The sequence below is a fragment of the Megalobrama amblycephala genome, linkage group LG1 (assembly GCF_018812025.1).
Source record: "Megalobrama amblycephala isolate DHTTF-2021 linkage group LG1, ASM1881202v1, whole genome shotgun sequence".
Classification (NCBI taxonomy): Eukaryota; Metazoa; Chordata; class Actinopteri; order Cypriniformes; family Xenocyprididae; genus Megalobrama; species Megalobrama amblycephala.
The window spans coordinates 16,584,808-16,656,896 of record NC_063044.1 but is presented as its reverse complement, the minus strand read 5'-3'; the positions used below and the strand labels follow the sequence as shown (position 1 = coordinate 16,656,896).

The window sequence follows — 72,089 nt, the reverse complement described above, 5'->3', positions numbered from 1 at the left end:
CACGAAGAGCACATAGCTCGGGCTATGAGTGAAACATAAAAAACACTTTGTACTATTCGACGTCTACTTAAATATTTAAAACATTGTATGATATGATAAATTAATGAGTGCAAACTGTATGAAATGAAGCACGATAGCAAGTCAAGACAAATGTAGGACTATATGTTTTTAAAAGAAGTTTCGTCTGCTCACCAAGATTGCATTTATTTAATTAAAAACACAGTAAAAACAGTAACATTGTGAAATATTGTTACAATTTAAAATAACTGTTTTCTGTTTGAATATATTTTATAAAGTAATTTATTCCTGTGATCAAAGCTGAATTTTCAGCATCATTACTCCAGTCTTCAGTGATCCTTCAGAAATCATTCTGATATGATGATTTGATGATCAAGAAACATTTATTGTGCACAGATGTACAAAATATTTGTGTACAATATTTTTTTTGTTCAGGATTCTTTGAATAGAAAGTTCAAACGAACAGCGTTTATTTGAAATATAATCTTTTGTAACATTTTAAATGTCTTCACTGTCACTTTTGATCGATTTAATACATCCTTGCTGAAAAAAAATATTAATTTCTTTTCAAATAAAATATATTCAAACTCAGAAATCATTACAATTTGATTTGATGGTCAAGAAACATTTCTGATTATTATCAATGTTGAAAACAGTTGAAAAATAGAAAGTTCAATGAACAGCATTTATTTGAATTCATATTACATGTACTTATCAAATATATTACATTTATTAAAGCATTTATAGGTCAGGGGCGCAATCGCATTGGAGGTTTCTCCCTTGGGGGAAATTGTGTTCTTGGGTGGAGGGTAGGGGGGTGTTGTGGGTTGGAAATGAGCTCAAACCCCACCGGCCCTCTGTGCATGCCACTATCCCACACACAAGAGCCGTGTACCTGTGCAGTGCAATAAAACAAGTCATCTTAATCAAAAAATAAATATGACATAAGTCTGAAACAAGTGGAGCATTATACTCATCTAATGATAATTATATCTAATGATGAGTGATGATACAGGTCATAACATACACCAAAAATCTTCTACTGATTAAAAAAAAAAACTTTATAGATAATAATAACATTGACAAACAAATACTTAGACACACGCATGCGCTACCCCTGGGACCTGGAAGTTACTTCTCTTTTCATTTTAATCAGTTCAATCAATTATTTTAAATTTTAGTCATTTCAATTAAAATTTTTATTCATTTCAATTTAAATTTGGTTCGTTTTGGTGAAGTCTTAGGCAGTCACCATGCAGGCATTAGCTCACAAGGGGCCACACAAAACAAATATAAGCAAAATTGCTTACCTTATTTGTATAGCGCCTTTGTTTTGTGAAGCCTCATGCCAGCACACCCACCGCAGTTCCACCTCGACCTCTTCCTGGCTCCTGGCTGGCTCGCCAATTATGTCGTGGCAGATTCGATGTCTCTTTGTCCCTTCAGATCTGGTCTCAAAGAAAAACTTGCAGAGTCGAAGTTTCAGGTCTCAGAAAAACTCACAGAGTCTAAGTTTCAGGTCTCAGAAGTATTTAACTTTATTGTCAAGCAACAAAGTGAGATGCCAGCTCCGCATCTGAGGCTCCCTTAGCCGGGGCTCAGTTTTATACCTTTTTCTTATCTCTTAAAAACACACCAAATTAATATCATTGGCTTTACCTTATCTCTTGAAATACACCAAAGTAATATAATTGGCTGGTAATATTCACCCTAACAGTTATTTTCCATGATATCATCTACGGGGGCTCTTCTCCCACACCTCCTTCCCATGTACTCCCCGACCTTTCGGAATTGCAGGTGTTTCTTATGTAAGAGAATTTTCTTAGTAAGAGTGACCAGCTTCCAGCTACTGTACATCTTTTGACTTCATTTCTCATGGGCCTTCTGCCAATTTGATGGTCAACCCTTTTCCCATTGGCCAAATGAAACATTGTATCAAAACAGTCAACACTCCCCAGAGGCAAGAAGCCTTCACGTGACACCCTTAATAATGGTCTTGTTCATTTCACAGCCACCTGTTGTCTGGTGGAAAATTACCAACAAAATATGCTCAAGTAAACTTGTTTGACCCTTACAGTTACAAAGGCCAAGAGGGCCTCACAACACTTCTTTTATAGTAAGCAAACAAATTCTACAATTGTTTTCTATTGGATGGATAAAATACTCCATCATATCCCCCCTCTGGGAATCTCTTAATTCCCACTTCCATTTCCCTTTTCCCAGAGTGCAACCTCACAAGTCAGCCCTCTCATCTTCTGTCTCAGGACCAATAGTGGTCCTCCTTTTCACTACCAAATGGCTGCCTCATGTGACTGCACTCCAGAAGAGGTCAGAGTCAAACATCACCACCCACAATTTTTACTAGGGAAGTGTAAAAGGCTCTGCCTCTCTAACTAAACACTCTAGGGGGTCAACAAAATAAAAAACAATCAACAATTTGTGTTAAGGCATGTGCATGGAATGTCTTGTCACGTATATAGAATATATCAGTGATTAAACTCATTATGGATAATATAACATTATTTAAAGATATTAATTTTGGTCCACTGGTGCTCATGGTGTCAGAGGATCTCTCAGGTGCTTCCGGTGGCCTGGAGCGCTATCTGGGCTGCTCCACCGTTGCCAGAGGTGCCCTGGTCCTGCCTAGGGCACTGTCTGGAGTTGGGCTGACAGTGGGTTTTTAAACCACCAGTAGAGTCTGCCCAGGCTGCCAAGCACTGATGTGCTCGTCGATCCTTTCTTCTTTTAAGTTCCATTGGACTTTTCAGTAGGTTAGTAGGTACACATTACAACTCCAAAGTAATGATGAGTAAATGAATGAATATAGTAATAAAAGAAACTTAAGAAAACATTCTTGTCATTTCCCTTTAAATCTGGTTGCATTACCTCGTAACACGGATAATGACCTGCTTCAGACCCTCAGTCGTCCCCTCTCATTCAGGTAGTATAATATAAGTATAATAACTTGAAAATAATAAAAGATAAAAATGAAAATAAAAATAGGAAGGGGGTTTTAGCCAAAATAATAAACAAAACACCCACTTACTAACTGCCTACTCTACCCAAGTTCTAAATTACTTACTTGGTTTTTCCCCCAAAGAAAAGACATGATGTGGCTAACTCCCTTTGATCTACTGAACACAGGCCATGTGGCATTCCCCATTTGACAGTGTCTAAATGTTTCCAATAATACAGCTGATCAGTATTAGTTACCATGTAGTTGTGTTAAACACCACAGTCATAAACCACAAATGTTCCAATTATCTAATAAATCAAATGATCTGCTAAGTCTGGGACATATCGCAGTGTTAAAGGTTAAAGAACCGATTTCAATTTCTCAAAGCTAATTTGTCATTCATCTGTTAATTTAATCTTTTGTCTTAAGCCTTTGTTCCTGTTAGTCATAAGCTGCTCTTTGAATTCACTTTAGATCTCACCATTATTTTGAATTGATGACCAACAATACAGTATTAACATCATGCAATCCCTGGTAATGACAACCTTTGTGATATCATAAATTTGTAATTTTGAAAATACTACTTTAGATCTAGCTCACAAACTTCACTATGAGCAAAGATGGAGTGACCAGTACCATAGCTTATCATCCACATTTTTTCAAGTACATTATGTCCCTTTCCCCACGTAGAAAGCTCAGTATCATACAGGCTCATCAGCTCTGTCCTAAAAGGCAAGTCTAAAATGTTTCTCTACATTGAACAACTTCATCAATGATCTAATTATGCATTTGCCCTTAGTTAGTTAATTTCACTAAGCTAAGTCCAGTCCCAGTTTTAGTTAATTGTTGAGTCAAGCAAACACTCAACCTCCCCTCCTTTTTTTTTTTCTTTCTCATTTTTAATGCTTACGGCTGGACTGATGTCTATTGAAAGAAAGCAGATAAAGAGTGTTAGCTTAACAGAATGTAGAGAACTGCTGTTAGACCAGAGAAAAATCTAAATATAATTAATATGGCCCATCAATAAAATTTGAAGCGGTCTCTTTTGTGATAATTGGAAATGAATCACCTGTGCCTTCTTAGGAAAGGATGAAGTCCTTCTGCTCGGGTCAGCAATCAGTTGAACTGGTCGGGCTGCTGTTTGAGTGTTTCCCTCCTCATCCGATGCTTTTGCTCTGTCAGTCTGTGATGGCATTCAAGGCTCTGGTGTCATGGTCTGACAGTGGTTAGACTCTGGATGCTGTTGTCTCTCTGCCTCTCCTTAGTCTGACTTTTGATCAAGCTGCGGAGGAGACCATTTGCATGATAAGAGCATATTATCTCAGTCATTACCGCATTGACTCTGTCTTTGTCCATATCAGCCCCTCAGAAGTTTTCAGCTTTCTCTTTCCGATACTTAACTCTTTTCCAGTTGCTTTCAGTTAGTATGTTAAGGCAGCTGTCCCAGAAGTCATCTGGGGTCATCTGGAGATTGGACACTCAGAGAACCGCATTAATCAAATTTATGCTTTATAAATTCTACAAAGTCTCATCTGGTTGATAACAACAGCTTCCCCATGCTATTTTAATAAAGCAAGTTCTTTGCAGAAAACAGCAAACACTTTTCTTCTTTGCAGAATGCAGAAAATAGCAGCATTTCCATCTGTCTGAGTAGCCTTATTTTCAGTCACATATATATCATAGTATTTTAATAACTCTTATTATTGATACCTATTCTCTCAAACCTTTAGGGTTAAACCAATGAGTCTCATTGTTGTAAAATCTGTATAACATGTCTGTTAAAAATAGCTTGGTCACTCAATCTTGCTTATTCAACACAATGTACAACAAGGTTATTTTAATTAACACAATCCAAAAATCTTAGAATATCTGCAATGGATCAAATTTCAAACTGTCTCCCAGGAATAACAAGATACAAATTTCAGGTGTCTACTTATGACATGCCAGTGTCAGTAATACAGTTGTAAAACCCACATCTAGCATCTCTATTTTTTTTATTTTTATTTATAAGTATTTCTATAATCCTTTTTGTCAGTTATTTGGATTTCCTCAGGGAACTGCACAAACCACTTATACTAAGGAGAAAACTCCAATGTTTTTGGTGGCCACCAGTTTGTGCAATCCTCCAGATCAATCCCTGTTAGCAGGCCTGCTTATTAATTTAATTCCCTATGGACCAGTCAACTAACATTTATGCAGTATTATTTTCTTTCAGGGTTACTTATCCATTTTTGTTGGAGGTTTTTTGGTAATTGTTCAATTGTCCTACTTTTAATTCTAACTAGTTTAGCTCTTTTCTTCAACCCTACATATTTACTTGTTTTCCATTTCTCTGTTTTTGAATACAATTTTTGAGAGGTTTGTCTATGGCTTCCCATTTACTTTTTTTTTTAATGCTCGTTTCATCATTGTACCTAAATATTTTAAGTGGCATCCTCTTCATACAAAGTGTCATGTGGAATTGAATTTGGAATTCGAAACTTAAGTTTTTTTCAACCTGCATTCCTGCCCCTTGTGGGCCTATTGCTATGTTATGGAATTAACAGGACCTTCTGCCCCTTTTGTGTCATTTAGCCTCTTCTTTTTGAGTTCTGGGTCCTTTCCTAAATTTTCACAGCTCAATGTCCTCATCCAAAATCAAAAATGTAAACCCTCACAGAACACCTCCAACTGTCCACAGTCAATCCATCAAGCCGAAGAGAAAAATCAGTGTTGGCTAAACAAAATCTAAAACACAAAAGACTGACATTGTTCGCCTTTTGGACAGCAAGAAAGATACAATTTTCACCACTGTTCAAAACATCCAACCAGACCAGACCTGTCTGTTGCTTTCTCTGAAATCCATTTTTGCAAGCTCTTTTCTCAGGGCCTACTTCCCTTTCTTTATTCATTTATCAGCCCTTCCTATGTCTCACTCTAACTCCGTTATATTGGACAGACTTGAATTAGATGTCTCTCTTTTCTTTAGGTTTTCTTTGTACGGCCTTGGTATCTCTTTTCTTGACTCCCCCATGGCTTGATGCCTCCATTTTCATTTCATCCTCATGTGTTCTATGTGCATCTGCTGACTTCTTCCTGTAACTTGATGTGCTTATATCTCTTTCTTCTTTACCCTACAATACAGCTTGTGATATCTGAATGATTTTAATAGGCTACTTCAAAAAGTTGTAAAAAGTCAAAGTTTTAGGCCAAATCATATAGCAGGCAATAGACTGGGCACACGACTGTTACTTATATGTTATTAGCTTGACATTAAAATAGAGTTATTAAATCTCAGAAAACACAATAAACAGGTGATACGCAATAAACCTCAGAAAACAACCCATTGCGGTACTCGCGTCATCTGGCACCCCCCGAAAAGTATGCACAGAAAATACGCCTCTTGGACAGCGTGCAATGCCAACTCCTGTTCTCCCTCATGGCCCTCCACAGTCTAAGTCTAAATATCTGTCTTGCTGAATATTCATATGAGCATAGTAGGTTATGTCATATTAGTTTTTAATGATATTCTAATATCGATCTAGCTTACTGCAGTGTGCAACAAGTGAATGCTCTGCAGCAACTCAAATACATTTAATATGATAAACAGCTCTGTTACCTCATACGCTTCTTCATCTTGTGACAAAAATACTACATACTGTGCCTTTAAGGGTCAAAGACATTTAGTCCACATCAATAGAAATTTACAAAAGTGATTTTATATACCTAGAAACCACATTAAATGCAAGTGAAATGTCTACTTTTAAGGTTTCAGAAAAATAAAATGTCAAAATGTGGGTGAAATAATGTTCCATTGTCATTAAGTGTAACACTTATATTTATATAAAAATTTAAACAACATACTCTAAAAGAATAACCGAGCATACTAAATTTTATTGCATTTTAAATGAGTAAAACATTCTTGCTGACAAATGGGCAAAACCTAGGATAGTGGCAATGTTTAAAATGTAAATTACAAGTAATTAGCATTTGGGGTAAAATTAATTAGTCTTTTATATGACACATAGATTTTTTTGTTTAAAATATCCCTGACAAGATTGCTATACTGAATGACAATTTTAGCGTGTGTTCTGTAAATCATCGTATAAACTAATTTAATAATTTTTGCTCAGAAGAAAAACAAATTAACTCTCTATGGTTTGCATTATGTTCTAACTATGAATTAAACAAGACTCATTCTGATGTATTGGAAAACAACAACGACAATTCAAAGCTGTATTATACTTATTGTTTTGATGCTTGAAAACCCTTTTTCATCATTGACCCTTAAATCAATATCGAATTGCATATTGCATTTTTTTTTTCTTCAATATCGTACAGCCCTACCTCTTTCTTCTACTCTTCCTGTTATGCCAGACATCTTTTTCTCCGAAGGGCCATAAGGTAGTTCATGGGGAGGCGATCTTTCCATTTCCTTTTCCTTTTTGTCATTATATCTCCCTTTGACCTGTTTCCCTAATTTTAATTAGATTTTTAATTTTTAGAATCAGTTTCTCTGCACATAACCACATGTTTCCTCTGCTTGCCTTATGCATTTTGCTTTTTGTCCTTTTTCCTTATTTTCTGGAGGCTATCCTATAGTATCTCTGTGTAACTGATGTCTATACCTTGGCATCTCTAGGTGTTGATGCTATTATATTCTAAATTATGACTATATGTTTCACACTTTTTAGTAGGCTATGCCTCTCTAATCCCAGGTAACGTCTATTCTTAACTGGTTATCACCACAATGATCAGACAATATTTAGATATTTGATTAGTCTTGCTTAGGTATTTTAAACAGGCAGTCCCTCTATTTCAGGTCTACTGGTGGGAATAATGTTGTTCAATAATCAAAATTTTGTTCAAAGTCTATGTTGTAATTTGTTCCCATCTTTCTGATTTATAAATTATCCACAACCAGAAAGGGCGAACTTTCTCTCTCTGTCTCCTCCCTCTACACACACACTTCTCTCCTCTCGCAGCCCCGCCTTTACTGCACTCTCTAGTTTCCTCCTCTCTCTGTCAGAGGTAGCTCCGCCCTTATCTTTACCCTCTACCTTCCTCCTCTCTCTATCAGAGGTAGCTCCACCTTTAGCTTCACTCTAGTTTCCTCCTCTCTCTAACAGAGGCAGCCCATCCCCTATCTTCACTCTAGTTTTTACAATGCAGGCTCAATCACACACTTTTTAAAACAATCACAACAACAATAAACAATAAACGACAATAAACGACAGAGCTAATTTCTGGGAATGTTTGTAGTTTTTTCAACAGTTCTTTTATAATATTTTACATTCCCTTTTATTATGTTGGATTTCAGTGTCCATTCAAAACTTGGTTTTCCATTTCACAAAATCAACAGGAACATTCACATATATTTTTAAACAACATTCTCATACGCTTTTACCAACTTTACACCAAGCAATAAAAATGTATTATACATCATTTTTTGCTAAAATGGAAAAACAGCTTTCTCTGTTACCTTTTCCGTTATTGTTTTGACTTATCAAGGGCTGTGTTTGGTCAGTGTCCAACCAAACGACAGAGCCAATTTCTGGGAATGTTTTCATCAATTTTTATATAATTCTTATACATTTAATTTATAATTTTGAATTTTAGTGTCCATTAACAATCTTGTTTTTCCATTTCACAAAACCTGCAGGAATATTCACATATTCTTCCGAACAACACTTCTCATGTGCTTTTAGCAATTTTTGACCAATCAATACAAATTTCATATGCAACAATTTTTGCCAAAATGGAAAAAACAAAGTCTTCTCTAATACCTTTTTTCTTAATTGTTTTGACTTATTAAGGGCTGTGTTTGGTCAGTGTCCAACCAAACGACAGAGCCAATTTCTGGGAATGTTCTTAGTTTTTTCAACAGTTCTTTTAACAATATTTTACATCCCCTTTATTATGTTGGATTTCAGTGTCCATTTAAAAACTTGCCTTTTCCATTTCACAAAACCAACAGGAATATTTACATATGTTTTTAAACAACACACTCATACACTTTTATCAATTTTACATCAAGCAACAAAAAGCAGTGTTAGGGACCTTTGTTACCAGATATGTTGAATAAAGACCCGGAGTCAAAGTTTAAAAACAATAATAAATTGAAGAAAAATTTAATGAAGAATAGTTTGCAGTTTCATCAGCAGAAGCCAGCTTCAAGTCTCACAAGGAGTTCGTAGGCCGCTCTGCGTACATTCACATTTCCACAACAATTATACTCTAACAGAGTCTACTAACTACGTCATTACTTCAGGTTGGATGATTCTGATTGGCTAAGAAAAATATACAAGATTAGAAATTTTCCACACGTGGACAGATAGTATGAAGCATATCTCCCTTCGTCACGGTGATGACGAGGGGACCCTGGATTTAGGTACTGGATGTCCTTTTGGGTCATGACATGGCGTCTGCTGGTCTCAAGCAGAATGCCAGTTGTCCAGTACAAGGGACCTGCACAAAGCACTTAGCGCACATACACAGATACACATGATTCACAGCTTCTTCAAGGCTGAAGTTGATCTGAGCTCTGCTCTGAGCAGGAAACTTTCCCCAAAACATACTGATAACATGTTCTTTTCTCTCAGTGAAAGGTACAGAGGAAAATAGATGCTTTAACATACATTGAAGAAGTCATTCAAATATTTTAACAGAAATATAAATGTTGATTAATAACTTAAAAGATATATATTGAAGCGGCAGTGGATTCCAGAATCCACCCCTTCAGCAGTTAGAAACAACCCAAGCAATTCTATTTTACTTTCTACCTAATTCTGCATTATACACAATATTATACATCTCAGTCACTTTTTTTTATCAAATCGCCCTCTCTTCTCAAGGCCTTCTTTATTTACAACTTGTAACTCTCCTCTTTTTTTTTTTTATGGATTAGCTACTAACGAGGGTCTACCACTTTGATCGAATAAATATTTTTAATGAACCTCAGCAAACATTTCTAGTGTTTCTTAGGTGTTTTATTCCCACAGTGCTGGCTCATTTCATTTAATGTGACTCCTAATTCAAATTAAGTCCTGATTTCTCACACAAAAAACAAAAAAAACAAAACAAACAAACAATCATCTCAAAGTTCTAATCTTCGATGAAGGTCTGTCCATTGAAAAAGAAAAAAAACAAAACAAAATTATACAACCTGATGAAAACATTGAGTGCGTTGAAATATGTTGCGATGAAAAAACATTGAGTGCGTTGAAATATATGTTTGTTCTCTCACATTGTCCATTTCTTGTTGAGCTTAAAACCAAATGGTTTCTCAACCAGTCTATGGTTTGGTTAACCACCAAAAAAAACACATGAGTTCTCAATCACCCCAAAACTCTCTCTTCTTCTCCCAAATTTTTCCTTATATCCCCCTTATGAGCCTCTCTAGCGCCCTCTAATGTCTCGTAGTATAACTACATCATTCCTTCTTACAAGGATGTGTACACAACTGTTACAGATATTTCACTCTGTTACAAACTAACAGTTCTTGTCTATCTGGCAGCCAGCTTGGAGCCCCCGCTTAGCTCCGGGTCCTCCCGTCCGCTCTGGCTATCACACAGACAAGCGTGATCACACACTTCAGCGCTTTTCACCCATACAGATTTCACATTTCACATACAGACATATAACATTTATGTACCCCAGTCAGGCAGACAAAAAACGCACTTCTTGCGTATAAATAAATATTTTATGCCCCACACAGGCAATTTTATGTAAGCCCCACACAGGCTGAGCCCCACACAGGCTAACAAAAAACGCACTTCTTGCGTATAAAGACAAACAACACTTAGACACACGCATGCACAACCCCTGGGACCTGGAAGTTACTTCTCTTTTCATTTTAATCAGTTCAATCAATTATTTTAAATTTTAGTCATTTTAATTTAAATTTTTATTCATTTCATTTTAAATTTTAGTAATTTCAATTTAAATTTTTATTCATTTCATTTTAAATTTGGTCCGTTTTTTGGTGAAGTCTTAGGCAGTCAAAAGGCAAAATTGCTTACCTTGTTTGTATAGCGCCTTTGTTTTGTGAAGCCTCATGCCAGCACACCCACCGCAGTTCCACCTCGACCTCTTCCTGGCTCCTGGCTGGCTCGCCATTTATGTCGTGGCAGATTTGATGTTTCTTTGTCCCTTCAGATCTGGTCTCAAAGAAAAACTTGCAGAGTCGAAGTTTCAGGTCTCAGAAGTATTTAACTTTATTGTCAAGCAACAAAGTGAGATACCAGCTCCACATCTGAGGCTCCCTTAGCCGGGGCTCAGTTTTATACATTTTTCTTATCTCTTAAAAACACACCAAATTAATATCATTGGTTTTTTTCTTATCTCTTAAAATACACCAAAGTAATATCATTGGCTGGTAATATTCACCCTAACAGTTATTTTCCATGATATCATCTACGCGGGCTCTTCTCCCACACCTCCTTCCCATGTACTCCCCGACCTTCTTATGTAAGAGAATTTTCTTAGTAAGGGTGACCAGCTTCCAGCTACTGTACATCTTTTGACTTCATTTCTCATGGGCCTTCTGCCAATTTGATGGTCAACCCTTTTCCCATTGGCCAAATGAAACATTGTATCAAAACAGTCAACACTCCCCAGAGGCAAGAAGCCTTCACGTGACACCCTTAAATGATGGTCTTGTTCATTTTGCAGCCACCTGTTGTCTGGTGGAAAATTACCAACAAAATATGCTCAACTAAACTTGTTTGACCCTTACAGTTACAAAGGCCAAGAGGGCCTCACAACACTTCTAGCTTTTATAGTAAGCAACCAAATTCTACAATTGTTTTCTATTGGATGGATAAAATACTCCATCAATAGCTGTAGTGACATTTGATTAGGCATTACTCCAAAAAAGGCCACCAGGTGACAGCCATGCTCCATTATGACTGTTTATTGCTTTATGAAACAAATCAAACAATTACAGTTGCTATGTTGTCAAGGGTAATGTTGGATTTAATTATAAAATCCCATTCTGAACATCAAACTGTGATTCAGTACACTGTCCAGCTAGAAAAGTTTCCATTGAATATAAAATAGATAATGAGTTTCAGATTTATAACATGATTAATTCATGACAATTTAACTGTCATTGTAACAACATAAAATAAATCACAAAGGAGGATCAGTTTATTACAGTATCAGTTCCTAAACCAGAATTAATTTCTCTTTCCTTTCTATTTTCTTTTTTATCCTGCCCCTCTGATCCTCTGAAGTTACTCTGACAGTGTTGAAGCTCCAGTCCTCCACAGTGTCAAACTGATCTCAGCTGTCCTCATAGTTCAGCTCAACCCTAATTAAACACCCCTGATCAAACTAATTAAGGTCTTTGGTAGTGATCGAAGAGTTCAGGCAGGTGTTTATTTAATGTTTAATTATTGAATTTATTGTTTACTGTAATACATATTTATGTACTGTCTAATGCCATTCTATGTTATATAAATTTAAGTTATAGAATTGTAATTGTGTGAAATTACTGCAGATCACTAATTGTAATAATTTAACTGCATTGTGTAGGCTACAATTGAATTTGTAAGTGATAATTTTTAAATGACGCAATCAATAGTTAAAATATGTTCACTATTTGGAAGCAAAACCATATATAACACAATATAATTTAACTTAAAGAACAATTTTAAAAAATATTAAAACCAACAAAAACAATCTTTATTAATTCACTTTCATACAAATATACTTTGTTATCTGTTATTCCACATGAGGTAAGATATTCCAGCAACTGAGAATTAAAAACACTTAAAATGATTTACTCATGCATTATCAGACATTATGCTGCTGTTGCACTTAAATACGTTTTTTTTTTTTTTTTCAGAAGTAAAATATGGTGGATAATTATCAATTTCCATGCATTACACTGCTTTTTTATATATGTAAATAAAACACTGAACACACTAGGTGGTCTTGAGCTAACAGATGATAAACCTGCGTGTTACTAGCGTCTACTACATAAAGCTTTGTTATATGCGTCTTTCTAGGCTTTTTGTTATTGTAATGCTATTTTGCGCTGCGAATTTAGCTTGCTACAAGAAGCTAATGCAGCTACAAAAAGCTAACACAACTAGCATACAACAAATATCGCGATAACTTTTTGATCAGGCATTACCGCCAGGGTCCCGAAGGAGACCCGATGTCTGGGGAGACTCGCGGTGTGTTCCAAACGGGATATATCGCCCTCCGAAGGGCACTTCGGAGTGGAAACAATCATATGTATTATGTATGTCACATTACCGAGCTGTTGTATGGGGATTTTTAAATCGCAGTATCTCAAAAGAGATACATTGGCTCTGACGCATAATAATGCGTACATCCAAAAGAGTAAGACCTACTCAAGTGCATTGATTCAATGGCTCGAGTATGTCAAAAAGACTCGAAACGTGGACATTCATCATGCCCTGAACCATGGTGAGGTGTTGATTGGTAACTACTATTTAGATGGTTACTATGAGGAATCTGGATCAAAGTACGGTCTAGAATTTAACGGTTGCGTCCATCATGGTCACGAATGCCGCTTTGAACCCCACGATACACATCCCTTGTCACACGTCCCCTATGGCAATCTCAGAATTCAATTCGATGACAAAATTGAAATCCTGCAGAACGCATACGGTTTGAAAATGGAAGTTGTTTGGGAGTGCGAATGGGAAAAAATGAAAAAAACTGACCCCTCTGTGATAGAATTTATGAGTACTTATTCAGCGCCAGAGAGGTTGAAACCCTAGAGAAGCACTCTTTGGCGGTCGTACCAACGCTTATAAACTACCACAAAACCGCGGGTGATGAAAAAATAAGCTACGTGGATTTTACGAGCTTATATCCTTTTTGTCAGTCTAGGAAGAGCTATCCGATCGGTCACCCCGAAATTATTTTCCATGACTTTGAACCGATCGAAAATTATTACGGTCTTATTAAAGCTACCGTGTTTCCTCCTCGCAAATTACTACACCCGGTTCTCCCTTTCAGATGCTCTGGAAAACTCATGTTTCCCCTATGTGGAACATGTGCTCAGTCTGAAAACCAAACAACAAGCTGTAACCACACTGATGAAGAGAGGTCACTCACAGGTTGTTGGGTCAGTATTGAGCTTTTAAAAGCCATTGAGAAGGGTTACGTGGTAGATAGGACCTATGAAGTTTGGCATTTTCTGCAACAATCGGATACATTGTTCTGCGATTATGTAAAGACTTTTTTACAATTGAAACAGCAGGCCTCCGGTTACCCGTCAAACGTTGTCACGGATGGTGACAAAGCGACTTACATTCATGAATATTTTGAAAAAGAGGGGATTCATCTTGACCCCGAAAAGATCAAACAAGTCAATAAACAAGTTAATCTTGAACAGTCTTTGGGGTCGGTTCTCGATGAGGTCGAATTTACCCCAGACTTATCTGGTGAGAGACCCTGAAGAATTTACCGGAGTTGTTTTTGGTAAAACCGAGGGTCTAAAATTTTTCACATTCGTCTCAGACGATGTTGCGCTTGTCCAGTATAATATCGCAGAAGGTGATGAGCGCGAGACCCGTGACATTAATGTGTTTGTTGGTGCATTTACAACAGCACACACCCGTCTGGAATTGTACGAACTCATGGATAAACTCGGCGATCGCTTGTTATACTCAGACACAGACAGCGTTATATTTGTATCAAGGGATGGGGACTGGGTACCGCCTCTGGGTGATCATTTGGGGGAGCTGACGAATGAGATAGATGACGATGATTATATCACAGAGTTTTGCTCTAGCGGGCCAAAAACTTATGGTTATCGTACTGCCAAAGGGAAAGTGGTCATGAAGGCTAAGTGTATAACGCTGATTAGATTCTTTGATCGACTTAGTTGATGGGTATGTGACATCACGTGACACTACACAATACATCCTGGCCCACACTGAAAACATTGTGAGGAATAAAAGGACTCTCACATTGCACAACAAATCAGTCGTTAAAAGGTTTAAGGTGGTGTATAATAAACGAAGACTTTTGTCTGATTTCACCACAGTACCTTATGGCTACTGATTCGATGATGCACAGAGGGTCGCGGGATGTCTCTGATTTCGATTTCAGACTTCAACATCCATTCACTGCAGTGATAAGCAGTCCTTCTAATTCGGGGAAGAGTTATTTTGTAAAAAGTCTGTTAGAAAATGGGTTAAATATGATTTCTAAAAAAATTGAAGACATAGTTTTTTTGTATGATTGTTTGCAACCTCTGTATGATGAATTACTTAAATTATATGACATTAAATTTGTGGAAGGAATACCCGAGAGTCTGAATAGTGATGATTTACTACCTGTGAACAGAGCTAATCTTCTAATTATTGATGATATGATGCAAGAAGCTAGTGGTAACAAAGAAATCGAACAGGTCTTTACACAGTATGCGCATCATCGTAATCTCAGTGCTATATATATTGTCCAAAACTTATTTGTTCAAGGTAAATCCAGCAGAACCATTAGTTTAAACAACAATTACTTGATTCTGTTTAAAAACCCCCGGGATGCCAATCAAGTCTCGGTGCTAGGGCGCCAAATGTATCCTGGAAATGCTAAATACTTTTTGGAGTGTTATCAAGACGCTACCAGCCGACCTTTTGGATATTTAGTGATAGACTATAAAGCAAAAACTCCTGAACAATTCCACCTCAGAACCGGTTTGCTTTCCGACCGCCAAGTGGTTTATCTCCCGAAAAAAGAAGAACATGATCAGTTCGCCAAGTCTGCCAGACTTTGTAAGCATCTACCGTTGTTAAAACTGATACATAAAGCTACGCCTAAACAACGACGGCTTATTTTACAATCAGCGTCTGACGAACTCATTTTAACATTGTGTGAAGTAGCCCTTAACATCCTCTATGGTACGATCCCTATCAACAGACAGCAGTACCAGAAACTTAAAAGAAGAAAAAAAGAAATTTCATTTGTCACCAATAAAAAAATTGGGATATCTGCCAAGAAGCGAGTCTTCAATCAGACTGGAGGATTTCGTTTACCACTCCTAAGCGTCGCAGTACCCTTTATTTCCAGCTTAATAGCTTCTAGACGGGGTTGAGGATGGAGTATGCGGAGAAAATGTATTTAGTACCCCAACACCAGCTGGAAAAGCTGAAAAATGAAAATGTTCGCGAGAATATTCAACAGGTCGTAGAGAACGATCATCCATATTCATTATGGATTTCTTATGGATTCATCCATAAGAAATATCTTACTCAGGTCTGATTTGAGTCAGTACGAAAAAGCCAAACTCTACTCAAACATCCTGAACAGGTTTTTGACAATCGTTAAACAAGGTGATCGGGAGAGTAACGTTTTAACGCTATCGCTACCGTATTCTGAACACGATCATAAAGACGAACAACCAACAAGAATGCCTGAAGACAACGGCGGTGTGGATGACGTTGTGAGTGAAGTTCTGAAGAATTTACCGTCAAGAAGTGTGAAAAACAGTAGATACATATTAGACAAAATGTCTTATGCTAAAGGACTGAGTGCATGGAACAAGTCGGGGGAGTTTGTGTTCAGGGGGAAAGCTATACCTGGTTCACACATGCTCGACTTGTTAAAGAATGTCACAGCACCACAAAAGGTTCGGGATGACAGAAGACCGCAAGGATGGTCAGAGTTTCTACACTCATTTGCCGAGTTAAACATTGCTTTTTCTACTGTGCCGAATCGTAATGTTAGACGGGCAATTAATTCTTTAAAAAGACCTGATGCTGCTACACCGGAATATGAAAGTCCTTCTAAAAAAGTAAAAAGACCTGATACTGCTACACCGGAATATGAAAGACCTTCTAAAAAAGTAAAAAGTTCTGATATTGTTACAGCAGAGCGTAAATCATTTTCTAAAAAACCAAAACGAAAAAAAAAAAATAGTATGTCGGTCGGCTGCTTCAGAAGGTTTTGTGTTTAAATCACCGACTACCGGTCAAAGTCAATGGTTAGAATTTTAACATGATTGTGAATATTTTGTCTCATGATGTGTATATGTTTTGATCAAATTTGAAATAAAAACACAATAATAAAGATATCAGTTTCAAGAGTCTTTATTTATAATAATAAAAAATACAATGTAAATTGATTACTCAATTATGGTTTGTATAAGTATTACACGTTTGCACACACTGAATACATGAAAATTTTTCAATACAAACATTCGGTTTTAATCTTTTCACAAAGCACGATACCATTTTATCATTTTTAATGTAATCATCGCTATACAGTTTCATCACGTCGTTATAGTCATGACCCCTGGCCAAATGATACAGAAAAAACACACAGTGCTGCCCGCAAATGTCCGATTCAAAATTTTGGACACGTCTGTCAGAATATATAGTCTCATCAGCATTGGTTAGCAGAAAGTTTTTGATGGTGGCTGGAAAGCGGTCGCTGTCAGGGGGATTGCCAAAACTGTCTAAAAAATACCCGGTACCATCACTTTGTAAATAAACAGCCAACCAATGTTCCCCTGATAACTCGGCTGGATGGGTATTCATTATCAGCATGGATGGTAAGTTTCTTAATGGTCTTTCAGGCAGTTGATCACTCGGGAGAACCCCGAGAAAATGAACATTGCACGAAATTTTGTCCATGATGGCCGTGAGCTGTACGGTGTTCATTTCAATAGTAATTGACCAGAACCTGTCTGCGGTTAGAAATTTCAATCAGACTGTCAAAAACAGCATAAACAATTAAGTTAATAGTATGCGGTAACGGTTGTCTGAAGCGGGCCTCGAGTCTGATGTTACCGGACTTGATGAGTGATATGTGCTGACCACAGTCTTCGTCAGGTGTGAGATTAAAGGCATAAAGGGTGTAACCGTTCAGAAAATCATTTCTGTCGATAGAGAGCGGTTGATTTTTAAGATGTCTTCCAGACGCCATCGCCAACTGATAAAATTCTCGTACCGCCAACCCTGATTCAAAATTTGGTTGTAGTGGTTTGGTGGGGAATTGCTGACCGTCAACATAGACTGCAAGGAACTCCAAATTGTAATGTTTGAATGCAAATGGGTTTTTCTCGTAGGTGCCTGTGAAGGCGTCATTATCGACCATACCCAGGATGATAGATTTTGGTAGTGTTCCTAAAAACAAATTTTCTTGATTTGACACACGAGACCCAGCCGGTATGGAGAAATTTTTCAAGCAAACCCGATCTATCGGATACTTGGCTGTGCTCGAGAGTAATGCCTGGGCATGTCCCAGTCTCACAGGCGGTGATACAGTGACTTTCTTGACGAATAGGCTCGCTGACTGAATATTTAATTTGTACGCCACATCACCGTCTCTCATCAGGCAGAATTCGTCTTTGGCTCTGATCATACGTATTTTAATGTCCACACCATTCAACATTAACTTTTCCTGAAAGAAGATATCGCTGTGTATAGGTGCCAACAGTTCCACCACTCGACTGTTCGCTGTGTAAGAAGCCCTCTTTGTCAACCCCTGGTTATCACCGCCAGGGTCGGTCTCATCCATATGACCGGCTGTGTCTTTGTAAAACAGCCCTGTGGAGAAAAGCGATTCCAGCGCATCTTTACTGTAGTTGATGAGACTCTCGATGATACATCGATAAGCATATGTCCTTGAACTCTGAGATATCAATCGATCACCGAGACTCACATCGACTTGTGAAAATACAGTAGCCCCAGGGTAATTTATCAGTCCGACCTTTGCATCATTTGCTAAATCTGCACCATTAGGTCTTGTGATTTTAAGACGTAGGTACAACGTGTTATTTAGATCGATGTAATCTTCTCCAGTTCCAGCTATAAAAAACTCCAAAGGTGAAGAATCAGATATAGCCGATAAAGGGGGTACTTCTAAATACCCGTTTTTCTCAATAACTGTTTGCGTCAACTCGGACTTGATACATTCTGCTGACATGCGGTGAAGTAAGGCCAGGTTAGAATATGGTTCTCTTAATTGATACGTTTCGCTTTACAGTCTTCTTACGCTTTCTGTGCACGACTGAGTGCTTCTTAGGTCTACGCTTTGTTTTCTTTATTGAATGACCACGCCTCCTTATACCCGGCGGTTTAGACATTCTATTATGGGTCATGACCATTAGACCCGAGCCGTCTTGAGGTTTGGTGTTATCGTTATATGATCTTAACAACGCGTTTGAGACGACATCGGTTACTATATTTTTAGCGGCCGATTTTAGGTGGGGTTTAGCAATACTGAACCCCCTTTTCAACAAAGGTATGGCCATCCTAAACAATCCTCTGAAAAGTCCACCGAGCCCTGCCCCATACATAACACCCCCTCCTGCATATCTGGGTAGCCCCGCTCCGGCCTGATTTTGGTAATAGTTAACATATTCCGTAGCATCCATCCCGCTTGGGTTATAATATGACATTTTGTTAAAAAATAGATTGTTTCACCGGTTTAAAGTGAAGTTTTACAATGACTTTCCCGTAAGAAAATGGTATTTCACGTTTTGGTCGTCCTTCAGTTCTATGGTAATGTCTGTGATGAACTCCTTGTTGATCGATGCGTAATGGGGTTTGTCGTATCTAACACTGACAATATCATTGTTTTCACCCGTTATATGTACACATCTCAAAAGGGGGATACATACGAATCACCGACCAATTGATATTGGATAATGTCGGTGTATACGTACATCGTATAGAAACCCGCTCTGATATTGGTTGAATGAGGAGCATATGTAATTTTACTCGTTGTAAAATCAGCATCTTTATGGTAGGCCGAACGTCCAAAAGGATCATCCGGTTTCAGACCTAAAATAGTGGCCAGTTTCCCAAAGAAGGATAAAGCGATGTTAGGTTTCGCAAGCAGATACACTTTGTTTTTTAAAGCGTCGTGAGTCAATACACCCGATGGTCCGAGAGCATTATTTATTGTACGGGTCACCTCACGAAGGTTATTGTAGTACCCGCCATCTATTTGATACATTTGATTTATTGATACAGTAAACTCTGATAACTCTTTAAACACCTTTTCACCGGATTTGTTTGTGTGTGGTAAGGGGGCAGCGTGTAGGATAAAAAGTCCATCATCGTCGTTAAAGGTGTACCAACTTCTAGGATATTCAATTTCAACGAGAGCGACTTCCCATTTACCTTTCAAATTGATAGGGCTTGCTAACCTTGTTTTGTAACTAGATATACGGTTTTCAGGATAAACTGACAAAGAAGCGTTGCACGGTAGCGTAACGTAGAAACCATTGTCATCCATGGTAACCCCTTTACTAAAATGATCTTATCGTGTGTGGTTGATGTGTTTTAAGGCGTTTACAAGTCGACCAGAGATTTTTTGTCTATATAGCTATTAAATTTTGAAGGCCATCCTAACCATTTCACTAATACAAGCGTGGATCTCCCCTGTTTTTTCTCCCCTAAAATCTTTTCTACCTTGAACGCTTTGTTTTCACTCACAATTATTTTTTGTAACTCTTTTTCATAAAAAACTCTGTCGATGACCTCCCCATCATAATCAGACAGTCTGTATATGGGCGGTTGACGCGGGATACATGAGGCAATAGTGAAAAATTCTTCTGTGGAGTTCTGTTCATATCCTTTGGCAAATGGACCTCGCACTTTAGAAATTCGAACGTCTCCGACTTTATATTTAAATACAACTTTTTCATTCTTCTTTATATCTCCGTACAGATTTTGAAACACCAGAGCCTCATTTTCTTTGTTGACGTCCACCGGTCTCATCCTAATACTTCGATGATAACTGGTGTTGTATCCCTGCATAATATCTTGTAAAACATCTATATATCGCTGAGAATTTGTAGCTGTTAAAAACCTCCACACTCAACTTTTTAACGTTCTATTAAAACGTTCTATTAAAACGTTCCACAACGCTGGCTTTCAAATCCGTAGCAGTTGTGAAATGATTAATGTCATGCTTTTTCATTACATCTTGAAAATGTTTGTTGAAAAATTCCTTCCCCTGATCCGTCTGCAATTTCTGCGGTACGCGACCCTCTTTGAGTATAGACTTAAACGCTTTAGTAACCTCGAGTCCCCTTTTATTTTTTAGCACACGAGCCCAGGCGTACTTGCTAAAAACATCGATACATGTTAACATATATTTATTATCATCATTTTCCTTGGAATATGCCGACATGTCAACGAGATCTGCTTGGAACTGGGTATCCACTCCGTACACTACAACTCTATTACGTATGTATTTTATAGGAGCGGTTCTGTGTAATGTGTAAGCATCCTCCCCGGCCAACCAATCTGAAACCTGCTTATCACTTAGACGCACTCCGCATTCCTTTAAGACGGCATCTTTTAATCGTTTTTTACCTCCTAAAGAACCGGGGTTGGACGGCGTGTAATAAACTTTTTTCATAAGCTCCGACATGTTGTTGTTTCAGCCTATCCAAAGAATAAGACATACAACTGGAGTGAATCAATCATTTATTAAAATTCAATGTAATGACGTTACAGATGATAAAAGAAAATATTTAAAACAAGAAACATGATGACCGTATGATCTAAATATGTATAAATTGAAATGGGGGTTACATAATGATCGTATGATCTGAATAATAAGTGATACAAGAATAAATTGAAATGCGATTACATAAGGACTGCATGCTCTAAATAAGAATAGAATAGAATGGAAATACATACTAAGTAAAGTGTTATAATGACATTACATGTAGTCTAGCCAGAAAAGAAAATCTCGGCATGCCTTCAAATCACGGTCTAGGACATAGTTGACCATTGTTTCAATAATATCACACATGGTGAAAGCATCAACACCACGTTTTCTAGTCACTTCAACACAAACATCTGTTACATAGGTAAAGATACAGAGGATGTCACTGTGGCGAAATTCTTCGCTACATTGAGTCATCACATCCAGAACATTTCGTATCATTTCATTCATCAGGTTGGGTTCCTTTAACACATATGTTTGTCAAATCTTCCCATGAATCTGCCAGTCCTCTTATATGACACATGTATTTCTTGAGATTTGATTCACGGGGGGTACCCTCATCATCATCAACATCATCTTCATCTTCATCTTCATCCGAATCGGGTGCATCTTGGATCATCTTTTCCAGTAATGCAATCATTTGTCTTTTGTAATGACTTTTAAACAGAAATTCGATGATGCTCCTTCGGCTACATACAGCACCCATGGTGGCGGTGGTGGTGGTGGAGTCTGGCTCACTCTCCATTCACAAGTGAGAAACCTTTCCAGAGATCGACGGTGTTGTGCACCACTTTCTCACAGGATTTGTCCAGAAGTTTCTCTCTGATTTCTTGTAGCTTTGCAGCTATGAATGGTTCGTCTTTTAATTCGTGCAGAATAGCTCCGGCTGCTCCTTGAATTCTCTGAGGATGAGACTTTAAGCCAGACCGGTGTAGGGCGTAGGCTATGATGGTTCGGAGATCAGGTTTAAACAGTTTGCGGGTCAGCTCATCAAAGTGAGAGTCGAAAAAGTAGGTGGGTGGTTCAAACAGGCATGAATGTTGCAGTTGGCTGGGATGATTTATCGCACAGCCTTCACAGTCCTCCTTTAGCTTTTCATCGATGAGATGTTGCAGGAGTACAGCAATCAGAGCTTTGATGATTTTGAATGCGAGGTCGGTGAAGCATCCGTCTGGGGCATCGATTCCCTTGTTGGTTGAGGTAGAGGGAGTGTCAAATAGGTAACTCAGGTTGTGATGTCCGAGTTCTTTGCAGAATTTATCTAACCATTTTTTACTGGCAGCAGATGTTCCGGGTTCGTCTGGCTGAATATTATCAGCACCGTTGTCATCAGGTGGGTCAGGACCGTGGTCGAAAGAAGGACTGTAGCTGCAGCCTGGAGCATCGTCTTGAGACATGACTTATAAAGCTGTTGTGCGGGGTGGGACTGGCTTGCAGCACTTCTTATGGCTGTAGTGAATGGGCGGGGACGGCAAAAAGTATGTGCCGCTGCGCGCGCATCTCTCATGGTGGAACAGCTGCACTTTAACTTTATTGTAGCCATCACGCATGTCACACCATTTGAACATTTTGTTTATGATTGAAAAAAGACAACTCAGCAGATCCCGATCGCACCACTTGAACAAAAATTGCATTTCGTACATGTCGAGATGATCATTTTGTACGATTACTCCTGAGACATCGCTGAGCTTCATCTTGTCTTTACAGCAGAATATGTAAATGCACTCATCCGGATTCTTATTAGAGTGATCACCCACCACTCGGTACCGGAGATTCGGTGTTACTCCGTCCCACTCTGCGATGTACAAAGGCCTTTCTCAATAGTCATCCAGATTTTTGTACACACGTGTGTAGAATAAAGTCCAGTCCTTTTCAGGAAATACCAGACAGGGGTCTCTTTCCGGTGTAAATTCACCGGCGCTGTCAGCGGTGTAGAGTGTGACAACTCGAGACGGTTTATGGAATATGTAACCGAATAGACGCTTACTGTTCAACCTAAATTCGTCTCTCACATACTCCTTATTCTCGTGGAGAAAATTTGTCAAATAGACATGCCATCGTTCTTTTTTTTTCGGAGCCAGAGTCAGACTTTTCATCATCTCTTCATCCCATTCCATCTCTGGGGTTTTAGGTGAGTATGAACTAGCCATGTTTCACAACTCTTTTCTGTTTCCACAGAACATCACGCTCACTATTTATACAAACATGAAATGGAATGCGGATGCTGACACATCTGCTACACCCATTACCCACCCAAGACTTCAAATACAGCTGTCAAGTTTATAAACGACCCATCTACAATTTATACACCCAGAAGACAACCAAACTCCACAGGACAACATCGTTATTCAAATATTGCCTGAGGATGCCAGTGTCAAAGGTCAAGGGTGATTGAACGGTCAACGTGAAGGGAGGGGTAACATCATGGGTGGTCCCCCATGGGACATAGGTCAAAAGGTCATCATCAATCATTTTGACACAGTAGCCTCCCTATACTCTCTCTCCTGTGAATTAGCAATAAAGTTCAGAGTCTTAGCTTGATGTTCAGTCTCATTTTCCCCCCTTGGAACAGATGTACACCATTTAATATCTAGCTGATCATCATAAACATACACTCCCTCCCAGTCTGTTTCATGACAGGCAATATAATCACAGTCAAGGAAAACAAGCATGATCCACACAAAAGGCGGAAGCAGGCAAAGCAAAATGGTTTTGATCTTTTGATATTTAGAACATCGAGGTTCACGTTTCATTAGCTGTAAAATAATACACATTAAAGCAAAAACAAAAACAAAAGGTGCAATAAAGATGAGGTTTGTTATTACTTCATTCAGTTGTTTTTTGCATGGGCATGAAAAATCTTTATCAATCAAAGCTTCCAAAGGAATTAACAAAATGCTTAATGGAAGAGAGATGGAAAGAGAATTTTTGTCCAGCAAACTTCTAAAATAGTCACATATTTCATTTATTGAAGGCATCTTCTGAGGTCTACACGGCGCTCAACAGCTAAATTTGATGATGTTTCGATTGCTCCTGTTTTACAGTCTCAGGAAATGCTTGGAATCTGGATGATCAGATGCTCAGGAAATGCTCAAGGCTGGACAGGTCCCCTAAAATAAATGAATAATATTTTTTTCACATTGCAATTTTTAATATATACAGTTTTAAAAAATTGCTTAGACACTAAAAGTGGAACTTGAGGCCAACTCAGTGAAACCATTTACTCATACAGTACCTAATCTTCAGAGCAAGTCTGCAAAACTGCAAGGGGTGTAATGGTACATGTATTCATCCCAAACCATCATGGTACGGACATAATGATTCAGTGCATACAGTAAGACGACGAATAGAGTCAGTCACAGGTGATACACATGTTAATGCAATGCTATTTGCTATCCGCCACAACAGGAAAAAGCAGAAGAATAAAAGACGATCTATGTACCATCCCAAATCAAGAGGTCAGATGGCATGCAAGAGCTTGCTAGTAGCCTGTACACTGAGTTTCGATTAATTTTTATGAAGCGCTCCACAAACTTCACACAAAGGAAAAGTGGCATCTTTTTGTTTCCTATATTTTTACAAAAGAGAGAGCGCTCAAAATACTACATCATTTATGGTCATACAGATAGGAGTAACTGTAGGGTCTGTTTTTATTTAAGTTGTTTCCTTTGTTATAATGAGACAAAATGAGAAAAACTGTACAAAATTCAGAGAATAAGATAATATTTACTTCATGGAAAAGCACTGTTCCACATTAGTTTTAAAAAATTTAAATAATTGTTTTTAATTTCCTTTTTAATTTCTTTAATTTTTAACGAAACACAACACAGTCCCTATAGTACTCTAGTATATTTCATTCATCTTCAAACATGAACGAAAGGAAATGGGAATGACATGAGTGTGAATAAATTGCCTTTTTTTTTAACAAACAACAATCAATACTGTGAGTGAAAAACAGTCCCACAACAAAGAAGAAATGCAAATCAGTAAAATGATCTATGTAAGAAACACGTTGTGATTTTTATATACACAGATTTTTTCAATCGTCTTTTTTTCCTCTTACCTTTAAAACAAAAATGAAGTAAGTTTGGTCTCTTTTCCTCTTTGTTTCAGAAGTCACTTAGAGTCTAAGTAAGGACAGTAGCATCATGTAACAATGAAAGTATTCTGCAGCAAGAAACGGCTTTATAAAATGACAGCCCTTGTGACTTCAGTAGTAAATAGAGATAGATTTTGTTTGCGGTATCTATGAAACCTATTAAACAAGTAACATGTTAATATTTGCTGATGCACAATTGATAATAAATCACAAGACAAGGAATAAGGATATGGACAAAGTACATAATGAAAAAGTGTAAAATAGGGGTCAACTATTTTCTTTGAAAGCAATTGGTTTAGTTAAACTATATCCGTATCAGTTTTGTTTTCAGACCGTGCCAAAATAGTTAAATGGTTGATTAACAAGAAAGTGTCGAAAAGGTTGCTCATGATCTTTATTACAACAATCCACACCCACATGACAAGCTAATGGTACAGCCCATAGTGTAAAATCACTTCGAAAATACATTGAAATACACCGAAACACTGAAAATGTAAAAAATATAAAAAGGAAAAAAATTAAAAACTACAAACATGAGAGAATAATTTTCTCTCTCTTTTAAAGGTGCCCTAGAAAGAAAAATTGAATTTATCTCGGCATAGTTGAATAACAAGAGTTCAGTACATGGAAATGACATACAGTGAATCTCAAACACCATTGTTTCCTCCTTCTTATGTAAATCTCATTTGTTTAAAAGACCACCGAAGAACAGGCGAATCTCAACATAACACCTACTGTTACGTAACAGTCGGGATCATTAATATGTACGCCCCCAATATTTGCATATGCCAGCTCATGTTCAAGGCATTAGACAAGCCAGTATTAACGTCTGGATCTGTGCACAGCTGAATCAACAGACTTTATGCAGGTAAGCAAGCAAGAACAACAGCAAAAAATGGTAGATGGAGCAATAATAACTGCGGATCATCTTGTGAAAAAGGGTTCTAGGGCACCTTTAAAGACTCTGTGGTCCCACTTAAGAAGTGAAGGTATGTACCTGCCACCTTCAATACATTTACTTTTGATGTAGTTAGTAAGTATTCTGGCATTTCTCTTTGCTTTCATTATGTGTTGTTTCATTAGACTTTCCTTAGTAAAGTTAATTTGGCCAAAGGTTTCAGGCAAATGTCTCGTGCAAAGATTTTGGTGTTGGGACATCCACTGCAGACCCTTTGTGCCTGTCATCAACACCTTTAAAGACACCACCCAAAAGACCTCGTATAGACCTTGATGAACAGCTGGAGGATAATACAGGTGCTGGTCATATAATTAGAATATCGTGAAAAAGTTCATTTTTTTATTGTAAATTATTTTTAAAAATGAAACTTTCATATATTCTAGATTCCCTACATGTAAAGTAAAACATTTCAAAAGTTTTTTTATTTTTTAAATTTTGATGATTAGAGCGTACAGCTCATGAAAGTCCAAAATCCTGTATCTCAAAATATTAGAATATTTTCTAAGATCAATCAAAAAATGGATTTTCAAAACAGAAAAGTTCAAGTTCTTTAAAGTATATTCATTTGTACACTCAATACTTGGTCGGCAGCACATATTACAGCAAATGACTTGCTCCTAGCACAAATTACAGCATCAGTGAAGTGTGGCATGGAAGTGATCAGCCTGTGGCACTGCTGAGGCACTATTGAGCCTTCAGATCATCTGTATATTGTTGGATCGACTGTTTCTCATCTTTCTCTTGAAAATATCCCATAGATTCAGGGGTCAGGCATGTTGGCTGGCCAATAAAGCACAGTAATATCATGGTCAGCAAACCACTTGGAAGTGGTTTTTGCACTGTAGGCAGGTGCTAAAGTCCTGCTGGAAAAGGAAATCAGCATCTCCATAAAGCTTGTCAGCAGATGGAAGCATAAAGTGCTCCAAAATCTCCTGGAAGATGGCTGCATTGACTTTGCACTTGATAAAACACAATGGACCAACACCAGCAGACGTCACGGCCCCCCAAATCATTACTGACTTCAGAAACTTCCCACTAGACTTCAAGCAGCTTGGATTCTGTGCCTCTCCAGTCTTCCTTCAGACTCTGGGACCATGATTTCAACATGAAATGCAAAATTTACTTTTATCTGTAAAGAGGACTTTCGACCACTGTTCACTGTCCAGTTCTTTTTCTCCTTAGCCCAGGTAAGATGCTTCTGACGTTGTTTCTGTTTCAGAAGTGGCTTGGTAGTCCTTTTCCTGAAGATGTCCGAGTGTGGTGACTCTTGATGCGCTGACTCCGGCTTCATTCGACTCATTGTGAAGCTCTCCCAAGTGTTTGAATCGGCTTTACTTGACAGTATTCTCAAGCTTGCGGTCATCCCTGTTGCTTGTGCACCTTTGCTTACCCAATTTCTTCCTTCTAGTCGACTTTACATTTAATATGCTTTGATACATCACTCTGTAAACAGCCACCACATTCAGTAATGACCATCTGTGACTTACTCTCTCTGTGGAGGGTGTCAATGATTGTCTCCTGGACCATTGCCAAGTCAGCAGTCTTCCCATTAGTGTGGTTACAAAGAACAAGAGATACCCAGAATTTATACTGTAGGGATGGTCATTTAATGAAACTCAAATGTAAATATTCTAATATTTTGAGATACTGGATTTTGGACTTTCATGAGCTGTACGCTCTAATCAACAAATTAAAAAAAAAACTTTTGAAATGTTTTACTTTACATGTAGGGAATCTAGTATAAATGAAATTTTCATTTTTTAAAATAATTTACAATGAAAAAATGAACTTTTTCACGATATTCTAATTATATGACCAGCACCTGTAGATATGCATGTGTAGTAAGTTGTTTGCCATTGTTCTGTTCCCGGCATTTCAGAGAAAGTCGACTGTTCAAAGTTCTTCCTTTTGCCAATATCTGCTTTTGTGTGTTACTTTTGTGTTAATAATAAAGATCCTTTTCTGAAATGCAATTTGTAATCTGTTGATTTAATGTACTTGAACTGAATTTTAATGTAATACACTTGTAGTGTAATACCAACATTCATGCTTAAGTATAACAAAATGGGGATAAAATTACAAATGAAATGTACTTTCAATTTGTTTCTACCTTACACTATAATAACATTGCACTGAAAGTATGTGTCTATGATGTTTAGGTTGTAATTGAACTTCACTTCAAAAACATTATTATTGTCATAGTGGGACACTTTAAAAGCACTAAATATAGTTAGGAAGTGCATTTGTAGATCACTTGAAATGTTACAGAGGCATACTAAATTAACTGTTTATAGTAATTATAAGTATGATCGCAGTATGCACAAAATGTACTTAAACACAACTATAATTTGCACTGCAATGCCTTTTTAAGTGTATTTCCATTAGAATGGAAATACAATGCAATTGTACTCTAAGTGTGCTTAATTGCTCATGAATCTTGATTTTCATTAGTGTATTTTAGTGCACTTGAAGTTTAAAAAAAGTTGTTCCATTTTAGTATACAATTTACACTAGAAGTGTAGTTAAATATATGTTAAGTTGAAGTTAATACATAATTGAATACACTTAACTATACTTGGATTTGACGAAAATAGTACAAAATGTAGAAAATATACTTAGTACACTTTATTAAAGTATATTTTTAATAGAATTCTTTTTCACCTGGGTGCTGAGCACAGGTGGGAGAATGTCTCAAGTAGATCCGGCAGTGTTCTATTGGTTGGATGAACAGTGTAAGGTTACTGGAGTACTCGCATGTCATGTTGATGATTTTCTTTGGGCAGGCTCAGAAAACTTTTTCAACAGATGTGATACCCATACTAAAGTCTGCATTCGATGTTGGACGTGAAGAACATGACAATTTCTGCTATGTCGGAATGGACTTTGTCACTATTAATGGTGTAGTTCATGTACATCAACATACATTGAAAACCTACAGCCTATTCGCCTGCAAGCAGCACGTGCAGTGCAGAGAGATGACTCTCTTAACCCTCTGGAGTCTGAGGCTGATTTGGGGCTTGGAGAAGTTTTGACATGCTCTGACATTTGTGCTTTTTTCAGTTGTTCATAAAAATATTAATGGAAAAAGTGTCATTACACTGTATTCAGCACAAACTATGCTACAATAATATGTGAGGAACATGTATGTACATGTTTGTGTTTTGAAGGAATAACATTTATGCATGGTTATTGAAAAAACAAAAAACTTAAGTCACTGAAATAAGGCCAAAAAAAGTATAGTAAATCTGTGTTCACAAGACTTTAGGGTATTGGAGGTTGTAAACTAGAGTTTTTGCTTCAAAATTATGTAAAAATTATGCTGCTTACTCCTTCATATAAAACAATATATTGATTTAGTTTTTGTAAGACACTTTTTGCCAAGAAACACAGTATGCGAGGAGGCGTGAATCACCACTGAAAATGGGCCATTCTCACCTGAGAAGACAAAAGAATTGGATAGTAATGAGCTGAAATGACTTGCATATTAATGAGGCATTTCAGTCAGGTAGGCTGTGAAAAAAACCTTCTGTGATGTCTCAAGCTCATCATGATATATGAAACATACAGAAAAATATTATTACAATATAAAGTAATGGTCTTATATTATACTTTAAAATATAACGTATTTCTGTGATGCAAAGAGTCTGAATATAGGCTTTTAGTTTAAAAGCATGCACATTTGGAGAAATATTGGATTCTCATATGCTTATGTCAATTTTCTATACAGAGGAGTTATATTAATTTGATATTCATTGTCATTACTATGAGCGCTGGTGTTTTCAATTCATCCTTGAAGTCGGAGGGCGCTCTCTGTGCATTTTTAGTCCACAAATTCATCTAAAGGAAGAAGAGGCTATTCCATGAATGGAGTTTCCAATTCATACTGCAGCCGGAGGGCGCTAAAGAAACAAAAACTCATCTAAAATTCATCTGTAGAAGAAAAGAAAACAGGAACTAACTGCATGTCTTCTAGAGATCGCTAACCATTGCTTTAACATCCAAATAAACACTTTTCAAGACAATAAATACACGATTGAGATGATGAATGCATGTGTTGCCTCAGAATTTGCATCTGAATAGCGCTGGCTCTGTGGGCGTGGCCGCATTAGCAGATAATGAGCTGAATCACGGATTTCTGACATGGCTCTCTTTTCATACAGATTACATAAACACAGAAGTTTTGTTTTCGATTTGACTTACATGATTTAAAACCTGACATCTTAACGTTTTTTTAGACATAAGTGTAATTTTTTTGTCATTAGTATTCACTAAGTTACAGTTCATTTTCTGAGAACTATCAGATTGAACTTCGTTCAGAGGGAGACGAGAGATCACGCATCATGTTAGTTTTCTTTATTTTACAAAAAGCACAACATTTTGTTTTTACTCTGAGTGTACACAAATGAAAGAAGATATTCCACAGATTAAAATGGTGTATAACTCTTAATTGTATGTGCAACATTGACGGAGTATTTTGAGTCACTTTCACACTGATAAGAAAAAAACCACGGTGGTATCGCCGGCGATACCGTCAGACCTCAGAGTGTTAATGAGACTGAAAAAGAGCAGCTTAGGTCAAAAATAAATATTCGACGTGTGGTGAGGAGTACTCTGGCAGGGGAAACTTTGGCCCTGTCAGATGGAATAGATAATGCAGTGTTTCTGGCTACCCTATTTTCTGAGCTCACCACTGGAAATGCTGAGATGAATGCTCCTCCCTTGATCTGTGTTACGGACAATCATTCTCTGTTTGATGCGCTTAAGTCAACGAAACAGGTCTCTGAGAAACGACTTCGACTGGACATCAGCAGTATAAAGGAGCTCATACAGAACAAAAGGATAAAGAAAATACTCTGGTCCGATACAAAAACTCAACTCGCTGACTGTCTTACAAAAAAAGGGAGCATCTGCTCTGGTGTTATTGAAAGCACTCAGTGAAGGACTATGGTGCTATGGAAAGCACTCAGCCTAGGACTGTAGATATTAAGCTTGAAAAGGGTAAATTTGAAAAGATTGAACACTTCCAATTGTGTGTGTAACAACTGTTCTGTTTACGGTAATTTTGGACTTTGTTATACAAGTTTTTTTATTTTATAACTAAAAAAAAAAAGACGTTTTTATTTCTTTAAGTAAAGGGAGATTGTTAACATGTTATTCCCCCCCTACTCTGTTCATTACAGCATAAGGTGCTTCTATTATGTTAAATACGGTACGGTGTGCCGTAGGTTGTTTTGCGCATGTGCAGCGCGGGTTGTTCGGTGTAGAGGTGACGATGATGCCTAACAGTTGTGGAAATAATAAACGTTGTGTTAGAAGTTGGCAAAGCTGAGGAATCGTTGCAGTTCTTTGATGGTTGAGGGAAGTGGCCAGTTGTGGATGGTTTCCACCTTCCTATGTTCCATCTTGATCCTGTGCTGGTCGATGATGTATCTGAGGAAATGGACCAAGGTGGTGTGGAACTTGCACTTCTCCAGCTTGAGGTATACGTGGTGTTGATGTAGCTTCTCCAGGACCTGGGAGACGTGGTGGTGATGTTCAGCCAAGTTCTGGGAGTATATAAGGATATCATCGATGTAGACGATCACGAACCATTGGAGATACTCCCGGAACACCCCATTCATGTAGTTTTGAAAGATGGAGGGCGAGCTGGACAGGCCATACGGCATGACCCGATATTCATAGTGTCCAGATGGTGTGATGAAGGCAGTCTTCCACTCATCCCCCCCGTCTAATGCGAGGTTGTATGCACTCCGCAGGTCCAGCTTGGAGAAGATGCGAGCTCCACATAGCTGTTCCAGGGCAGTGGGACCAGAGGAAAGGGATAACTGAACTTCACTGTCTGGGAGTTGAGTTGGTGATAATCTATGCATGGCCTCAAGCCTCCATCCTTCTTGGCCACAAAGGAGAAACTTGAAGCGGCAGGGGATGTAGATGGTCGAATAAACTGTTGTTTTTTTACTCCAGAGGGATAACAGTAATGCATTCTCCTCAAAGATAATGTATACATTAACATGATTAGAAAAAAAAGTGCCCCTGGAAATCAATTTAAGGGGTCAAATATTGGCCTTCAATGGGAAACTTATTTTTCCTGTAGGTGATAGTCCATAAAAACTGTCCAAGCAAAGTTAAACATTTGACATTTACTATGGAAACAATATAATTAATGCATCACACTGGTTTCTGTTTGGTATTGTACCTTGACTTGACCCTTATGCCTGGTTCAGACTACACGATTTTTTTTTTTGTCTGTTATGATAGTCACTGTGTCAGATTATGCGATTTTGACTCCAAAAATCTTGTCGTGTCCTGGACTTGAAACATGTCAGACTACACGTTGCTACGCGACCAATCGTCGCGACGCGCAAGAGAAACAAGAGTGTAAACAATGACGGAAGCAGCGTGTTTTGTACTGGCTGTCTTGTTTAGAAAAGCGCAAAAAAAGAAAGACATGGACACGTTCCTGGCTTGCTCGAAGAGGACAGTATGGGCTGTCAATCATCCAAAGAGAACTTGAGGTAAAATATCATTCTTTTCATATAAAATATTTTGTTATTACCCAGTAGTAAAAGCTTGCCATAAGTTACAGCTAATTTCAGTACTCACCGGGTTGCTGAAGGGCTTCCGCTATCGTTCGCCAGCATTTTTCTTTCTTTAATCTGTCGTGGTAGTCCCTCGATGAGACATCGTACAGGCAGGAGTACTGTTGCCACAGCTCCACAAACTTTTCCTCCTTTCGTAATTCCACCTAGCCGCACCATCACCTCTCTTGCGTTTCGCCATGTTTGAAAGTTGTGTAAAAAAAGCGTCTGTGCTCCGATTGGTCAGCGTCACCCATGTGACGGAACCGTCGTGAAGGACCGCAAAACAATTCAACATGCTAGTCTTTCTGCCGTGACATCGTGAACTATCGCAGACACGGTTTCGGTTGTCGCATACTATGACACACTATACGAGATGAAACGATCAATTCTCGCGTCCCGACGTCCATTATCGTTTACGAATCCCTACGACACCTTACGTCAAACGGATCGTGTCAGATTCGGCTAAATTCATGTAGTCTGAACCAGGCATTAGCAGCACTTGACTTGACCTGCTTGGATTGTGTGCACTGCGACTCAAGACTTGCTTCATACTTGCTGTTAGGGACTTCAGACTTAGGCCCCATCCACACGGAGACACGTTTCTTTGTATACGCACACATTTTGTATCAGATAGCCGTTTCGTCCACATGGATCCGGCGTTTTCGGAAGGTGAAAACGTTATGTCTTTGCGTTTTCGTGTGTACAGCCTATCTGTTTATTTTGTGAAATGATGATGTCATCACCCCACGTGTCGCGCTAACAGCACAAAACAGCACCAACAACAGCAATGGCAGACTCTAGATGCTTGTGTTCGTGCTGCAGAAGCTACTGAGCCAAAATAAAGTGTTATTTCTAAGCTTTACTATAGTTTGTATACAGCGCACAAGGTTTATGCGCATGCTCCAAGTCTTATTCGCCGTTTTAAGTGTATCCCTGTGGCAGAATTACAGTGCCACATACTGGTCTGGCATGTATACTACATCGTTTTGAGTCGTTTCAGTGGTTTCGTGTGGACGTAGATATTTCTTGAGACGAGGAAAGAAAAAGATCAGTTCCTCGTGTTTCATGTGGACGTAGCCTCAGAATTGAACACGTGTGACTTGCTCCCACCTCTGTTAAATACACATGGAATGATAATCATCAAAACACGGAAAAGGTGTGTTTAATTAGAAATTATGACAAACAATGAATGAGAATTTAGGCAAATAGTGACAGGGAAACAAAACCAAACAGAGCATGACCGTGACAGTCTCGTACTTTGTTCCTCACTTTGAGTCTCTGCTGTTGATTTGCAGTATGACAACAGCTTACTGTAGCCATCATAAATAAATACCAACTAAGACAACTAGGGATGCACCGATACCTTTTTTAATAATTAATTTGTTAATTATTTATTAATTTTCAAGTTGTTTACTTGAATGTTTATTAATGGTTATATAGTAAATGTTTATATAATTACAGTGTTTTAAACAAGTGAATCCTATTAGAAGTTACATGTGTTGGCCGTGCTGGAGCATTTCCTGTAGCCTACATCAACCTGCTGAGTGAAGAGCAAAAAGCAGATGACTTCACAAGACTAATGATGAGCACAGACAAAAGAGAGAGAATTAAATACAGTGCTTTTATTTCTAACATGTGCTCATTCTTGGCTGTATTTAAAGTATTCATGCAAAGTTACATCATTATTGGGACAGGACATGACAGATTATCTTACGTGGCTCTGTGAACTTAGTGAGCTGCATAAACTAGCTACATTTCAGGCATTTATGTTTAACACATCTAATTTGTGCATTAATGGCTGTTATGTTAAATTAAGTTTACTAATTACAGCTAATTAAAGATGCGCTGAAATGACGATCCTGTGCGCAATTCTCAAAACACCCACAAGATGGTGGCCTTTATCGGTAAATCCGCTATTACAAAACCCATATCCGATTATGGTAAAATGCTTAAATATCGGGGAAAATATTGGTAAATCGATATGTCGCTTGAAACACTGTTATCATCCCTTACTTATATGTGGCTACAGGTAACAAGACTTTTTACAAGAACCGCCACAGACTGCATTACCCTCTTTCTGTGATGCAGACAGTAAAGTTTACCCAAGCTCACAATATTCATGTTTAATCTGTAATGCATTAAATGCATTTCTAAATATCAGACAGATAATTATAACTAGTGAAGAAAGACTTTAATAGTTTGGTAAAGTCACATTGACACAGTCTGCTCACAACAACACACAGCGAAATAATGGATTCATGATCACTCACAAATTATGATTATATATTTAGAATTGTATTTAGAGTAATAACATGAATTTATGACAGACCCAATAGCTACCATATACTAAAAAAATCTCCCTACCGCTGATACAAATGTCAGTTTTATTCTTTAAAACATACTATATTTTATAGCAGAAAAACACAGATGTTTAAGATAAAGAATGAATTATTTGATTTATGACAGCACAAGATTCTTCAGTCTTCAGATTCCCAACATGCCTTCAGTCACCTGACCTCCCAACAGGATGTTCCCGTCGCGCACACACTGAGACAGGCCCTCCGCTGAAACACACACAAACACCTCCAAACTCAATCGACAGTGTACAAGAACATGTACAGCACTGAATGTTTGTAAAGTACTGCTGTTTTCTGTCAACATCAAGCATTGAAAGGTAAATGAATGAATGTTGTCTCACGTTTCTGAGAGCGGATCCATGACGCTGCCTTCATGGCCACAAACTGCCACTCAACCTGGTCATCCTGATCTACATGCATATAACCAGATCAGAGCCAGAACGGTGGCCCACATTGACCCGTCCACCTGGAACACACAACTACGTTACACACACTGAACCAATCATGACGTACCTGAGGATATGACATCATATATGCCCCACCTGTGCTGGTCTGTGTTTGGTCACCTCACTCTCTGTCTTCCCAAACACGGCAGCAAGTGAGGCGTTCAGTTCCCAGCATCCCGAGGCCTTCTGAAGAGAGACCAGCTGGAGTAAAGGGTCCGTCTGGGGCTCAGGTTCTGCTGCAATACATACAGAGTTTAGGCAGAAATAAAGAAATTCAGGCAGCTTCTAAGGAACCCCCAAGCTTGATCTGCTGAATTTCAAACAATGCTGTAACTTCTCTCTTTCCCTTGGTAAACTGTATGCATGTATGTGTGTCAGTGTTAGAGTAGTTTAAGTGTTTAGTCTAGTTAATAAAGTCTTTTTCATGACACACGTAAAGTTGTCTGTGTTTCACGCTCATATACCGGAGTCCCTATTCATGCAGATCCTGACTACAGGCTCTGAGTAGTACTGTACAATAAGATTGTTTTTTTCCCATAACCTGGAAATTAACATTTCTTAGAATTAATAAACAATTAACACTGTGTGTTCACTTGACAACAGGTTCATTGATTGTAATATTGATTTTATTATATTAATTTTATTAACTGATCCAAATATTTATAATTAACTAGATAAAAAAGTTTGTCGAGACAAAAGTTGGCTTGAAAAAGCAGTCCAGAAAGTTTGAAGCAGTTTTAAAAGTTTTCAGTTTGAAAATTTCAGTTTTAGTTTAGTAATTTTGATAGAGAACTAGGGTGCTCTGTGTGGTTGCTAAGGTTTTGCTATGCGGTTGCTAGGGTACTCGGGGTGGTTGCTAGGGTATTGCTATGCGGTTGCTAAGATGTTGCTATGTGGTTGCTAGGGTATTGCTATGCGGTTGCTAGGGTGTTGCTATGCGGTTGCTAAGGTACTCAGGGAGGTTGCTAGGGTGTTGCTATGCGGTTGCTAAGGTACTCGGGTGGTCGCTAGGGTGTTGCTATGCGGTTGCTAAGGTACTCAGGGTGGTTGCTAGGGTGTTGCTATGCGGTTGCTAAGGTACTCGGGGTGGTCGCTAGGGTGTTGCTATGCGGTTGCTAAGGTACTCAGGGTGGTTGCTAGGGTGTTGCTATGCGGTTGCTAAGGTACTCGGGGTGGTCGCTAGGGTGTTGCTATGCGGTTGCTAGGGTATTCGGGGTGGTTGCTAGGGTACTCGGGGTGGTTGATGGGGTGTTGCTAGATTTAGTTTGATAGATAGATAGATAGATGGATAGATGAGTTTATGAGTTTGAATGGATTAGAAACAGTACATAGAATGGCACTTGAGTCTAATTGAGTTTTTGAGTCTAATGGGCTTCCGTAGTTTAAATTTGAATTTTGACAGTTGGAGTTTGAACAGTCTTGGATCATTTGAACATTCCGTCAATGAAAGTCAATGGGATTTTTCCGAGCTTTAACAGTCTTTTTTAGGAAAACCGTAAGTCCGATCAGTTAGAAAAGATATAGCACACTAAGTCAGAACAGTCTGAAGGTCTGACCCGAGTTTGGAGTATGTAGAGTTAAAGCTCTAGGAGGAGTTAGAGTTGGAAATTTTAGTCTCAGAAGAAAATAGCATAACAGTAAGTTGGCTTTTTCAAGCCAACTTAATTATAACTAGTTAAATAAATAAATAAAAAATCTAACTCTATACACATCTTTATCCAGAGAGTTTTCTCAATAAAATGCTTCATTTGATGAAAACCAAATAACTGATGGGAAGGTAACCCAAACTTTACTTGCAAGTGTTGAGCTTATAAGTGTTTTGTTATTTCCTGATTCGTAAAGTCTTTGTCTTGCATAAAACAAAGCAGATTCTGCTCTCTTGAGTTAACAGCTGGTCAAGTGCCAATCTAGTGGCTATCAGCTCTCAATGCAGCATTTTACTAGGAGTTATTTTAAATTTCCTCTAATTTAGACTGCAAATACAACTGTCTCTCTAAAGCTGCATGTTGGCATTTCAGACAATGCAAAATTTCATGACTTTTCAAAAGTGATTCATTAGTGGCACTAAACCCAACATTACAGGAATAATATATGAATTATCCCTATGTGCACAGGGATTAGTATTATCTGGGAACCTCTAGTCATTTGTAATAACATGTCTGTGATTTGTAAAGTATAGATAAAACGGTATCGGTATTTATCGATGGTATGTCTTAATCGATAATGATAGAAAAAATGTTCTATATAACTCTAGATATAATTTCACTTAAATGCATTAAAATGTAAACAGACATGAAGTTCTGTTGCATGAACAACTCTCAAGCTCGCTCCGTCCCAAACAGACCCGCTTCGAGTTGACACGCAAACAAGTTGCTGTGGAGTTTCAGTTGCGCAATCGCTGAGATGGTCCTCACTGCAGAACACAAGATCCAAGGGGTGGGGTCCTGGACTCCTCCCACTTTACATAGCTCCTAAACCTACCCAAGTCTGTGCCCTGGTCTAAACTTACCATCTCCACCCCCTGGTTCTTAGATCCAACTCCTCACACTTTAACATATACCTTAACCTACCTGACTCCGCCCCCTGGATCTCGAGTGTTCTGCAGTGAGGGGCTTACTGTAAAAAAGTACATGTCAGCTTGTCAGTGTGGCAGTTTCAATGGTTTCCTTTGCCGTCTTACAGTTGATCTACTTCAAAGTTCATCTTGAGAGAGCAGTTGTCATGTCGGTATAAACAGCTGCAATTTTCAACCACACACAGTATCTTTATTTCTGTTGCAAATATTCAAATGATCACAGACGTACTGAGATAAAAGTTTATAGTTCAGATATAAATTTATCGATTACGTTGTTTCACCACCAGGTGGCGACAAGTGACTGTTAAAAAATGTATTTGAATCTTCATTCAGCAGTTTCTTTCAAATACATTTTTTTAAAGATTATTTCAAATATATTTAATATTTAATACAATTTTTCCTTTTTTTTTTGTCAGAACTGCTAGTAAATTGCATGTTATTTCATTTAGTTGTCATTCCGAATTGTGATCTCAGTTTAAAACAAACAAAAAAGTTTCTCTATTTATCCAGAAGTGTGCAGCTTTAAGTTTCTTTAACACTTATTTAATTTTCATATAAAATATAATAAAGATTTGTTTACATTTTATTTGACTTTGTTTTAAAATTATTTGTTGTGTGCCTTAATTAGAAATGCATTGGTTAAATTCAAACATTTTTTTTTTCAACTGAAATTTTTTCCAATAATTATCGAGACCGATCAATATGAAACATTATATTGTGATCATTTTTTTAGTTGTTTTCTGAATCTGAACTGGATGTGTTGATTTACCCAGATGTGACACAGAATCACATTCAACCATCATTCTGCAGTCTGGAGACATGCCAAAACCAACCCAAGAGTGACATTCAGAAAATGACGATTAGATTCATATAAAAAATAAAAAGAAGCTTAGTGAAGTATATCTTGTTTCACACAATATAGAGAATTAAATGCCATTTGAGGAGCTGTCTTTGCAAAACAATCATTCAAATAGTGACATTCAGATATGGAGAAAAAGAAAATTAGATGTAAAAACATATTAAAAAAAAGTGAAGTACCTATTGGCGGTGTCCAAATACTACGCCCACCAGAATGAAATATCTTGGGAGCCGCACTTTCTAAGAATACAGAGAGAAACTGATATGAGTGTATATGCTAAAACAATCATTCAAACAGTTAAATTCAGATATTGGAGAAAAGTAAAGTTGAGTGAAGTGTTTGTGGGTTGCCTGTTGTATTACCCTCACGCAATACACAATGATCCATGGGAGCGTCCATTGCTGAGAATAGAGAGAAAAGCACATGTATAAGAATAACAGACACTAAAAACACATGAAACAAAATCAAAACCCACTCGCTCCAAAAGCTGTAAAGTTGGTTGTGTGACCCTTCTTAATTTTTTTGTTATTGTTTTTGAGTGATTACCTTTATGCATTGGTATTGAACAAACACCTGGCTGTCTTTGTGTCACATCACATCTTATTATATGAGCATTTACAGAAAATTCAAAGGGCCTCATCAGTGCTTAATTGGTAAGTGAATAATTGCCAGATCAAAAATGGCAATTAAAAGGCGCTGTGACCAACGGTGACCATGCAATTGAAGTTTTCCTGGAACATGCAGAGCATCATTCACAAGTTTATGTGTGGCCCGGACTACTTTCCACGCAAAACTTGGTATTTATCAATATGGACGTAAGTGGTGGCAAAGATTAAATCTCACGTCAAGTCTCAGCTCGTGTACTCAAGTTTTTGAGTAAGTGTGAACAGCATTTAATGTCTGGTGGAGAATTGTTATGAGAGAATTTTGTTTATTTGATTATTTTTCTGACCGAAGAAAACCGAAGCTCATTAATCGGAGACTAACCATTAAGAATACAATCTCAAATTAAAATAAATTACAATAGATTCGTTTCTGTGACACATTTTTTTCAGGGCTTTATTTAGATTTATGCGCAAATAACAGCATAAACTCATACGCACCACAGCGCTTTGTGAACCGAGAATAAACAGAAACCAAGTAGCCTATAAGGGATAAAATTTACACAAAATATATTGCACTTAATTAACAGTTAACAAAATGAAAAAAAAAAGTGCATCAAGTTATTGTCAGAGAACAAGGAGATAACGATGAATCTGGGTTTCTATTTCATCAAATCTAATTTAATGGTGATTTTTTATTTTCTGAAACACGGCCCATTAAGATTACATACAGCCCTTTACATTTGGCTCCCTGCTGCTACCCTTTTGCTCACATTAAGCCTCATCATCTATATATTTTTTCTGTGGACAAGAGTAAAACACGGCCCATCACTTGTCACTTGTACGAGTAAAAACAGTAGCTTGTCCGGAAAAAAAGTTTGGGTTTTTTTGTGGTAGAAATATAAATTTGTTCTGAATCAATATCCTTTCAGAATATTGCAGCTTTGACATATGTAAATCATATATTTTTGATTGATTACAACTGCAGTTAAATAATGTTATGGGATAGTTTTAAATACTTTTTGAAAATACAAATATGAAATGTTGGAGGGGAAATTAACATTTTAAAAACTAAACCACCAGTAGGTGGCGTCAAGTAACCGTCTTATTGAGTGGGTCATTGATGCATTCATTCAAATGGCTGATTCATTCAAGAATGAGGCAATTGTTTATGAATGGGTCCATTGAATCTTTGACCCAACCGATTTGTTCAAAACGCTGAATCATTCAGTAATGAAAACAAGGCTGAGTGTTGCGCACTGGTTCTGCTGTGATCTTTGTTTGAAACTATTTTTGCTGATAAAATAGTTCAAAAACATTAAATGTTCCTTCTAAAATGTAAGTGGCTTAATATTAACTACTTGTTAATTTAGCTGTTGAAATCAGTGTCACGTTTTTAATCGTGAGCCTATTTAGGAAAACAGCATTTTTGGTTTTGTGGTTTTGCTTACCAGTATAGTTATAAAAACTCCACATTTTGAATTTTCACCACAGTATGTTTAACTAAGTTTCTTTTTGTATGTGCTTCGCTCATGTTTCCATTTCTCCTTGAGATGGTGCACGAGCCTCAACAGCGCAACCTTGATATCGTCAGTCCATACAGCCTATTATTATCCACTATTGATCGCCACTTACACTAAATGTGATAAAATCAGTCACACTCGCGTTTTGGTGATTCTCAAGTTGTTGTTTTTTTGTTGTTGTTTGTTTGTTTTTTGGTATTGACGTTTTAATCAGGTCCTTGTCTGGTCGGGAAAGTAATGTTCAAGCTCCTGGCATGTTAATCGAGACTTTGTCTGACAAAATCACCATACACATAAGATAGACATTTGCTGCGATTTTGCACCGGCCAGAAGCAATTACCAAACTGGTTCCGTGTGCGTATCACACCAATGTACATATTTTGTGACAGCAAATCAAAGTTATTAATTATTTAGGCTTTATTCAAAATAAACTGGTAGTATTCTTTTTCTTCAAAACTATCTAAAAAACTTAATGCCAATAGAAATGAAATTTAATGCTTTTCAATGCCATTTCAGGCCTTAATTTTCGCAAAATCCATCCACTTTTTAATGCCCCGCGGACACCCTGTGAATGGTGTTTATTGACAATCAGCAGGTTTAAACAGGAATGCAGGTAAGTAAACAGGATATTTAGATGTGTTGGATGATGATGAGTTACTGAAAGCAGTCTTTGTCTTACTGGTGTTGATATTGTAGATGGATGGAAGATGGATGGAAGCACACAGACTCAACACAGTTCTCACACGAAGACAAGGAGTAGACACTGGAGAATAGAGACGGGCAAGTACCAGGAGATGTAGGAGAGGATCGTAGGAAAAGACCATTACGTGCAAACGAGACAGGACACTGGAGTGAGGTGAGGTGTGTGCTTACATGCTGCTTGTGTGATGAGGTGATGACGATCAGGTACAGGTGATTGATGAGTGTGAGCAGGTGAGCTGAAGGAGGGATGATGGGAAATGGGGTTATGATGGGAAATGGAGTTCAGGGAAGGTGAGACAGATGCTGACCGTGATAGTACTCCCCCTCCCGGTAGGTATGTCCTTGTGCCTAGATAGAACAACCAGGGAGGGGGGCGCCCTGGAGACCTTACAGGCTGGTGAGAGTGGAGGTGCACTCATAGGGGTCAGGGGCTGGAGCCATCACTGGACTCTGGACGGGGACTGGAGCCATCACTGAACTCTGGTCGGGGGCTGGAGCCATCACTGGACTCTGGTCGGGGGCTGGAGCCATCACTGGACTCTGGACGGGGACTGGAGCCATCACTGGACTCTGGTCGGGGACTGGAGCATCACTAAACTCTGGTCGGGGGCTGGAGCCATCAAAATCAAATCAAATCACTGGACTCTGGTTGGGAACTGGAGCCATCACTGGACTCTGGTCGGGGGCTGGAGCCATCTCTGGACTCTGGTCGGGGGCTGGAGCCATCACTGGACTCTGGTCGGGGGCTGGAGCCATCACTGGACTCTGGTTGGGGGCTGGAGCTATGTCTGGACTCTGGTCGGGGGCTGGAGCCATCACTGGACTCTGGTCGGGGACTGGAGCCATCACTAAACTCTGGTTGGGGGCTGGAGCCATCACTGGACTCTGGTTGGGGGCTGGAGCCATCAAAATCAAATCAAATCACTGGACTCTGGTCGGGGACTAGAGCCATTACTGGACTCTGGTCGGGGCTGGAGCCATCTCTGGACTCTGGTCGGGGGCTGGAGCCATCACTGGACTCTGGTCGGGGACTGGAGCCATCACTAAACTCTGGTCGGGGGCTGGAGCCATCTCTGGACTCTGGTCAGGGGCTGGAGCCATCACTGGACTCTGGTCGGGGGCTGGAGCCATCACTGGACTCTGGTCGGGGGCTGGAGCCATCACTGGACTCTGGTCGGGGACTGGAGCCATCACTAAACTCTGGTCGGGGGCTGGAGCCATCACTGGACTCTGGTCGGGGGCTGGAGCCATCACTGGACTCTGGTCGGGGGCTGGAGCCATCACTGGACTCTGGTCGGGGGCTGGAGCCATCACTGGACTCTGGTCGGGGGCTGGAGCCATCTCTGGACTCTGGTCGGGGGCTGGAGCCATCTCTGGACTCTGGTCGGGGGCTGGAGCCATCTCTGGACTCTGGTCGGGGGCTGGAGCCATCTCTGGATTCTGGTCGGGGGCTGGAGCCATCTCTGGACTCTGGTCGGGGGCTGGAGCCATCATTGGACTCTGGTCGGGGGCTGGAGCCATCTCTGGACTCTGGTCGGGGGCTGGAGCCATCTCTGGACTCTGGTCGGGGGCTGGAGCCATCACTGTACTCTGGTCGGGGGCTGGAGCCATCACTGGACTCTCGTCGGGAGCTGGAGCCATCTCTGGACTCTGGTCGGGGGCTGGAGCCATCTCTGAAAGCCAACACTGGAGCGGATTCAGGGGCTGGAGAAGACTTTGGAGTAGACCAAAAGGCTTAAACCATCTTAGCTGAGGATACAGGAGTGGCAGTCATCTTGTAACGGGAGTTCTGAATGGTGGACATCCTAAGATGAGGATCTTGTGCGGTTGGAAAGCTCTCCAAACATATGTTGATCGCCTCTCTCCAGTCCAGCCCATCTTGACTGGGGAGTAATCCTGTACAATGCCTTGATGGTCGTGTCATCCAAGGAACTGTCTTGAACAAGACAACAGAATTCTCCGGTGAAGGTAAATAGATCGTTGCTGGATTGTTTTATGCACTTTTGTTACCTAATTTTCCTTGCATGCATATTGAGGACATTATCATTTATTTAAGAACAGTTGTTTGACATTCACTTTTTTAAAGTGCATAATTTTTCATTTCATTTGAATAAAAGATGCTTGATTTGGTTTGTATTTGCTTATTGCGCTCGCTTGCGCTCTCTTGCCGGCATAGCAGACAATACAGTACTTTTTTCCCTCTAACATTAAGTATTGCGTTTAGAATTCGAATATAATTTGAATTTTGCTAATATTTCAGAAAGAATTTCGAATTTAGCTTTTCAGCCATTTTGACAGCCCTAGTGGATACTGAACTTCAGAATCACAGATTCTACGTCTTGAAAGTATGACCAATATAAGAATTTTCACTGGAAAATATCATCTGAACAAGTAACATGTCTGCCACTTTTGTGTCGTAGGTCGTCATTGTAAATGAGAACTGGTTCTCAATTGACTAACCTGGTTAAATAAAGGTTAATAATAATAATAATAATAATATTGTTCTGACCAAAAGAGGAAAAAAGCATTAGGCCTACAATAAATCGCGCTGCCAATGATGATTAAATCTAACGATCGCTTAGCTCGGATCATGCCAAACCGTGCAAATTATTATTACTGTTATATTGTTCTCAAATTGTTAATGTTAACAACATCAGCATTGCGTGACTGTGTATTTAGTGTATATTAGCGTTACCTGTAGATTTAAATTTCTGTATCCACTCCACAGTCCAAAGTCTTTTGCTTTCTGACCACGAGTGAATCTCCAGTTGTCACTGATGATTGTCATTTGGATCTCTCTGGATTACAATCCGCCATCAAAATTATAAGTTTAATTATTTGAAATGCTGTGGAAAAGGTTATAAATGATCCGCTACCAGCAGCATCCTCACGTGATAAAGCCGACTAGCCTGAATGGGACTCCTTCTTCCTTTCTGTTTACGGACGTGATGTAATGACGCACAGACGAACTGCTGCATGCTCGAATTTCCCGTGGAAATCCACCAGGTCGCTCTTATTATAAAACATTATTACAAGCTTACAGTTGTGAATCGAGCTAAGATAAGGAGATAGTTTTGAACACTGGCTGGTTATGTACTTGTTCAAAAGTTGATTTTGGATCATTTTTTACCAAAAAACGTTACAGACTGCAGCTTTAAATATAGTGCACATACAGAACATTTCAGGCTTCTGTTAATATTTCTATGTGTGCAATTTTTTTTAAATACCCCTCACTTAGGAATTGATTATCTCTGGACCAGAAAGAAAGCTGAAGTTTTCACAGGTATACAGCAAGTCCTCAATGAGATTCTGCTGCTCACAGAAATAGAGCTGCTAGAAATCTGGGTAAAAGCTTTATTCATGTGCTTGGAGAAATATACAGATGTAATAAAAGCATAACAAATAATAAACATTCAAAATATACTACAGATTTTACATCTGTAAAAATCCTATATGCTCCCCCACCAGGGACATTCAACCCCAAAATGAGGGTTTTTTCATTTTATTTTTATTGAACAAACAAAATGTTGTGTGCTGTGACACAAAGACAGCCACTGTGGTTAGACCAGGGGAAAAGTTTTGCATTACCAATAAATAGAGGTCATCGCTCAAAAAACTAAAGAAAATTAAAAATCCACTGGACCACTTGAGTTTGACTGACCCACATAAGAGGTTAAAGGATTAGTACACTTTTAAAACGAAAATTTGAATACGGAAGGTGGTCTGGTGGATACTAGGTATTTTTAACTTGTTAAATATTGGATTATTTATTTTTTACACAAACGCATCGCTTCGCTTCAGAAGGCCTTTATTAACCCCCCAGAGCCATGTGGAGCACAGGTTTATGATGGATGGATGTGGATGGAGACACTTGTCAGGATATTTATTAATATATCTCTGATTGTGTTCATCAGAAAGAAGAAAGTCATATATACCTAGGATGGCTTTAGGGTGAGTAAAGCTTGGGCTAATTTGAAAGTGAACTAATCCCTTTAAGAAGAAAGAAGAGTGTGTATTATTTCTTACCGTGCATTCTCATACCGCCACCGCCACTGCGACTGCGATTGCCTAAACCCGCTACAAAAATTTGGGGCATTCCTAATAAAACAATTTAATATCATATGTTGATGATGTGAGCACACTGATATTAAACTATCATGTGATAGGAAACTGATTATGAAATCTGACTTCTAAAGAGTCCTGATCCCGGAGACAATTTAGTTCCCACACACACATCTGGAAGTTTCTAGCAAAGCTACTTTAAGGCAAGCCTCCATGCAAAAAAAGTGTAATAATTTCTAATGGATGTCAATGGAGGAGAGGCTTTACTTCGCTGAATAAACTGCTTTTGTGGGAAATAGTACGATTCAGTTCTCATTCATTTCTATGGTATATGCAAACAGTAATAGACTACTGCACAACTCTGAACGAAATTCAATAATATCAAGGCTGTAATGTGATTGGTTATCAAGGCACACTTGATCCCCGGGATCTGGACTGTCCTGCTCTAAACACACACACAGAAACTGTGAACTCACTCCGTACTGACACACTCTGTACTGGCACTCTCCTCTGCAGCAGAGGCCCTGTGATGGTCTGTTTGCCGTCTTTATTGACGCCGATGAAGGCTGTATGAACGCTGCTCACTCCTGTCTGAACACTGAGCTCCACGATCCTGCTCCGGACGGCCTCCGCTTCTGCTCTCCCAGCCCACATTTCCAGCTCCAGAGAACGGATCACAGACCGGGCCGCCAGCTGGTGAATCATCCGTCTGCAACAAACACACACCTGTCAGATATACAGCCTGGAGGCTAGTGAACGTGATGTCATATGGTGGCACTAACTAACATACTATGGTCATTAAATGGCTTTAATGAGGTAAATGTAACATTACGTGACATTTTACTCAAGCTGTTTTTTAATTGACCTCTTTCCATGGGTGAAACACTTAATAAGCCTTTATCTGACAGAGATCTGCTGTGCTCTAAATCACTCACAAATCTTATGATAATTTGATAATCTCCATTCAGTTTCACACAATATGAGTTGTTTTCATGCCTTTTGCACAACATTGCACCATTTCATGCTTTTCATCTTCAGAAAGATCTTTCTTCCTCCCCATATTGCATGAGAACTGTGACTTGCTTAATAATGTGGAACAACCTCTAAGTAGGGTTTTCCATGGATCTGGCAAATTATTTTGTCTGAGATTGATACCAGTTATCTAAAAAGACATGAATAAATAAACAAACAAACATTTTCTTAGAAAAACTAAAATCTGAACGTTTATTCTACTGAAATCTTACTGATATATCACTTGCACAATAATTTGGAACGCGGTGTATTAAAGTTTAATGTTTTGACAGCGCATAAGAAGTCTTGGTAATAAAATGTTGTGTGCGTGTGTGTGTGTGTAAGTGTGTGTAATACCCTGTGTCTTCAGTTGGTTTAAGAGCAAACTGGAGCTGGTTAGTCACTGGTTGATCTTTCAGCTTGTATTTCAAAGTTACTGCTCCTTCTGCCGTTCCTGAACTCTATGACGAGGGAGAGAAACAGAAAGTAGCATGAGCATTTGATGATTTTACACAGCTCTTCAACTACTTTTTTTACAAGGGCCAGTGTCGTGTCACATCTGGGTTAGGACAAGCTATCAGGCAGCGCAGCAAATTTTCTTAATCACGTATTTTACCCTTGTTAAAGGTGCCCTCGAATGAAAAATTGAATTTATCTCGGCATAGTTGAATAACAAGAGTTCAGTACATGGAAATGACATACAGTGAGTCTCAAACTCCATTGTTTCCTCCTTCTTATATAAATCTCATTTGTTTAAAAGACCTCCAGAAGAACATGGCGGAATCTCAACATAACACTGACTGTTACGTAACAGTCGGGATCATTAATATGTACGCCCCCAATATTTGCATATGCCAGCCCATGTTCAAGGCATTAGACAAGGGCTGGCAGTAGTAACTTCTGGATCTGTTCACAGCTGAATCATCAGACTAGGTAAGCAAGCGAGGACAATAGCAAAAAAGGGCAGATGGAGCAATAATAACTGACATGATCCATGATATCATGATATTTTTAGTGATATTTGTAAATTGTCTTTCTAAATGTTTCGTTAGCATGTTGCTAATGTACTGTTAAATGTGGTTAAAGTTACCATCGTTTCTTACTGTATTCACGGAGACAAGAGCCATCACTATTTTCATTATTAAACACTTGCAGTCTGTATAATTCATAAACACAACTTCATTCTTTATAAATCTCTCCAACAGTGTAGCATTAGCCGTTAGCCACGGAGCACAGCCTCAAACTCATAGAGAATCAAACGTTAACATCCAAAATAAATACTTTACTCACATGATTCCGAAGCATGCATGCAGCATGCATGACGAACATCTTGTAAAGATCCATTTGAGGGTTATATTAGCTGTGTGAACTTTGTAAATGCGCCTGTAATATAGTCGAGAGCTCGTGTTGGCAGGGAGTGTGACGCGATTTAAAGGGGCGGCGCTGAGTGTAAATCAGTGCATTGTTAATGATGCCCCAAAATAGGCAGTTAAAAAAATTTATTTAAAAAAATCTATGGGGTATTTTGAGCTTAGACTTATATTACATCTTGTGAAAAAGCATTCTTGGGCACCTTTAAAGAAGCCCTTGGTTTAAACTGTGGCTCTGGTCTCCAAAAGCCTTTTAAAGTAATCCATTAAAAAACTTTGACCTGTCCTTTCAGCTGAGCGTAGATGAGCGCCCTCTGACCCTGGAACAGTGTATTAATGGGTGGGGACAGCATGTCCACCGTAACACCCTCAGGAACAGACCAATCCACAGAGATACTATCCACAGCCGGTTGAAGAGCAAATCTGAGCGACTGCATCACCTGACAGAGAAGGACAAGAAGAAAGAGTGGTAAATAAAAACCCTGAAAATCTTGTTCTGATTCTGTCGACAGCAGATCTTACTTTGGGCTGCATGCGGTCAGTGCCTGTGATGAACTGAGCGTGACCAGAACCTTCTCTGGCCATTCCTGTGATGAGAGCCGTACTCGCACCCTCACCCATCCCGAAGGAGAAACACCTGAAGACACATGACCGACTGGCATGAACTACTAAACCTTGAGATAAGCGCAGTGATATCAGTAAATGAGGACAAGTGAGATGTGTACGCCCACCTGTGAGAGTTAATGTGACTTTTCACCAGGTCCAGCACTTCTTTAGTGTTCCCAACCTCTCCATCAGTGAAGATGAACAGCTGAGAGAGAATCAGTGTCAGGCTCAGAAAAATACCTCACCGATGTTACGAAGAAATAGTGGTGAATAATTAGTAAGTTTGGCTGTACCTGTCGGGGGTGATCAGGGTAACAGGGCTGACTGTAGATGTGTTTCAGAGGCTCAAGGATCTCAGTGCCGCCCATGTCTGCCTTCATGTTCCTTACTCTATTTAGAGCCTCTTCCATCGTGTCCTCGCTGTACACAACACTCTGACTGCAACGACACACACCACAGACTCTCACAAAACCAGCGCTAAAATACATGAGATCATTCCTGAAGAACAACTAACATCTGATTACTGACGGGAAGAAGGACTCAAAGCCAGAGCCGAATCCATAGATGTTGAAGTAGCATCCCATGGGAAGACTCTTCAGAAGCAGCAGCAACGTGTCCTAGAGAGACATGTATAGTGAGTACAGTAGAGACATGTACAGCGAGTACAGTAGAGACATGTACAGCGAGTACAGTAGAGATGCATGTGCAGTGAGTACAGTAGAGACGCATGTGCAGTGAGTACAGTAGAGACATGTGCAGTGAGGTGAGTGCAGTAGAGGGACATGTATAGTGAGTACAGTAGAGAGACATGTACAGTGAGTGCAGTAGAGACGTGCAGTGAGGTGAGTACAGTAGAGAGACATGTACAGTGAGTACAGTAGAGAGACATGTACAGTGAGTACAGTAGAGAGACATGTACAGTGAGTACAGTAGAGAGACATGTACAGTGAGTACAGTAGAGACATGTACAGTGAGTACAGTAGAGATGCATGTGCAGCGAGTACAGTAGAGACATGTGCAGAGAGTACAGTAGAGACGCATGTACAGTGAGTGCAGTAGAGACGTGCAGTGAGGTGAGTACAGTAGAGAGACATGTACAGTGAGTACAGTAGAGAGACATGTACAGTGAGTACAGTAGAGAGACATGTACAGTGAGTACAGTAGAGACATGTACAGTGAGTACAGTAGAGATGCATGTGCAGCGAGTACAGTAGAGACATGTGCAGAGAGTACAGTAGAGACGCATGTACAGTGAGTACAGTAGAGATGCATGTGCAGTGAGTACAGTAGAGACATGTGCAGTGAGGTGAGTGCAGTAGAGGGACATGTATAGTGAGTACAGTAGAGAGACATGTACAGTGAGTGCAGTAGAGACGTACAGCGAGTACAGTAGAGACGTGCAGTGAGGTGAGTACAGTAGAGAGACATGTACAGTGAGTACAGTAGAGAGACATGTACAGTGAGTACAGTAGAGATGCATGTGCAGTGAGTACAGTAGAGACATGTACAGTGAGTACAGTAGAGACGCATGTGCAGTGAGTACAGTAGAGACGCATGTGCAGTGAGTACAGTAGAGACGTGCAGTGAGGTGAGTACAGTAGAGAGACATGTACAGTGAGTACAGTAGAGAGACATGTACAGTGAGTACAGTAGAGAGACATGTACAGTGAGTACAGTAGAGACATGTACAGTGAGTACAGTAGAGATGCATGTGCAGCGAGTACAGTAGAGACATGTGCAGAGAGTACAGTAGAGACGCATGTACAGTGAGTGCAGTAGAGACGTGCAGTGAGGTGAGTACAGTAGAGAGACATGTACAGTGAGTACAGTAGAGAGACATGTACAGTGAGTACAGTAGAGAGACATGTACAGTGAGTACAGTAGAGACATGTACAGTGAGTACAGTAGAGATGCATGTGCAGCGAGTACAGTAGAGACATGTGCAGAGAGTACAGTAGAGACGCATGTACAGTGAGTACAGTAGAGATGCATGTGCAGTGAGTACAGTAGAGACATGTGCAGTGAGGTGAGTGCAGTAGAGGGACATGTATAGTGAGTACAGTAGAGAGACATGTACAGTGAGTGCAGTAGAGACGTACAGCGAGTACAGTAGAGACGTGCAGTGAGGTGAGTACAGTAGAGAGACATGTACAGTGAGTACAGTAGAGAGACATGTACAGTGAGTACAGTAGAGATGCATGTGCAGTGAGTACAGTAGAGACATGTACAGTGAGTACAGTAGAGACGCATGTGCAGTGAGTACAGTAGAGACGCATGTGCAGTGAGTACAGTAGAGACGTGCAGTGAGGTGAGTGCAGTAGAGGGACATGTATAGTGAGTACAGTAGAGACATGTACAGCGAGTACAGTAGAGATGCATGTGCAGCGAGTACAGTAGAGATGCATGTGCAGTGAGTACAGTAGAGACATGTACAGTGAGTACAGTAGAGACATGTGTAGTGAGTACAGTAGAGACGCATGTGCAGTGAGTACAGTAGAGATGCATGTGCAGTGAGTACAGTAGAGATGCATGTGCAGTGAGTACAGTAGAGACATGTACAGTGAGTACAGTAGAGACATGTACAATGAGTACAGTAGAGACATGTGTAGTGAGTACAGTAGAGACGCATGTGCAGTGAGTACAGTAGAGATGCATGTGCAGTGAGTACAGTAGAGACATGTACAGTGAGTACAGTATAGATGCATGTACAGTGAGTACAGTATAGATGCATGTGCAGTGAGTACAGTAGAGACGCATGTACAGTGAGTACAGTAGCGATGCACGTACAGCGAGTACAGTAGAGAGACGTGCAGTGAGTACAGTAGACATGTACAGTAGAGACACATGTACAGTGAGTACAGTATGGAGATATGTACAGTGAGTACAGTAGAGACACATGTACAGTGAGTACAGTAGAGGCGCATGTGCAGTGAGTACAGTAGAGACGCATGTGCAGTGAGTACAGTAGAGATGCACGTAGAGCGAGTACAGTAGAGAGACGTGCAGTGAGTACAGTAGAGACATGTACAGTAGAGACACATGTACAGTGAGTACAGTAGACATGTGCAGTGAGTACAGTAGAGGCGCATGTGTAGTGAGTACAGTAGAGACGCATATACAGTGAGTACAGTAGAGAGACGTGTGTACTGAGTACATTGACTCAAAACATCTCAATAAATGTCAAATCTGAAATCCTAAATCTTACTCTTGCACTCTGGATGCGCATCTGTGCATCTTTCCCATGATGCATCATGGAGTCCATACTGCTGGATCTGTCAACCACAAAAATGAACTCGCCTCGAGATGCCAATGATGACATCACGTCCGCAGGGAACTCTGGGTACAAACTGATCATGAGCACCGGGTCGACCATCAGAGACCCTGAAACAGAGACGGGGCAACATTTGGAGCAAAAAGCTGAAGAAACTCACTACATTCTACATTCATATCAAATTCAGAATGATGATCAAAACACAGATGGAGTAGATCAAGTCCATCAACGCCCCCAAAGCTTCACAGTCCTACAGCTTCATTCAGTAACATTAGGCAGTTTTGATTTATATGCTGTTTAATGTTGTTGGTCGCATTATTTTAAATATGCATATAATTATGTGTGCTATCTCTTGTTTCTGCATCTTCCTGTTTTGATCAAGAGATTCTGTACACTTTCAGAAGATGTGTAATAGCACCCCCTACCGTACCTCGGTGAAAACACAGAAAAGTGGAAATTTAAAGTTAAAGAATTAAATATGACTGACACTGACTTAATGACTAAATTCAGCAGTCTTATTGGAATATATTTTGTAATAATATTTCATTTAAATCTGACTAATTTTCATATTGTTGATCATAAATTAACATCTCAAGACAACTTTAGAGGTGTTTCAAATCTGAATTGACTTTCTGTTATGAGACATGCATCACTTTCATACATGTCCACTGTAGAGGACACCAGGACTTATTATGTGTCCCTGAAATGCCTGATTAGCATGCAATAAGTGAACAGGGAAGAAATTATATCAATATTTCTATGAAATGAGATATTATGAAAATGTTGCTAAGTTGATACTCTAGCTACATCTTTTTTCATTACATGTTGCCCAAAGAACACACTGACAATGAATAGATACATTGTAAATAATAGGAAACCCCATTTTTGGCCATGTTTACACACATATCGTGTAAAGTCAAACAGTATATCAAATATCTTTCAAACCAAAGTTGAGAATTTTTGTACAAAACAAAAAAGTTTCCTGGAGCTGTCGAAGTCCTGAAAACCCAGATTTACATTTCAACGCCTATTAAATGCAGGCGCTAGTATACAGTACAAACTAAATGCAAAATATAAACATTTACTAAACATCTTTATCCAACATTATTCTCATATCTGTTTTAGAGAGAATGTAAAAATGTAATATATAACATTGTTTTGGTTATAGAGTTTTGTTTTCATTTTCTTATTAACTGAGTCTTGGTTTTTTCTTCCACCATTTGTTTCTTATACTCTACAAAAATCTAATGATGAAAAAAAAAATTGGGTCTCAGGAGGTAAAAGTATATTTACAGCATACTAAATTCATGTACAAACAGAAACCTCTACCTGGCTGAGCCGCGGCCGCTCCGGCCTCTACAACAGCAGTGGGCTGATGGGTATTCTCGTAGTACAGAAGCAGCTCAACGTCCTTATCGAACCGGTGACCAGCACTCAGATTCACCTGCACAAACCAATACAGGCTTTTGGAAATTGATGGTATTGCATAAAAACTGTACACACTCTCTCTCTCTCACACACACACACACACACACACACACACACATTCACACACTCACAGTACCGTGGCATGAGTGTGTTGTGCGTCGAAGAAACACCAGAGGATCCAGAGGGCAGCTGGACTCCAGTCTGGAGATGCGGTCTGAAGATCTCACTTCGACACTCAGAGACAGTGTGTACGGAATAACACATGCTGAGGAAAACTTCTGGAACACCAGCCGCTGAAGCTGAGAGAATCACACGGACAAACAGATAACCTAGTATCAATATAGAGCCAAACTGCCTAACCAGAACTGACCCGTGCATCCGGTTGGTTTAGGACACAGCCAATGCAACTGCTGAACAGTAAAGCACTGCAATGTTTTCATTGACAATAATCATAAATGTTTCTTGAACAGCAGAATCAGCATATTAGAATGATTTCTGAAGGATCATGTGACACTGAAGACTGGAGTAATGATGCTGGAAATTCAGCTTTGATCACAGGAATAAATTACACTTTACTATATGTGAACCCGCAAGTGAAACCCCGGCTAAAGTTGCATAATCTAATTATAAGATTAAGAGCGTCAAAGTAGTCTTAGTTATAAAAATGACAAAAACAGGTAAATATTAATTTATAACAAGAGAAATGCTGAAATGATTTATTTTATTGACAATACGTTCTATTTATTTTGCACAAAAAATATTAGCTTCCTACATTGGCTTTCTAATCATCCCTGGGTTTAATTTTGGCACAGAAAGACCTGCTGAATTATTGTATCACTTGTTTCAGAAAAATCTTTTCTAAAACTAGAAAGTGCAAACAGACCTTAATATCAATCCACATGAGAGACAATCAGGTCAGTGAAAATTGCGTCTTAAGCCAGTTTCCAGTTTCTGTGTGGATTTTTTTTATTTTTTGAACTTGATAATAATTGTGTTCATTAGTGTGTGTTTGCTGAAGTCATGTGATCTGCACCTGCGGGTGTGTATCTGGGGTTGAGTACGGCCGGCAGACAGAAGCGCAGGGCGTAGGTCGGCCTGAACGCTGAGCTCCATCACATAGACGAATGGAGATGACGGCATTCTCACCCGGAGACAAACACCCGACACTCAGTTTGAACACATCCGAACTCTCATCGCTCTCTTCCAGCAGAAACGCCTGCTGACCTGAACTCACAGCGTCATCATACTGATCCCGCGCCTGCAAAAGACAAACACTTCCATAACCACATACACTATTTACTTCAATTCCAATTGCATTGTAATAAAAAACTGAAAAAAACTGGCAAAACCAAAATCTCCATAATATGCCAAAAAATGTTAATAGTGAACTTACACAATGGGTTACGTCTTGGACCTCGCAGACTCTTCGTTAGACAATTAAAAGTTTTTACCCAGCAAGCCTTTATTTATAGTCACAGGTGATTACTCAAGGATCACATGACAACAACAAAAAAGTCATGGAACATACTAGTAAAAGATAGTAAAAGATACTAAAAGTGAATGTCAAATTTGTATCATGCAAAATTAATAATAATAAAAAAACAAAGGAAAAACCTAAAGAAACAGACAAATATCAAAGTCTTTATTTAATCCCCTAGGTGCTATAATCTAATGTATAAATCCAAAAGGACTCATGTTTCAAAAGTAAATTATTAATGTCACTTCCACACCGCAGATATCTGACTAATTCTACTCTTACGTACGTAAGGTTGAGACCGAATGTCTGAAAGTAGCAAAGTGTTGAGCTACCGGACAGCGCAACGATGTTCAGAAATGCAGGTTCCTCTACCATTTACACAGCTACATTTACTCAAATTGTTAAGATGATAATTTAATTTGTAAGGAAAAATCTGCATTAAATAGGACAGTTATTTCTGGGATGTTTCTGGAAAATGCTTCTTTAAAAAAAACACAATAGGGTCATTCCGTGTCAAATCAACCAGAGGACCCCAGCTCAAATTTTTGATTTTGTTAATATTTTCTCTGTAGAAAGACTAACATAAAGTGTGATGAAAGGCCAAAATATTAAATGTCACAGATGTATGTTTACCAAGAAATCCACTATTTTGTAGAGGGGGGTCAAAATGACCATGTTCGCCTGAGATTTGGAGCCAGTTTAGAGGGACTTTAAAAAATGACTTTAAAAGATGGCAGCATGATTATTTTATTTTTACACAGAGATTGGTAGGTCTATTAGTAAAATCTATTGATTTTCACAATCTTTATTACATTATATGCCAACAGTGACAGTTCAAAAATGGAGAAAAAGCACTTCTTGTGTTTTTTCCTCAAGTTTGCATGCCTGTAACTTAAGAAGTATTAAAGATATCTTAATATCCTTTTAGATTCTGGTTCTTAAATTTTCCTTTTGGTATCTTCATTTTAAAGGCTCTCGATGGTTCAATCCCAGAGATATTGGAGATCTTAACCCTCTGGAGTCTGAGGCTGATTTGGGGCCCTGGAGAAGTTTTGACATGCCCTGACATTTGTACTTTTTTCAGTTGTTCATAAACATATTCATAGAAAAAAGTGTCATTACACTGTATTCAGCACAAACGTGGCTAACATATTATGTGAACAACATGTATGTACATGTTTTATTTTTTTTTTGAAGGAATAACGTTTATGCGTGGTTATTGAAAAAACAAAAAACTTTAATTTAAATTTTGTAAGACACTTTTTGTCAAGAAACACAGTATATGTGGAGGTGTGAATCTTCATGAATAACGCTGTGATTCACACCTGAGAAGACAAAAGATCTGCATAATGACCTTTAATGTCTTGCATAATAATGAGGCCTTTCAGTCAGTTAGGCTGTAAAAAAAAAACCCTCTGTGATCATGTCTCAAGCTCATCATGGTGTATATCAAACATACAGAAAAAACAGCAATACTGTGAAATATTATTACAATTTAAAATAATGGTATTCTATTATATTCTTTAAAATATAATGTATTTCTGTGATGCAAAGTGTCTGAACAATTATGCTACCTCTATGGCATTTCATATAGCCTTTTAGCTTAAAAGCATGCACATTTGGAGAAATACTGATGTATTCTCATATGTTTATGTCAATGTTCTATACAGAAGAGTAATATTTATTCAATATTTATTGTCATCACTATGAGCGCTGGACACTGTTTTTCAATTCATACTTGCAGCCGGAGGGCGCTCTGTGCATCTTTAGTCCACAAATTACTCTAAAGAAGAACAGGCCATGTGACATTCCAGGAACTAACAGAGGCTTCCAGAGCTCGCTAACCATGGCTTTAACATACAGATAAACACCTTTGAAGACAATAAATACATGATTGAGATGATGTATGCATGTATTGCCTCAGAATTTGCGTTTGAATAGCGCTGGCTCCGTGGGCGTGGCCGCATTAGCGGATAATGAGCTGAATCACGGACTTCTGACATGGCTCTCTTTTCATACAGATTACATAAACACAGAATGTTTGTTTTCGATTTGACTTACACAATTTAAAACCAGACATTTCAACGTTTCTTTAGACATAAGTCAAATTTTTTTGTGATTAGTATTCACTAAGTTACAGTTCATTTTCTGAGAACTATCAGATTGGAGTTCGTTCAAAGGGAGACGAGAGATCACGCATCATGTTAGTTTTCTTTATTTTGCAAAAAGCACAACATTTTGTTTTTGCTCTGAGTGTACACAAATAAAAGAAGATATTCTATAGTTTCAATTGATATATTACTTATGTCTCTATGATAAAAAATGACGGAGTATTTTAAGTCTGTTTTGCTGCAATGTGAAAAAAATCCTGCAAAACGCGCCGGCACGTTTCCTGACTCCAGAGAGTTAATGTGGCTCCATGTGTAAATTTGGTAAAATATACACATTTTCAGTGTTCAAAAAACAAATGTGGGTCACTTTTGCATACAGATGATACTTTTTTCTTTTAAAGGTGTATCTGAAGAAAATATCCCCTGAAATGCATAAAACATACCCAAGTGCCATAAATATTCTTTTTCTAAAGTTGTCACGCCTGTTAAAGTATTCAAGATATCTTAATATCCTTCTAGATTCTCATTCTACATAAACGTTTCTTTTGAAATCTTTATTTTTAAGGCCCCGTAGATATTGGGACCCCCAATGTGACTCCATGTTCAAATTGTTGAATTTTTCCCATTTTCAATGGTCACAAACCAAATGTAGATAACTTTCTAAACAGACTGAAATATACAGGAAAAGCAAAAGGAAAGTTTATTAAGAATGAGGATCTAGAAGGATATTAAGATATCTTGAATACTTTGCAGACATGCTCTCCAAACGCTCTTGCGGTGATGTCATACGCTGATCGATCGATGCATCTCCAACAAGCCTATTGTAAGTTTGGCATTGACAAAGTTCACATGTGACCGAAACGTTTGCTCTCTTTTTAGTAAAGGTTTTATTTTTGTCTTGCATTTGATGTTTTTGCTTCTTTGGTGGAGTGTGCGGACTCTTATTTTTGGATATTTTTGGATACGCACCTCATTAGGACTTGTTTGAAGGCACGGCGAGTTCCTGACTACTCTCCAAATAGATGTATGAAATAAGTTAATTAGGCATGTGACGGTATCAAATGTTCGTGTTGCGATTATTTGCTGAAGCTTTTATCACGGTATTATCACGATATTGAAATAAGTTGCAAAAAAAGTGTTGTCATAGTATAACAGGTTTAAGAACTCTTTTTGTAATAACAAAAAAAAACTCTGAATGTTTAAAGGTGTCGTAGAACGTCTTTTTAAAAGATGTAATATAAGTCTAAGGTGTCCCCTGAATGTGTCTGTGAAGTTTCAGCTCAAAATACCCAATAGATTTTTTTTAATAAATTTTTTTTTTAACTGCCTATTTTGGGGCATCATTAAATATGAGCCGATTTAGGCTGCGGCCCCTTTAAATGCTCACGCTCCCCGCCAACGGAGCTCGCGCTTGCCTTAAACAGTGCATAAACAAAGTTCACACAGCTAATATAACCCTCAAAATGGATCTTTACAAAGTGTTCGTCATGCAGCATGTCTAATCGCGCAAGTACAGTGTTTATTTGGATGTTTACATGTGATTCTGAATGAGTTTGATAGTGCTAACATTAACATTACACACTGTTGGAGAGATTTATAAAGAATGAAGTTGTGTTTATGAATTATACAGACTGCAAGTGTTTAAAAATGAAAATAGCGACGGCTCTTGTCTCCGTGAATACAGTAAAAAACAATGGTAACTTTAACCACATTTAACAGTACGTTAGCAACATGCTAACGAAACAATTAGAAAGACAATTTACAAATATCACTAAAAATATCATGATATCATGGATCATGTCAGTTATTATTGCTCCATCTGCCATTTTTTGCTGTTGTCCTTGCTTGCTTACCTGCATAAAGTCTGATGATTCAGCTGTGCACAGATCCAGACGTTAATACTGGCTTGTCTAATGCCTTGAACATGGGCTGGCATATGCAAATATTGGGGGCGTACATATTAATGATCCCGACTGTTACGTAACAGTCAGTGTTATGTTGAGATTCGCCTGTTCTTCAGAGGTCTTTTAAACAAATGAGATTTACATAAGAAGGAGGAAACAATGGAGTTTGAAACTCACTGTATGTCATTTCCATGTACTGAACTCTTGTTATTCAACTATGCCGAGGTAAATTCAATTTTCAATTCGATGGCACCTTTAAATACAATAATACAATACACAAAAAATATATAAAGTAAAATTTTCAAACAGATTACAGTGCAAAAGAATTAGGCTATAAAGAACAACAGGAAACACTTCACAATAAGGTCTCATTATTTAATGCATTAACTAAGATTGAGCAATAGCTACATTTGTTACAGAAAGTATTATTTTTTGTTAATGTTAGTTAAGAAACACAACTGATCATAGTTAGTTTTATCTCAGTTCAATTAAATAAGTTATTTTGATTTTAGTAATGTTATTAAACAGTAACTAAGAAATTAATATTGAATAATTCATTGTCAGTTTGGTAATAATGAATTAACATGTTAATTAACATTAACATCAGTTTTACTGAACAATAACAAATAGATCAGAAAATTTCTAATCATTAGGGCATGTTGTAGTCCAGGTTAAAATATAAAAATGTTTAAGTTTGAAAATAAACCTTTTAAGTCTTTAAGTATTTGGTGCTGTGATTAACAACATTGAGATTACAAAAAATGAATGGATGTTTGGAGCATTTTAACCAGAGGTGTAAAAAGTACTCAAAAATGTTACTCAAGTGAAAGTACAAGTACTGAGTGAAAATTTTACTCAATTAAAAGTAAAAGTATCTGGCCAGAATCATACTTGAGTAAAAGTAAAAAAGTACTACATTAAAATTGTACTTGAGTATTAAAAAAGTAAAAGTAACAGCAAGAATGAAAACTAGAGATTCTTGTTTAAGGTTTTCATCTCTAAAAACATGAAGTGAATGAACCACATACAAGGTTTTATCCTGCTTCAGAACTGTTTGTTTAATTGTATTTAATTATCAAATTATAAGACTGCTACCTAATGCCAGTATGCAACATGCTACTCAAAGTTGCAAAACCTCGGATTTAACTTAAGCAGAAGCTGATTTTCAAAATTGTGAGTGTCTTTTTGGGGCTAAAAAGCAATCCTGCAGTGCCAGAAACACTGGTGTCTGAAACACAGGCCAGATATCCATCCAACTCTTTGCTGGCTTCATGTGTTGTCGGTTTCAAAGAAGCGAAAAAATCTTCATCATCAGATGAACTGTTGGCCACGGGTGCTCTTGTTGGCCATGGATACTCTTGATCCTGTGGCTGATTTTGGACTGTGTTCGCAGCTGAATAATGTTCTTCCTCCATTTTCTTCCACTGATTGACTGTTATAATTTCTCTAATTTCCAGGTCAACAAAGAGTATAGAACCCAAGAGGCGACACTCCGATACTTTTTAGGCAACAGTCACTAGGTGGCGCTCTGTGGCCGCCATTATGGGGTGAAAATACTAACTGGACCATAGAATCCTTCACATCTTACACACCCAAAATCGGGGAATTTCACTGCCAAATCAGAAGCGCCAAAGAACATTTTTTCAAATGAAATCATCAGTAAATTGTATGATCCTAGAGTAAATGTTGTATTGTCTTATATGTGTTTTATTTTACCAGTTGTGTAATCCAACCATTCATCCATCTGAGGTAACGTAGTTAGCCTACTTTATTGAGTATTTCTATTTTATGCTACTTTACACATTTATTCAATAGTAAATTAATAATTAATACATTTAGGATCATCATGTTTGCAGCGAACAGTATATTTCAGACCTAGTGGAGTAAAAGTAATAATATCTATTTCTGAATTGAAATAGGCTATATTAGATGTTTTAATGGATCACGTTACAAACATAATGATCTTATAATACGTGATGCATTGCTGTGTCCGTTATCCCATAATTCACACTTTTCTAGAGAGCAAAGGTTTTGTGAAAAAAAGTTGAAGATTTAAACACAAAGTGTGTAATATAAACTGTAAAAAGGATTTGATGATCTCTAGTGATAGTATTTCATTCTGTGTTTTCATCATTCAGGTTGGATTTCAGCTTTAATGTATGTTTTTTTTTTTTTTTTTTTTTTATACAAAGCAGCTGATATCGCCATAGAAACTAGTGGCCTGCCAAGTCACTTTCACACCAAAATGGCAGAAACGCTGGGTGCCGGTGTTGCAATGTAACCTTCTATTGAGTGTCGCTTCTTGTTAGTGTATATTCTTTAAGGGTCAAGGTGCTATGCATTGTGGTAATTGATGCGACATGACGTCACTTCCAAAGGACCAATGAACATGTCTGACCAATTTCATGGAATGTGAAAATGAATCTCATTGAATAAATAACATCTAAATTAAACTGGGCATCAGCACGATGGTAATAGCAAGGGAAAATAGAATGATCTCCAAAAAATAAGTACTTTTTGACTGTAAATAAAATTGTAAGGAGTAAAAAGTACTTTTTATTCTTAAAGAATGTAATCAAGTAAAAGTATTGATTTTTAATTGTACTCAAGTAAAGTAAAAATCCCCCAAAATAATACTTAAGTACAGTAATCAAGTAAAATTACTCAAGTACTTTACACCTCTGATTTTAACCCTCTGGAGTCTGAGGCTGATTTGGGGCCTGGAGAAGTTTTGACATGCCCTGACATTTGTGCTTTTTTCAGTTGTTCATAAACATATTCATGACAAAAGTGTCATTACACTGTATTCAGCACAAACTAGGCTACAATAATATGTGAGGAACATGTATGTACATGTTTGTGTTTTTGAAGGAATAACGTTTATGCGTGGTTATTGAAAAAACAAAAAACTTAAATCACTGAAATAAAGCCCAAAAAATATATTAAATCTGTGTTCACAAGACTTTTGGGTTATTGGAGGTTGTAGACTAGAGTTTTTGCTTCAAAATTATGCTGCCTACTTGTTCATATAAAACAATAGAGAGATTTAAATTTTCTAAGACACTTTTTGTCAAGAAACACAGTATGCGTGGAGACGTGAATCATCATCAATAATCCTGTAATTCACACCTGAGAAGACAAAAGATTTGCATAATGACCTGCATATTAATGAGGCCTTTCAGTCAGGTAGGCTGTGAAAAAACCCTCTGTGATCATGTCTCAAGCTCATCATAAACAGCAATACTGTGAAATATTATTACAATTTAAAATAATGGTATTCTATTATATTCTTTAAAATATAATGTATTTCTGTGATGCAAAGTGTCTGAACAATTATGTTACCTCTATGGCATTTCATATAGGCTTTTAGCTTAAAAGCATACATTTCTATACAGAGGAGTAATATTTATTCAATATTTATTGTCATCACTGTGAGCGCTGGATACTGTGTTTTCAATTCATACTTGCAGCCGGAGGGCGCTCTGTGCACCTTTAGTCCACAAATTAATCTAAAGAAGAACAACCATGTGGCTCTCCAGGAACTAACAGGCTTCCAGATATCGCTATAATATCCAGATAAACACTTTTGAAGACAATAAATACACGATTGAGACAATGTATACAAGTATTGCCTGTGAATTTGCGTCTGAATAGCGCTCCCTCCGTGGGCGTGTCCGCATTAGCGGATAATGAGCTGAATCACGGACTTCTGACATGGCTCTCTTTTCATACAGATTACATAAACACAGAAGGTTTGTTTTCGATTTGACTTACACGATTTAAAACCTGACATTTCAACGTTTTTTTAGACATAAGTCTAATTTTTTTGTCATTAGTATTCACTAAGTTACAGTTCATTTTCTGAGAACTATCAGATTGGACTTCGTTCAGAGGGAGATGAGAGATCACGCATCATGTTAGCTTTCTTTATTTTACAAAAAGCACATCATTTTGTTTTTACTCTGAGTGTACACAAATAAAAGAAGATATTCCACAGATTAAAATGGTGTATAACTCTTAATTGTATGTGCAACATTGACGGAGCATTTTGAGTCTCTTTCACACTGGTAAGAAAAAAACCGAGGTGGTATCGCCGGCGTGACCGCCGACCCGAGAGTGTTAAAGGGTTAGTTCACCCAAAAATTAAAATTATGCCATTAATGACTCACCCTCATGTCGTTCCAAACCCGTAAGACCTCCGTTCATCTTCAGAACACAGTTTAAGATATTTTAGATTTAGTCTGAGAGCTTTCTGTCCCTCCATTGAAAATGTATGTACGGTATACTGTCCATGTCCAGAAAGGTAATAAAAACATCATCAAAGTAGTCCATGTGACATCAGTGGGTTAGTTAGAAGTTTCTGAAGCATCGAAAATACATTTTGGTCCAAAAATAACGAAAACTACGACTTTATTCAGCATTGTCTTCTCTTCTGGGTCTGTTATCCTCCGCTTCTTCTTCTTCTTTCCTGTTTTACGGCGGTTGACATCCAGCTTATTGGTGCATTACCGCCCCCTTCTGCTCCGGACAGTGACGCTGCTGACGGGGGTCATGCACACTTACGCACCATTTTAAAAAATATAGCAATACCAAAATACAAACAATGTAGAGTAGCTTGAATACAGCGTGCGTCTCCCTCAGACTGTAAACGAAGCTCGGGCGCACCAGATAACACGTCAGCAGCGTCACTGTCCGGAGCAGAAGGGGGCGGTAATGCACCAATAAGCTGGATGATTCACAATGATTCATAACGCTCCGAAGGTTCCTGAAGCAGTGTTTTGAAATCGGCCATCACTATATAAGTCGTTATTTAGTTTTTTTGGCGCTCCAAAAATATTCTTGTGGCTTTATAATATTAATATTGAACCACTGTACTCACATGAACTGATTTAAATATGTTTTTAGTACATTAATGGATCTTGAGAGAGGAAATGTCATTGCTCAGGCCTCACGGAGCCATCAGATTTCATCAAAAATATCTTAATTTGTGTTCTGAAGATGAACAAAGGTCTTACGGGTGTGGAACGGCATGAGGGTGAGTAATTAATGACATTATTTTTGGGTGAACTAACCCTTTAAGATATTGATGACCGTTAAAACGAGTCATCACAGCCTGTGAAAAGGGTCTATAAACAACAACAATAATTATAGTAAACATCTTATCACACTATAACTTTATTTATTTAGTTAAAAGAACAAGTAGCTACACAGACCAGAGGTGGGCCGGATCTGAGCCCACACTATGTTGCTGTCAGGAAAAGGACAAGCCATTTTATTTATTTATTTTCATGCACTGTAAATAATTATATCAATAATTCATGGCAACGTGTTTTTAAAAGAAAGCTGAAATTGCTTAAATAACTTTTATAAGTGATATGAGATTCAGTTTTATCATCATTTAAGTTGAAATTACTTGTACAGCCATATTGAAAACAGCAAGACTCACACTCTCTTTGTCCTGCAGCTCCGCCACAATCTCCTGCTCTCCGATCCGGGCACTGAAGTGGCAGACGGCGGCATCGGCGGGCAGCGGGAAGACGAACACGGCCTCCAGGGGGCGCTCCTCCTCATTGACATACTGCAGACTGGAGCTGACGGAGACCACGTGATCCTTGACCTGCAGCTCCACTGAGATGCTCTTCAGAGGAACTGAGAGAAACACACAGAGTCATCTCAACACTCTCTTCAGAAGATCTGCACCTACTGCTGTAATTTAACCACAATAAACCACAGTTAAAGCTGTACTGATCAGGAGGAAGAGGAGAGTTTATACCTGGCTGGTTTTTCTCAGACACGAGACCACAGCAGTTCACCATCCTGACACTCTGTGACAACAAATCAGATTTACTGCACATTATATTTCATGTAAAGTGTGTCTTTTTCAACATAACCCCGATTTTATACAGGTGTGTAACAGTTATATACAGTAAACACACATGCTTAGAAGAATAATAGCAAGGCATTTCGATTGTTAAAGGTGGTGCTAATGGGAATTAAAATATAATTCATAAGTGATGCATCCAATGGTCAATATTCATATTCATGCATTTCTATTAATATTATCATTTATGGCTCATGTTTTATCAGTTTCACTTTTGATTTCCTATATTTGTGTACTCATACTTTATATATATTAATATTGTTATATATATAGTTCCAGTGTGACAGGTCACGCTGACAGTTTGTGGTCAGATACTGGACGCCTGCCAAGTACTGCAGAAGAGATGTTCTTCAGAATCAGTTGCTCATTTGAATCTGATCAAAATATGCCTGCTGACATTTGCAAAATGCCCTAAGGGTTAAAACAACTATCTTTGACACTGGACCAGTGGACGGCGTAATGGGTGAAATCATTTAACCTTTTTTATTTTAACAGAAACATCAGTTTGAGTGGATTGTGAATTTCCCTTTATGCTTATGGTATAATATGGACTTAGTTGTTGATAATAGAGCTTTTTCTCTCCTTTGCTCTCCTGGGCTTCTGCTTCTTGTCTCTTATCTGCAAATATCTTAATGTTTTAATTCTTTTTGATCTTCATCTATTGAATACAATACTCTGGATTTTACAATACACTAAATTTATTATTAACGATTGACTACTCCTTTATGATGGTTATTTGACCTTTTGGTTTTATATTTTCATTATCGATTAAGTTTGCGTGTGAGGCTAAATTTAATTGTAATGAATAAATAATTTTTCTTCAACGTTATCATCAGCAAGTTTTTGCATCAATAAGAAACTGAATTCGTGAAACTGAAGTTAAAGTAAACAGGAAACAATTCTTACTGCTTTTTCAGTGATCGACTGAAGATGAAAGATGAAAATTACTTTCTGACCTTGTCAAAATGTTGAAGAAAGAATCCGATGACTGAATTAGCGCAGCAGTTTTGAGTCAAATCTCTGTGTGTGTGTGTGTGTGTGTGTGTGTTACAATATATTCAGTTCCTGGAAGATTTGCATTCACTTTGTGGGCGTGTCCTGAACTCGCAAAAGAGTGGAAGTGAAAATATTAGTGCACGCTCCTCAACTGTTTAATGGATTAGTTCGAAAAGGTAATAAAAGTTTAAATGCACAAACTGCAACTGTTCATATTGTAACGCTTTATATATAGAGAGAGATCGGATAGCTGGACCAAATGGTTGCAGCCAAGTGCAAGCAAAACTCAAGTAGGCTATCTGACGTTTCACATGGGGTTTATTATCAGCGCCGTTCCCACGAACACATGGGGCAGTTTGCAACACTTCACTGACAACTGCGTTACTGAACAAAACAAAAGAAATAAGCGACAAAGAGCAACAGAAATAAATCATGCACACATGCGATGCTCACAGTTCGCGCTCCATCTATATACTGCCCACTCATCAGCGAGTGAGAGAGAGAGAGCGGTCCGCCTTAAAGGAGCAGTACCTAATTCCACTTGTTACAGATTCCCCCCCGTCAAATAAAGGCTGACCCCAGCCGTACACAACCAGGGAGCATTACTGTTTCACTTAACAACGATACATACATGCCACAGTTGAAAAGCTGTTACAGGGTGAGAAAAAAAACAAAAAAAAACCAATGCACAAACAGTACGTTCTTACAAGTTCGTACACTGCATTTAAGTTCAAAAAAACAAAACTGTGTGCCACACCCACATATGAAATACATTTTTCTCCTTTTTTTTTTTTTTTTTTTTTTTTACATAACAATCAACCTTTGAACATTTGTCTATAAACAAGTGACAGTCAACACCATTTATTCATCTTCCCTCACTTAACCTCAAACTTATGTGTATGATATGGGTTAGTCCACCTATTGACTGTCCAGTCAGAAGTAATTCTGGGTTTCTGTCTCGGTCTCAAGTTATAGCAGTCCGTGCCCCGGAACGGGTTACTTGTGTCAAATCTGTGAGTGTCAAAGCCAGGTCTCATGTCAGAGTACTCTGTGTCAGCAAAAACAGCACTGTCAAGTGTCTGTTCAGGTAAGCTTTCTGAGGAAAAATCCTCGGGGAGTTTGGTTAACCAGTCTCCAGCAACACATAAGTCAGTATCATCAGACTCTCCAGCACAGTCTTGGATAGGGCCACCTCCATCCAATGATTGTACATCCTCGCAATTATCAGAGAGTTTTTTATTGGACAAAGCAGTATTCCAAGAGTGAAAGGGCTGAAGGTTCACCACGTGAAACACACCAACATCCTCTCCAGTATTGACTTTTTCCAGTCTGTAGTTAACATCAGATAGTACTTTTGAGACCCTGTATGGACCAGAGTATACTGGAGCCAGCTTGGCTGTAAAGTTTGCTATTGCATCAGACTTTGGGTGTGTTTTCACTCTAACCAGATCATCCACAACATAATTAACTGAACGCCGTTTTTGGTCATAGTACCGTTTCCTGCGTTTATGTCCTTCCTCTAGAGCTATTCTGGCATGATCATGAGCGTCCCTTAAGGAAGCTCTCAAGTTCTCCGGGTAGGTCACATCCGGGTCATCCATTCCATCAACATTCGGTTGTGTGACCAAATCAAGTGGAGTCTCAAGCTCACGTCCATATAACAACATTGATGGTGACAAGCCTGTGCTCTCATGTGGTGCGGTACGAAGAGCGAAACATATCTGAGGTATGTATCTGTCCCATGAGGTGTGTTTGTCCCCCACGTATGCACGAATGGCTGTTTTCAAGGTACGGTTCACCCTTTCCGTAGCGTTTGTCTGTGGGTGGTACGCTGTAGTCAACCTGTGTTCCGTACCCAGGGTGGCCACCACAGACTCGAAGAGGTTACTCACAAATGGCGTGCCACGGTTTGAAATCAGGTAAGATGGTGCACCGTGTCTGGCAAAGATTTCGCCTCAGGAATTTACTTGCAGCAACTTGCGCTGTCGCTGTTCTGACTGCATTTATTTCTACCCACTTTGAGAAAGTAGTCGACAAATACAAGAATGTACTCATTTCCATTCTGTGTCCGAGGGAGAGGGCCCACAAAGTCTACCCCAGTGTATTCCCAAGGCCTTTGCGGTTTGATTGGGACCATCAGACCCGCTGGTTTCTTTTGACTAGGCTTTGTCAACTGACACACCGAACATGAGGTAACATATCTCTTTACATCCTCTGCCATTTTTGGCCAGAAGAACCGAAACTTTAGCCTGGTCAATGTTTTAGTAATTCCGAGGTGTCCGGCTGTAGGGTGGTCATGGTAGTATTTTAACACAGTACCTCTGATGGAGGTAGGCGCGTAAAATTTGAGTTGTTTCATTGGATGTAGTCCACACGTCACTTTGGAGTCTCTGACATACAGCAAACCATCCTGAATGACATACTTTTCATCCACCATCCTCTTTTCTAGAACTCTTGAGGGCACATAAAAGATCACTGACCACTGGGTCATTTTCCTGTAACTGTCTCAACTGTGCTTTGTCTGTCATCACAACTGAGGACAGGCTACGGAGATCCATCCCCCCAATAATTGCATAATCTGGCAGAATGTCTATTGGGGTAGCCTCACATTGAATTGGGTTGCGGGACAAAGCATCTGGGAGCCTTGTTTTGAACACCTGGCTTATGAACAATACTAAAATCAAAGTCCTGCAGACGTAAAGACCATCTCGCCAGACGACCAGAAGGGTTTGGGCGGTTCATCAGCCATCTCAGGCTGTTATGGTCTGTGTAGACTGTCACATGGAGGCCCTCTACATAAGGCCTAAAGTACTCCAGGGCCCAAATCACCCCTAAACATTCTTTTTCAGGTGTTGAGTAGGGTTTCTCAGGCCTTGTGTAGAGTTCTGCTTGCAAAAGCCACGACAACATCTCGTCCCATGTCGTCTTTTTGCATTAGGGCCGCCCCAAGACCCAGGTCGCAAGCGTCTGTATGTATGAAGAATGGCCGTGTGAAATTTGGAAAACACAAGATTGGTGCTGATGTGAGACACTTTGTCAAGAAATCCATAGCCGCCTGACAACTTTCATCCCAGCAGAACGGCGTTTCTTTCCTGGTGAGATGGAAAAGTGGTTCTGCTTTACTTGCATAGCCAGGTATAAAGCGTCGATAATAGCCCGTAAGGCCAAGGAATCCTCTGACATCCTTTGTGTCTTTTGGCGTTCTGAACTCGGTAACCGCCTTTACTTTTGCTGGGTCTGGGGATATACCCTCTGGTGTGACACGGTAGCCAAGGAATATGAGCTCACTTAGACAGAACTGACATTTGCTCAGCTTCATAGAGAGACCTGCTGTCTGTAATCTCAACAGAACCTCACGAAGGTCTTCAAGATGTTGTTCAAAGGTCGGTGAAGCTATCACAATGTCGTCCAAGTACACTGCACAGCATTTATAAATCAGGCCAGCAAGCACGGTGTTCATGACCCTTTGGAAGGTAGCAGGGGCATTGCTGAGCCCGAAGGGAAGGACTTTGAACTGAAATAGGCCACAGTGAGAGATAAACGCAGTTTTTGGTCTAGACTTTCCCTCAACGGACACTTGCCAATATCCTCGAGATAGATCCAGAGTGGTAATAAATTTCCCGCGGGACAGAAAGTCTAATGATTCATCCACCCGGGGTAGAGGATATGAATCTTTCAGTGTGAGCTGATTTAGGCCCCTGTAATCAACACAGAATCTGGGTTCTCCACAAGGTTTCTTTACGATCACTACCGGTGCAGCCCATGGGCTTGATGAGGGTTCAATAATTCCTTCCTCCAGCATTTGCTTGATCTGGCTCTCAATTATCTGCTTTTTCTCAGGGGAAGTACGGTAAGGTGGCAAATGTACAGGTTTCGCACCACCAGGTGTCGATCATGTGCTCCGCCATTGACGTATGGCCCAAGTGACCATCAAACATGCACCAAAAATCTTCCACAAGGGCAAGGAACTGAGCTTTTTGTTCTTGTCCCAAGCATGCCACTTCAACTTTCCCTCTTAAGTCAGATTTTTGGATATCCATGAACAACATGCACCCTACCCCTGGCATCTCCATCCATTCACTTGCTAGCTCACATGGTTCTGGCTCAATAGTGTCACATAGAGTTACAGTCCTGGATGGAATATGAATGTTGACTGCAGCTCTTAACATGAAATCCATCCCTAAGATAAGTGGTGAAGCAAGATCAGGGATAATAACAAATCTATGGTAAAAACGTTTTCCTTGGAATCCAATATTCAGCCAAATGACACCGGTTGGGCTGCAAGTTGCTCTGTTAGCCAATTGAATCGGGGGCGACAACCAAGGGTGCACTTTTTCAGAGTTTCCTATCATGCCAGAAATAATATCAGTCCGAATCGCGGATAGGGAAGCACCTGTATCGAGAGCTGCATCAACCGCTTTGCTGTAGAGGTTTACTTTGACAATGAATGGTGTGTTCCAGAATGAAGAAGAAGCCGGGTCTTTCCACATGACCCAGGACGAGTGGCTCAAGTGTGGACATTGGAGAATGTTGGGGCACATTTATCTTCTGGAGGGAGGATTGCCCCTGTAAAATGTCCTCCCTCCCCTGAAGTTTCCCTTCTGTTGGCCGAATTTGTTTTCCTGCTCCACCCCTGTTATCGCTTCGGTTCTCGCCACTCTGACTACGACCTGGTGTTCCAAATCCTGTTTTAAAGTTCTGCTTTTCAACACCTGGGAATACATTTGCTTGTGCTGCAAAGTTGCAGTTTGGACAATTTCGGGAGGTGAAACCAGGTTCAGAACATTTGAAGCAGTAAATTTCACGTGCTTGTTCTTTCATTGGTAGCCGGGGCTCATTACGACTGTTTGGGCCAAGAACAGAATGGAGCTCATGTGCCCGCATCAGGAGGTCGACGACTGACGTGATCTGTGTACCATATATTGCGACTCTGTATCGCTCTAATGCATGTTTGCAAATCGGTTCAATTTGATCTTGTTCTGTTTTTGAATTCGCTCAATAGGTGCGCCACAAATGTTGGAAAAGGCTCATCAGGTGCCTGAACACGATCTAGGATTCCTCTCAAGATGCGTTCCTGATTGTCTGATGGAAGAAACACACTTTTAAAAAGGGTGCGGAATTGTGTCCAGGCTGTGATGTGTTCACTCAATACTGAAAACCATTTCCTGGGTTCTTTGGCTAGGAAGCGAGGTAATTCGAGAAGAATCTGGGCATCGCTCAGCCCCAACGAGGTTCTATATACATCCACAAGCTGAAGCCACTCCTCGGGCTGAATTTTCCCATCCCCTCCGAACACAGGGGGCTCAAGTTTTGAGTGATTCAAGACTGAGGCTAGCGCTCTAGTTGTGCTATTTAGCAGTAACGAAGTTTGAGAAAAGGTTGCTGCCTTTTCAGGCGCTACACTGCAATCAAAGGCTGTCGCCGAAAGTTTTGGCACGTGAACAGCTTGGGCCTGGGCATATGGAGTGGAAGCGGCCATTGGAACGTTACATGCAGATAAGGGGTTTGAAGCCGTTGTGTACATGTTTTGACCGTAATCATCAATAATACCTCTTTGCAGATCAAGGGACTCCTTTTAAGCATTTACGCAGCACTGCTACTTCTGTCCTTAGCGACTCAACCTGTGTCTGCCAGGCAGACAGTTGGCTTTTGAGCTCTCCTCCTAGGCTCAGACTCAAAAGGTGAAGTCAGGTCAGTCATATCTGTCAAACCATGCACATATTTAGCCATTGTATTCAATATAGGCAATATATAATCAGCGTGGTTTGTAGTAAATGTGGTAAAACAGTAAATTATGCAGTTTTCAACAAAAGTCAACAACTGTCACTTTAAACTCAGAGCATCAAAAAAAAAAAAAAAAA

General features: G+C 38.9%; 1 protein-coding gene and 1 pseudogene across 1 annotated transcript; both read right to left on the bottom strand.

The window, feature by feature from the left end:
* Window positions 1-17,602: 17,602 nt before the first annotated feature.
* LOC125244104 (uncharacterized protein F54H12.2-like) lies at window positions 17,603-18,868 on the bottom strand. The gene has a single exon (XM_048154426.1). The coding sequence runs from the start codon at window positions 18,866-18,868 to the stop codon at window positions 17,603-17,605; it is 1,266 nt and encodes a 421-aa protein (XP_048010383.1).
* A 16,348-nt stretch (window positions 18,869-35,216) lies between these two features.
* LOC125243370 lies at window positions 35,217-66,292 on the bottom strand (annotated as a pseudogene).
* Between the last annotated feature and the right edge of the window lie 5,797 nt (window positions 66,293-72,089).

Coding starts and splice junctions, on each gene's coding strand:
- LOC125244104 (XM_048154426.1), bottom strand. CDS start 18,868: ATGTCAGCAGAATGTATCAAGTCCGAGTTGACGCAAACAGTTATTGAG.